Genomic DNA, 72,089 nt, shown 5'->3' on the forward strand with positions numbered 1-72,089 from the left:
TTACAAAATCGAAAAATCCAAAATAGGACCACATTTTTAGCTTGCGGCCCTTGGACTTTTGGTATTTTGCTGAGTGGCCCCTGAGCCATCTTAAGTTGAGTAGCCCTGCACTAGTCTATCATTGTAAGAGATTATGGTCACATCTATCCCCATTTTTTTTTAAAAGCCCAATGCAGTCAGCAGGTGGTTTCATAAATGTAGGTACTATATATAGACAATAAAAAAAGTTTCAAATGTGAGAAGCCAATTATATAGCCAATCCGTATAAAATATAAAAAAAACTGTATGATTTACATTTATCACATGACTCCAGAGATCATGTGTGGAATTAAATCTGCAGCAGCCGGAGTAGTAAAAAGTTTGTTTTGAAGAAAATTCTAATTCTAGTTGGGCAGAAATATATCTAGGGAGTTGCATCATGAACCAAGGCATCCAGAGAAAAATAAATGTTCAGTCTACTACTTCCTACGGTTCAAGGCCAAGTCGTGCTTGGCACAAGAAATGTGCTTATCGGTGTAGTAGTTTGCAAGATTAGCTGCGGACACGGACAGAGACAGAAAGACAAACAGGCCAAACAGGCAGACAGAGACAGAGACAGAGACAGAGTCAGTAATCTCTGCAAGTACCCCTGACCTCTGGCCCAAACCCTAAACACACATGGGGAACACACTGAGAACTGAGGACATCTGGTGGACAGGCAGGGGAACACACGAGGGTCACCACCAGGCTTTCCACCAATAGCGATCAAGTGATCCGCGTCCGTGGTGCGACGGCGCGCGCACGACGTACAGTCAGTGTTGCCATGTCCGCTTATTATAAGCGACTTTGGGCTTGTTTTCCTGTAAAGTTGCTTGTAAATATTGGCATAGTTGCGGGTTGCTTTTTTGGGGCTTGTTTCTAAAGTGAAGTTGCTTATTTGGACCTGTTAACTATTGTTGTTGAAACCAGTAGCATTCACATATTTTCATGTCAAGGACCTAGCCCTGAAACATGACTGTCATAACAAGCGTCATGTGAACCATGGCTAGTCAAGGACCCACATTAATATATATTTGTGTTGTGTGTGTAGGCTAGGCTGGCCGAAACTGGCCCCTGTAAAAAGTCAAATTGCCTTCCCTTGGTCTTGTTGTCATAGACCGTGCTTATTTCTCTCGCACAATCTGGCAACGCTGCAGTCAGTCAGCTACAGTAGGGGACGTGAACCACGACCACAGACACAGACATGGCCGCCCTCAGCAAGATACCGCACAGCTGCTACGAGATAGGACATACCTGGAACCCGTCGTGCATTCAGTCGACCCTAGAAGTGACGAGAGGGGCTCTAGAGGTCTCCTTTAAGATCTATGCTCCGCTCTACGTGGTAAGTCCGCCACACACAGACCGTAGACACTGGGCTTTATACTGTAACTGAGCCACAGAAGCTAACGCAGGCTAACCAATAAGTAGGAGACATGTCTGTCTGTCTGTCTGACAGCATAATATGGGCTCAAGTTCATGCATGTGCTGTATGCCAGTGGATCTCAAACTTTTTCATGTCAAGGACCCCCAAAATGATATGTATTTGGCCACGGACCCCCATCTAAAAATATTTTGTTCCAGGGACCCCCCCCCCAGAAGCAAAGATTTGAGTTACAAATGTTCGCTTTAAAAAAATATGTATATTAAAAAAATGTCACACATTTTCAAGATTTTTCAAAAATAGCAGATCTACAAGCTCATAGCACGGCACTCGGTGCCGCGCTATGAGCTTGTATATCTGCTATTTTTGAATAGCCAAAGTATAAAAGGTCATAATTATTCTGAGGTTATATTTACACATTTTGCTGGGTACCCCCTGGAACTCCCTCAAGGACCCCTGGGGGTCCCCGACCCCACTTTGAGAACCAATGCTGTATGCAATTGCATTGACTGCAGCCTGCAGGCCTTCAGAATGTCCCCTAGAACAGTAGTTCTCAAACTTTTTCATGTCATGGACTGGGGGTCCATGATATGTATTTGGCTGCGGACCCCCAATCTCAAAAATATTTTGTGCCAGCACAACTCTTGAGAGTGTACATTATAGGGTCCATATGGTTCCATTTGTACACTCTCTGAGTTACAGACCCATGGGTTCATTTGGTTCCTAACTATCTAACATTTTGCTGGGGACCCCCTGGTACTCCCTCAAGGACCCCTGGGGGACCCCCACTATCACTGAGAACCAGTGCCTTAGATACACCGCGTTAACAATGGCAGCGCTACGATTAATGATGTAACTTTAGGAATACGTCACAAATGGCAAAGTCCAAAATTGTCTTGCAAATTGACTAGTAATAATAATAATAATAATAATAATGAGTGAAAGACATTGAGAAGCATGACATGCTGGCGAGGTGCTGCTCTCTGGTACATGGATGGTGTTTGTACATAATTACAAAAGGATTCAAATCACCACTGTCTGTGTCTGGCTGGATTGTCTAAACCCAGTAACTAGTGCTGCTGCACACACACACAGAACTTCCAGAGGTGCAGGCGAGGTAACTGCCTCGATGGACATTGTGCACTAGCTACAGTACAAGCTCACTTGTGTGAGGTTCAAGTATGAGGGCCAGACACTTTCAAGAGAAAGAAGCAAGCACTCATCAGACGAGGAGTTCGAAGTACATGTGTATTGGGTGCACGGTTCAGGCAGAAATAGTTTCTTAGAAAGCAATACCAGCACTCACTTTCATCCATTTATGATCTTGTTTATTATACTTTTGAGCTGCTGCTGGCTGCTGCTGACTATAATAAACAAGATCCTAAATGGATGAAAGTGAGTGCTGCTGGCCAGACACTTTCACCTACATGCAGTAATTCACTTTTAAGTGGTCAAAGGTCCCAACATAGATTGTAAGGTTGATGCAGCAACTGCTGCTAGATGTCCTCCTGATTAGATTCCAACGCGATAGTAACTGTGGGCCCTGTTTGTGGGTTGCAGATTGCAGCCATCTTGAGGAGAAGGAAAAAGGACTACTATTTGAAGAGGCTTCTGCCTGAGATCTTACAGTCTACTTCATTCCTCGCTGCCAATGGAGGACTCTATATATTCTTCTTCTGCGTTCTCAGGTATGGAGCTCCCACTGTATGTTCCCAATTGCCCTCAATAATCTCCTTATCTCCAATATGCCTCTACACACACACACACACACACACACACACACACACACACACACACACACACACACACTTCTGCATGCTAGCACATACACAATCAGTCACCCATTCAAGGCCTGTCAATGACGCTTGTTTTTCTTGTTGCGAAAGAGCTGTTGATCTGTTGTCCACAGATACCACATTGACTTTTATATGCAATAAGAATAATGTGTATTCAATCAATTGCGCTTTTTTTTTCTTGTTGCAAAAGAGTTGTTGTTCTGTTGTTCACAAATACTAATAATGTACTTTCATGGGCTATTATAATAACATATTCTTATTAAATCAAATGATGTTTTCCTTTTTAATTGATACTAAGTTTTTCCCCACTCTCAGGAAGATGCTTGGAGGTTTCTATCCCTGGTCTACCGGGTTTGGTGCGGCTCTGCCTGCCTCCTATATCTCCATCCTCATCGAACGCAAGAGCAGGTGAGAGGTGCCTGTTTTCTCTCCTTTGTCTATCTTTGTCATCTTCTTGTGCACTCAAAAAATAAGTGGATTGCACATACTTCAGTTTATGCTATTGAATACCTGTTCATATTGTCTTGAAATGTTATCTATGTCCATATATATATATATATATATATATATATATATATATATATATATATATATATAGTACATTCTAAAGATCTTTTTTTTTTTTTTGCAGAAAAGCAGTCGCATACTCAATACAAAATGTAGGCTATTCATCACAAGCTAACATTTGGAACTGACAGCTTTTCCCTTTTCTAATATGTATTTATTTTTGGGGCATTTCTGCTTTGCTGCAATATGGAGGTGAATTAGTAATCTGGCTAATAATGCCCAAGTAGCGTATTTAAAGTCCAGGCTACTTAAATATAGCAGAGACAGGAAAGTGAGGACTGCGACATAGGTCCTGAGGTGGGAATCAAACCCATTACTGTATGTCGCCTGCACATTGACTGGTTGAACCCCTATATATCAGTTTAACATTAGTTTGTCTCTGTTTTCCTACTTTCAGGAGAGGACTACTGACAATATACATGACCAACCTGGTAAGAACCGCTCTTTGTTCTGATCTGTACCTACCAATTGCCTTAGAAATGACTGCAAAACCTTCACCTTTTATCTTTTTATCTAAACTTTTTTTGGTTGGTTGAGAGAGAAGTCTAATTTTGATTGGGTGTTTGAGAGACGTTCCTCGGCTCTCCTCTTACTGTAAAGCTAATCTTATCTGGTGGATGCATTTGAATTTTTAATAGACCGCTTTTCCTGTGTAAATATGCATTTGTAATCTTGCTGGCAGGCCACTGAGACATTGTTCCGCATGGCAGTGACGCGAGGCATCATCAACCCCCTCAAACATGGAGAGGTAAGGTGGTGGCGAGTGAGGTGTTGTACTGTGTCAGATCAAAACAGAGTACAAAGGTATACATCAGTTGTTAACACAAAGAAGTTGTCTTGGCACTTGCCAAGAAGAAGCCATTCGCTTTGGTTCTTGGGTAGAAGGAATTTGTCTTGGCGGTTGGCACGTTATGAGGAATTTGATTTGGCACTTGTTGCAGAAATAACTCGACATGAAACAAATACAACTCACCTATTAGGCCTCCCTACAAAGCGCACATTGGTCTCAGTGAAACGGGACCTTTCAGAACGTAGCATTGACAATGTTCCAGTAGACTAGACAAGTACACACTACACAGCACGGCCAAAAATAGATTTTTGGAAAAAGAACACAAAGTTAGATGTCAGTGTAGTTTAGTTTTTTTTTTGTCATTTACAGTAGCTCTTATCCAGAGCGAATTGAAAATATTGCAACTTAAATAGAGTTGATGTATTGACCATTGGTTCTCAAAGCCACTTTATCCATTTATATGTTGGCTAATGGCTATTCAAAAATAGCAGATATACAAGCTCACAGCGTGTCACTTTGTGCAGTGCTGCGAGCTTGTATATCTGCTATTGAAAAGATTTGAAACATTTTATATGATTTAGGTGTTTTTTGGGTTGTTTTTTACATAAATCTCTTCTGGTGGTCCCTGGCAAAAATGGGGGATCCGTGGCCAAACACATAATTTTGGGGGCCCACTGTTGTAGACATTCTAACAGTGTCAGGGTGAGGGACTTGAACCAAGTACCCTCAGAATGTGAGCCCCTGGGTCTATTACTGTTTGTCCAACAAACACCTGTGTGTGTGTGTGTGTGTGTGTGTGTGTGTGTGTGTGTCCGTATTGCACCTGTTGTGTCTGATGCTATCCGTTTCTGTCCCTCTGCAGGTGCTCTTGTTCTGCATAACGGCATCACTTTACATGTATTTCTTCAGGTAAGCGGGACAATGAGGACAGATGCTTTCTGGTGAATTGTTTGGTTAGGTTTATCAAAAGCCTGGAAGCAACAACTGCCATTTAACCAGTTTAGGCATGTTACACCGATACGTTGTTGTACCTTTCAAGCTGGGAACGTCTCTCTTTGTCATTTTGCTGTCGTGCAGAAACCTCTCATCTCCATATTTTAACTTCTTGTGTTTTTTCGTAAATTAATGCCCTACTTGATCATACTACAGCGTCACACAAAAGTATAAAAAATATGATACGCGAAATTACGCGTTTTGAGCATGTAGATCTGCTATTTTTGCTATTTTTGAATTTGAATCCTGAAAAGGCACAGTTTTGGACATATGAGGTTTCCACCCGACAGACGATACATAGCAAAATCGTTTTTATTTTTTAAAGTTTTTCAGAAAAGTTTTTTAGAATCTGCCTCAGGTCTGGTTAATGCTTGTCTTGGGTTTTTGTCTTTCCAGGAGTAAAGACGGTCTCAACGGCTTTGCATTTTCTGCGTTAAAGTAAGTTATTAACCTCACCATTGATTTTTAAACCAGTGGCTTTTATCTTCTTGTTTGATTGCTGCTGGTTTTATCTTCCACCATAATGGCATTGAACTCATTCCTAAAATCCAAATTGGATACAAAGAAACCTAATCGGATTCTGGGACACCGCACAAGAGCAGAGGATCACTGCACTATACTGCGGTTTTTATTCATTTATTTATTCCATCAGGTTCATCGTTGGGAAGGAAGAGATTCCTAGTCACTCCATCACACCAGAGCAAAGTTCCCACATGCCCTCAGAGAGGATTGCTGCTATAGAGACTGAGATATCAGAGATATCACGAGAGGCACAAGAACGCCCTGGCTCCAGCAGGAAAGATCTGCTTGCCTGCACTAGACGGCTGCTAGAATCAATGTGAGGGAGTACACACCGTTCATTTATCATGGACTTGATTATGTAGATTATGCACTCACAATAGTCACAAGCACAGTGAGCACAGTGACACAATAGAGCTTATGATATTGTAAACGTTATTGTCATTACATTATTGTACACTGATATCATTTTCATGTGCTTCCTTGTGTCTCTTTATCACACATAATCAAGCATATGCAAACATGATGTGCGCAGTTGTAAAGTTATTGTATCTGTTATTTTTCTTGAATCCAGATGCAAGCGAGGGCCCAGGCATAGATGTTGTAAACATTACCAGGACAACTGCATCGCCTACTGTGTCAAAGTAAGAGCATTCCTTATTTATTGATCACCCGGTTGATGCCATGATTGATGCAACATTTTTCAGTGTAGTTTGAACTCAGTATTTACTGTAGTTGCTGTCCTATAGGGCTTAGCAGTTTCGGCCACTTCCTGGTTCCACTTCAAAATACTCAATGCATTTTTCCCATTGACATTTCCAAAAATATTTATATCAATTAATTTAAGCCTAGAATCAAGCCATCCAGGGTCCTGGTGAATCATGACCATTAAACATTTCTTTCTGTGATTTATTTTATTTTATATTTAATTATATGATATACTATATTTAACACATTGAGTGCCAGGTTTTTTTTAAAACAGGGTACTCACAGTGCCTGGATTTTTAACATTTTTTGAACGTTTTTCAAGTAGTCACAAAATATTTTCAGTGATCACCGTCCTCACGGTGACCCCCTCATTACACACACAGGGGTCTCGTACAATCGGGGGAAAAACATTAGGTAATCCGTTCCATAGTTGCAGCCAGTTGAAAATAGTCGAAAATAGTCAAAAATACATAATTTAAAAAAAATGTACACAGGAGCCGAGATACAGGCTTTTGAAGTCATAAGTTAACCAGGAAGTGGATTGGAGTCTAAATCTTCGAAAAATGATATCTCCTGGTGCTGTGAAGGAAATTTTTTTTTTTTTCTTTTTTTTAAAATATTTTTTCTCAAAAACGGTCCGGACCGTTTTTGGCACTCCTCGTTTGGATTATGAAAAACGGTCCGGACCGTTTTTGGCACTCAATGTGTTAACACCTTTACCGCCGGGCCCGTAGTTCTACGGGCCGTTAAATCCAACGGTTAAGCGCCGAGCCCGTAGTCCTACGGGCTGCGGTCTTTTCGCGCATGCGCGGTCCGGGTGCACTTTCGGAATTTTTTTGATCCACTTCCGTTTCCGGTTTGATGACAGGAAATAGAATTATTTGGGATCCGGTTTCGACGATCACGCCCGCTCCCATTCTACAGACGAAACTGAAACTCAATTCTCTTCCTGTAGTTTTTTCTCCTCGCATTTCACTGTTTAACGTAATCCGCTCTAACTACAGTCATGGAAGTCCGTTTGACATGCGGTCTTCACTGGGAGATACAGGGAGATCTCGCGGACGTAAACAGACCGTTCACGGCTCAATCTTAAGGATTTTAACAAGATCTATGGCGACATGAAAAAAACAAAAAAACAACAAAAACACCTTGGCAGGTGAGTACATTATTATGAGATTAACCTCTGGCGGTGGATGTGTTAATAAATACCCTTTGTTTTGCCGTTTTCAAAAAAGTTTTTTCACAGAATCAAACGTTTTATGGTCATTATTCACCAGGACCCTGGATGGCTTGATTCTAGGCTTAAAATAATTGATATAAATATTTTTGGAAATGTCAATGGGAAAAATGCATTGAGTATTTTTAAGTGGAACCAGGAAGTGGCCGCAACTGCTATGCCCTATAACGCTAAGGTCACAGGCTCAACTCCCACTGCAGTCATGGTGAAGTGTGGTTGAGCAGGGCACCCAACCCCCACCTACCTACCCACTCACTTACTTTCTAAGTCAACTTAATGCAACTGTAAACCTAAATGTATATTTTATTTCATTTATCATGTCTAGGGTTTTGTCAGGATGTTCAGCGTGGGCTACCTGATCCAATGCTGCCTCAAAATCCCCTCTGCCTGCAGGCAGGTGTTCACCAAGCCCTCCCGCCTCCCCTCGCTCTTCTACAACAAGGAGAACTTCCAGCTCGGAGCCTTCCTGGGTTCTTTTGTCAGTATATATAAGGTAGGTTTTTCCTCACACTCCACTCTTTTAAAAGAATGGAATCTACTGTACACTCGAATACAGAGAATATTCAAACAAAATTATGATAATGGTGTGAAGAACCTATTGCACATTTCATCAACAAGAAACCTGAATGCAACATATTGTTTTGTATTCTTTCTTTAAGCTGAAAATGATGTATTATTCACAACAGTCTCCTTTCACCCAAATGCTAATGAGAGAGTCAGTCTTCAATTAAACTCTCTTTTAACTCAGGGAACGAGCTGCTTGTTGCGTTGGATGCGTAACCTTGACGATGAGCTCCATGCAATCATAGCTGGTAAGTCACAGCATCATTAACTGTCCAATTAAATCCTTTTTCTTTTCTTCAAGACCAGGAGTCACATTTATCAAGGGTGTGTACACTTAAAAATGATGCTGTGCAAATATCTTCACAAAGTTGGGAAGGTACAATATGCACTCAGTGTGATCTGTGTTCTGACCGTCACCTGATCAAGAACAGGTGTATGTATCTTTTTCTACATCTGAAAAACTCGTGTATGCAAAAAAATGTATATGCATCCATTTTGTGTGCATGTTGCACATAGCACATATGGCCCCAGGCCTCTTTACAGGAATTCTCAGGAGATTTGAGCTATTTCTCCCTCTCTCTCCCTCTCTCTCTCTGTTTATCTCTCTCTTTCTCGCACTCTGTCGTCTCACTCACTCTCCCCCTCCTCTCTCTCTGGTTCTCCTTCTCACTCTATCTACAGACTCAAAACTGTACAACAGCAGCTCAGAAAGTGTGGTTATTATGCAGTAGGATTGTTTGTGTGGAGAGGCTGTAATTGTCCAAGATTTTTCCAAAGCAGGTTATTATTATGTCTGCGGTGTGCCTCACTCATGGACAGATTTTGACCAAATGTGCACATTATACTGTATTTACTGAAATAAATCAGACATCCTAGATTTTATATATGCAAAGCACATATTGAACTCGATTAACCGATTATATAATTATTTCTCTCTCTCCCTCTCACTCACTCCCTTTCCTAAAGGATTCCTGGCAGGCATGTCAATGTTCTTCTACAAAAGCACATCGATATCTATGTACCTCTTCTCCAAGCTGGTGGAGGTAAGAGAAAGCTTTGCATACATTTTGCATTGTTTCTGTTACATGACGGAAACATCAGCCGCTATCCACATCAAGAGCAAATCATGCTGTTGAGAAGCTCCTTGATAAGTATTAATGTAACATTTACCAAAACTATGGAAAAAATATGTTCCTCTTCCTGGAACGTGCTTTAAATAATATTTAAAGCATTTTGTTTAGATTTGACTATTTCAATCCTGTATAAATGGGCAGTTTAACACTTGCGTGACGGCATTTAGTCACGTCACCGATCATCCTTGGAAAATTATTAGTTAGACATTAGACCTCATCGAGTTAATAATGGATGTGCCGACAGGACAGATGGACAGAGATGGGGCCGTCAGACCATTATGGTTACAATTTAGCCTCCACTCTCTGGAGTTAAAAATTGATAAATGAACACTGGGGATTTTAGGGCGGCGTGCTCTGAGGGGCTGACAGACAGAATTATGAGGGTCCACAGTCAGTCATCTCTTGAGTTAAAAAATCATAAATAAACACTGAGTATATTTTAGTGTGCAGTGTGGCGTGCGCTGAGGTGAGAGAGAGGTGAGACAGACAGACAGTCAGTCACAGACAGACAGATATGGACAGAAATGAATGAAGTTAAGTTCAGAGATGCCAATTGTAGGAGGTAAGGTCATTACACACCGGCGATTATGCGAATATACGCAAAATTCGGATGCGGTCCGAATAAATAAAAGACGCGTTTTCGCTCCGTGAAACGGATGTGGAAGCTTGCATTAACTTTATAAGGTTTAAAAAAAAATAACGTATTATTCGCATGAAAAAAACGCCCCCGGTGTGTAAGGACCTTTTATAGTCGTTTTAAACACAACGTTTTAGTTGCGCAACCAAGTAGGATACGAGCAAGATATTTGATTTGGCTGTCATCTGAATTGCACGGCGGGATAAACTGTTCTAGTAGCATTCGAGTTGACCGTGAAAAACTACACCTTATAACTTTACACACATGTTTGACAAAGCAGCTATGATCCCATTAACTATAATAATGACACATCTCCAGGTGGTCGTGTGAAGACATGCCCTCCTTGGGGGAGAGTGGGGGAGACCGGTCAATGTAACCTAAAATTAACGCTCGGGATGGTATCAAGGTGCCATATTTAGTTTTTAGAAAACGTTTCAGATAAATAAAAACTAGATAATTTCAATGGAATATTTAGGAAAAGTCAGGGAAGCGGGGCCTTCTGAGAGCTTCCTAATTTTCTTAACATTTTCAAAATTGGCCAGGTCGGCGCTCAGTCAAGTGTGTGTTAACTGCATGTGTCAGCCTGGTATTTGTAACAGTTGTGTTTGATGTTTGTCCCTCTACAGACCATGTACTTCAAGGGTATTGAGGCTGGCCACTTCCCCTATTTCCCTCAAGCCGATACCTTCATATATGCCATCTCCACTGCCATTTGCTTTCAGGCTGTAAGTAATAAAAGCACACATGCACATAATGATATTCTTTCATGCTCAGGACAACTTACAATATTGTCTTCAGGCCAGGAAAGCATTTCTTTGAACCCTTTTTTTTAGGACTCTAAGAATGGCAATGTACTGTAGGTCCATCCATCCGACTCTCTGCCCGTCACTTTGGTCCCAAACAACATATCTTGAAAACTATGACTGGATTGCCATGGAATTTACTGTTCATTGTTATGACCTTTCCTCTAGTGCCAAAACCTCCACTTGTTTTCTGTTAGGCATTTGTAACTTTTCATGCTTTGTGCTTTGTGTTTCATTGTAAAGCTTTTGCTGTTGCCTTGCCAGGTCTCCCTCGAAAAACACATGTTTTAATAGCGGTGACTATGCTGGTTAAATAAAGCAAGTCCAGTGAATATACAATATCTGCCCAGTTTCCATTCCACTTTTTGTCCCACACTCCCACTAAGGGTTTTTTGTAGTCCCACTAAGGATGTTCTTCACAGTCACAGTGGCTGATGGTTTCCATAATTCGTCATCCATGTATATGATTTTACATGCCAAGCATGGTTTCAAAATGGAACAGGACTCTTGAATGGTAACTGGTTGGACAGTGTAGACTAACATAGCAGCATTAGTGAGGTGCCTCGTGTTAATGTCCCTTCCTGACTTTATTACTCACACCAACTCACAGGCCGTGATGGAAGTGCAGAACCTTCGACCGTCGTACTGGAAGTTCCTCCTGCGATTGACCCAGGGCAGGTATGTTAATATGCACTTTGTATATTCATTTTTATATTGTATGTGTGAGTGTTAAATGTTTGGTTTCCCACGTGGGAGATCTGGGTTTCAATCCAGGTTTCCCTTGCATTTCTTCCTTTTTAGTAGTGGGTTGGTGAATGTAGAAGAGTATAATAGAGAAAGACAAGTGGATAAGATGAAAATAGTGTGCCAGCATTGTTCAGTGTAGCGATCAGGTATGCCGCTGGCAACACGTCAAACATGTTGGCTCATTTGAAACGCCACCTGGCAAACGTGAATTTGTCCATTTGATTCAGACTGTGGGAGAAAGTATAAAGCTGTATCCATAATGTATCACAATTAATATACAGTAGTTGACAAAAATATGACAATAGAATCTCTATTCCTTTCCTGTGTTTAGGTTTGCTACGATGAACCGGAAGGTGCTGGATGTATTTGGAACCCAGGCTTCTAGGGATTTTAAAGGCTTCGTGCCCAAACTGGACCCCCGTTATACCACTATGCCAGGAGCTGACATTACACTGGGCTGACCTGGTACAAGGCTTAGGGATAGGGGTGTGTGGTGCAGGAGGGAGCAAGGGGGTCTGGGACTCCAGGACCCCCTGTTCTCCAACCCCTTGGCTTCAGTGTTAACATCCATATCAAACGAGCAGCACAGAGTCTTATTATGAAGACCGGTTTGAAAGGTTTTTGGAAGCTGTAATGGCAGCTCAGAAATTGTAGTTATGTATAGAGAGGCTGTAATTGTACAGATTTATCCAAAACAGACTATTAATACTTATTATTTTGCAGTATTGTCTGCTGTGTGCCTCGCACATATAAAATTTACAGAACACACACACACACACACACACACACACACACACACACACACACACACACACACACACACACACACACACACACACACACACACACACACACACACATACGGGTAACTGCTAAAATAAGTCCAAATTAAGAAGAGATGATTTATTTTGTTTTTTTACTTTTACATTTAATTCCCTGAGATCCACAAATGCTGCCTTTGTTGCAGTTCCTAAATCCAGATTATGGAACAAAGGGGATGGAGCCTTTGCCATCAGGGCCCCTACTTTAGTGTACAGTCAGCGCTGGAACCGGTGGTTTTAATACCTGGATGTCCCTCCGATGTACTGTGGGAAATTTTTTCAGGGACGTTTTGCCATTTCGTGCGACAGGTTGTGTTTATGCAAGTTCACTCAGAGAGGGATTACAGAGGTGTTGGCACCTCCTGCAGGTTGACTCGTGACATAGTGCATAACCTAATCAGCCAACGTCTCTTCAAAACTATTGGTGCTTTCCTTGCTGGCAGAATGCGGAAACAAAACTAAATATATTATGCCCACCTTGAATGTCTGACCGCCTTCTGACCAATCACATTGTCCAAACGTTATTTGGCGAGTCAGAACATCTCGGAGGTGCAAGAACAGCCAAACACAGTTTTGAGGGCCACTGCCGAAGTTCTAAATGACGTCATTTTGTAGTTACAGTATAGCCTACCCTGTCCAAACAAACTTTTAGAAGTCTGTTGAAGTATGTAGTGGCCTTTGTTGTACTCGAGTGCATTGTTGTCTTTAATTTTGCAAAGCACTTAAACCCTGTTTCAGAGAGTTGCTTGTTTTATTTTAGAAGTTACCTGTAAGTAGGTGGGTGGCGTGCTTGGCCAAGTCTGTGAGTTTATCATAATTGCCTTCATTTTGATGGGTTAGACCAATATTCATGATTCATTTTGCAATATGAATATACAGACTCGAGTGTGATTTTCACTAGGACTGACAAGGTGAAATTGTTTGAAATCAGCACTCACTCAGGATCATTTGTGTGGCATAATGTAATAAAATGTGTAAATGCTTAGCCTTACTGAACATTGCTATTCTGTACAGTCCAAAAGACCCCACGAGTTACTTGTGCAGCCTGAGTTCATCTGGTTGTAATTCTAAATCGGTTAAGCACAGAGGTGAAAAGTATCTAGTTATCACAACTAGGGTTTCTTTCTTTCTAAAGAAAGTCTGTACTTTCTTTACCTCTACTGAGGTTTTTTTTTAAAAAGTGATGTAAATGTATCAAGTACAATAAGAACAAGAAGTGAAAGCAGTTCAGAACTGCTGCTCTGCCAGAGGAATACCACAATGATAGATGCCTAAATTCAGGAGTAACTCCCGTCATTTTGTTTGAGCTCATGAAAGCCCCAGAATTTCTGTGGATTATTGCCCAAGAGTAGCAAGTATTTTCTACCAACACACTGCTCACTTTATTTTTTGATTAATTATAGATATACTGTATGTGGTATGTCTCTTAATTTTATTTTTGACACTTAAGTGATTATTTTGAATAGTGATACTGTAGGCTAATGGTTATAATTATAAAACTTCCTGTCAGTTTGGTGTATGCATTGAAGTAACAATAAACGGTGAAGATGAGCAAAGGCTCATGTTGCCACCATTATTTACATTTTGATTATATAAAATATCAAAGCTACAATTGTGTTCCTTTACTAACACACACATTATCCGGCCACAATGGGACTGTACTCCAGGTACCTGGGAGATTATTGCAGGTGGTTTAATTGTAGAAAGGTTCAACCATTTGTGTCGTCCTGTCTGTAAACTAAGTCTTTAGGGGGTTGATGCTTAAATGGAAGTTTACTAATTACACAAAATGAATTATCCATTCCCTCAACTGACTACTGACTGGTGATTGTGAAAAGAAAAAAAAACACACCCTGCAACAAAACTCTTGTGTAGAATGTAGGAGAGATGTTTTAAATGAAGCAATATATATACGTACAAACCACAGCAAATGTATCATACATCATTATCAGAACAATTGGGATGTAAATGTTTGTAATTTATGTACAAAAAATAATCATTGACTTTATAATAAAACATTTTGTTCACTCCTAGTGTGTGTGCCAGTGTTATAAACGTACAAGTGAAGTAATTAATCTTTTAGCCTATGTCTGTCTATTTTATGTAATTTTTTGGGGCTTTTTTACAAGAGCAAGATCAGTAGACTAATTAAGGTCCTGAGTCCAAACCTGTCTTTGGGACTTTATGTGTGGACTTTGCATGTTGTGTTCGTGTGGGGTTCCTTCCACCCCAAAAAACTAGTATGTGCCCTTGAGCAAAGAGCTGGTCTCTGGTACCCAGATACTCCTAATAGTTGGGTCAAATGCAGAGGATGAAATACCCCATCATCGATACAATACAACAAACTTAACAGGCTGCTACAATATAGGCATTAAGTATTGAAATAGTGAGTCAGTGTATTGTATAGATTTAGAATAGAATTATTACTAATATTAGGACTATACTATATTATACTAATATTCTGCATAGCTGCATAAGTAAATAGCCACACAAATACAACTAAAAGTGATTAGACATGAGATAATGTAATATTGAAGTTAGGCCAGAAGGACTACTGTATGTGGCTTACAATAAATGATGCTTAAACGCTGCAACTGACGAGCACATCAACTATGTGCACAATACAGTATGATTGATCAGATTTGGAAGTAGATGGACAGTCTACATCAGTGGTTCTCAACCAGTTGTCCGGGGACCACCAGTTGTCCTTGAGGGGGTTCCAGGGGGTCCCCAGACAAATGAATAGTTAGGAACCAAATTGACCCTTGTGTGTCTGTAACTCTGAGAGTGTACAAATGGAACCAAATGGACCCTAACGGGTCAATTGTGTTCCATTTGTACACTCTCAGAGTTAAATGAACACTGATGATGATACTACAGTGTAGATTGGGACCCCCCCAATAAATCAAAAATGGTTGAGTCCCTGGCATATCTTTTCAAATGGGGATCCATGTGTGTCAATTTGGGGGTCCTTGACGCAGAAAAGGTTGAAAACCACTGGTCTACATGATTGTATTTGATGCTGATACAAAGACGCTTTGACATGGACACCTGTCACACTGACACTAAAAAGCATGGGTTTCCGAGGCTACACTGACACTGACCAGTGAAGGTGAAACCCCATAGAACAGCCTGTGGAGGTTGAATGCTGTGAATCTGACCTGACCACTACATTACCACTACATTACCAAGGGAGTTGTGGATTTGTGGTCAGCCAGGGCTTACATCAGACCATGTAGGCGGTTTCACAAATCTGAGTGGAGCAGGAAGTGGCCTTGGTGAGAGAGAAAGGATACCATCAGACACCAAAGTATAAATATCCATCACTTGACTCACTGGATTATCCATGGTTCCTGGTTCAATACTTATTATTACATAGTTGCAGTGGTGTAAAGTTACTAAGTACATTTACTCAAGTACTGTACTTAAGTACAATTTTGAGGTACTTTTACTTTACTGGAGTATTTCCAATTGTCTATACTTTTACTTCTACTCCACTACATCTCAGAGGCAAATATTGTACTTTTACTCCACAACAATCATTTGAAAACCTTAGTTACTAGTTACTTTACAGATTTAAAGTATTACATTATAAAACATACATTTAGTTCCACTTTAGCCCTATTTTATACCTAGGCTATTTGAAAATAGCCGATCTACAAGCTCACAACGCGTCGCATCACGACACGTTGTGAGCTTGTAGATCGGCTATTTTCAAACACTTTTGTACTTTTACTTTTGGTACTTTAAGTACATTTTGATGCCAATACTTTTCTACTTTTACTCAAGTCAATTTTGAATTCTGGACTTGTACTTGTAACAGAGTACTTCTACATTGCAGCATTGATACTTTTACTTAAGTAAAACATTTTCCCACCACTGCTGTTTGCTGAGGCAATGTGGTTTCTGATGTTCGGCTGTGCTGAGTGGACCATTTCCAGCCAGAAATGTCAGGTGTCCATTAGCCTATGATTGTTGGTACAATGTGGCCTCAGAAGTCCTGAGAGGACCGGTTCAAGCAAGCAGTCAGTTGTCTCTTTAGCCTATGATTGGTGACACGGCACACTCTCTGAGCTGCTGAGTGGGACGTTTCAAGCCAGCAGGGTCAGCCGTCCTATTAGGCTGTTGTTATTGAGACTAATGGTGAGGTTGGAAATTATTGGGTGAGATGATGTTGGATGATGTACGGTAATTGTAAGCTATCTTGCCCTTGTGGTTCAACCAGATAATAATGTGTCCTACACAGGAACAGACTTCATCACAATGTCACAGGTTTGAACCGGCTCATGGCCTGAATTGCATGTCATCATCCTCCCTCTTTCTCATAGAAGCCTAATGTCTAATAGAGCAGAAATGCATTAAAACTAAGTCATCCAAATGTGGTTGACCTATCAATGACATTTATGTCAGGTATAGCACATTTATTTTTAAAGTTTTCTGTGGCCTGCCGTGCAGTAGATAGCTTTTTAAATGCCCTGCCAAACTTATAGTTTTTTATTTGTTTGTTTGCTTATTTATTGTTGTATTTTGTATATAATAATGCCTTTATAGCTGTATAACTGTTTTCAAAAGGTCAACACAAATAGCATATTTCCTTACTATCACCTTGAGAATGGAATAATCTACAAAAAAAAAGAAAATATAGAAGAAAAGAAGGACAAAAATGCATTTAAGGGCATCATATAGGATGTGCTGAAGGAGGATGTTAGTGGCTTTATTGTAATTTGTAATTTTTTATCTGCCTGTGCCTTTTAATTTGTTGTGATCGGTGTTGTGTTTTTACATGGTTGCTACCTTGGCAGGTCTCTCTTGTAAAAGAGATGTCTGGACTCACTGGTAAAAAAGGTACAATAAAAATAAATACATATTTCTGCTCGTATCAGGAATATTTGGAATAACTGACCTGTTTTCCATGTTCTTTATTTCTATCTATTTCTATGATCTTTCCTTTCTTGACTATGTGAGCTTGTTAGTACGAAAAGTTATTTCACCCACTTTTTTTTCTTTTTAAATACCTCCAGAAGATATTGGGATGATTTTTCAGCGACTATATGTTCCTGCAATATGTTGTAGATAGAGGACAGCAACGCTCTGTTCTTCTGCAAAAGTCACCACGAAGAAGAAATCACAACCGGAAGTGACCTATGGAGCTGGATTCATGAATATGTCAAAATTAAAGCTTATCGACGTGTACAATTCATTGGTACAATCAGTGGTGGAAAGTAACTAAGTACATTTACTCAAGTACTGTACTTTTGAGTTTTTTTTTTACTTTACTGGAGTGTTTCCAGTTTTCAGTACTTTTACTTCTCCACCACATCTCAGAGGCAAATATTGTACTTTTTACTCCACTACAATTATTTGAAAACTTTAGTTACTAATTTAGTTACTTTGTAGAGTTTGATTATTAATATAAAACAACATACATTAACCACTTCAACCGTATACATTTTGGCCATTTGAAAATAGCAGATCTACAAGCTCACAATGCGTCGCATTGTGAGCTTGTAGATCTGCTATTTTCAAAATATTTTTCAAATATTTGAAAACTTGTGAAATGGGACATTCTTCTGCATAATGAGCACTTTCTACTTCTGTACTTTTAGTCAAGTACATTTTTTAATTGCAGCAGACTTTGAGTATTTCTATATTGCGGTATTGATACATTTACTTAAGTAAAACATTTGAGTACTTTTTCCACCTCTGCATACCAGTTATAAATAATAATATATCTGGTACATAACATAGCTCTTTGGGACGTTTATTTTGGAGAATGTGAACCGGAAGTTAATGTAACCAATCACATGCAGCTTTACAGTAAATGTGTTCATGGTTGTGGGAACAGCCATAATAATACTGTTAGCTTCGATACTTATTCCTTCTTACATATCCAACTAACGGATGAATTAAAACCATTACATGGGGGGCAAGAATAAACAGCGAACGAAGGGAAATGTCCGGGTAAGAAGAGCCACTTTAGAAAAGTAAACAGTAAAGTAGCTATTCAAGCTAACTGTAGCTTATTATAACTTTTGACAGTTACATGTGGGGTGAGTGTATTCAAGTGTTTTTACCCCATTGGTTCTCAAAGTGGGGTCCGGGGACCCCCAGGGGTACTTGAGGGGATACCAGGGGGTCCCCAGCTAAATGATTTATAGGAACCAAATGGACCCTTATGGGTCTGTAACTCTGAGAGTGTACAAATGGAACCAACGGGTCCATTTGTACACTCTCAGAGTTAAATTAACATTGATTTTACAATATGAATTGGGGTCCCAGAGATAGAAATGCCATTAAATGGGGGTCTGTAGCCCTAATGCATGTCAAACTGGGGGGTCCTTAAATTACAATGATTGAGAATCACTGCTAGAGCCGTACAAATCTTCTCTTATGGGGGTCCCTGGCTTATCTTTTCAAATGGGGGTCCGTGGGCTAATAAGTGTCAATTTGGGGGTCCTTGACATTCAAAAGTTTGAGAACCACTGTAATTTACCCATCAACAACATTATGTCTCCGTTCCCTCCAGCCGTCTAGCAGCGGCCGGGCGGCCGAGCTGCTGGCCCGGGAGAGCGGCGTGGTGCCGGGGTTCGTGGGCTTCGGCTCCTCGGTCACCACAGAGCCGGGCTACGTGCCTGCGGTCCACGGCGCGGAGGAGATAGACAACCTGGTGGACGCCGAGTTCCGTCTGGTCCTCAGGAAGCTCACCAAGAGGGACGCCGTCACCAGACTGAAGGCAAGCTGAACTCAACCACTTCACACGTCATGATCACACATATGGGGGCCGTTTCATAGCTTTCCCACATGTCCTTAGTGCCCGCTCTTCCTAGTGCCCAGTTTTCCCGGTGCCCAGATTTCCGTAGTGCCCACTCTTCTCCACCCCTAAGTGCCCACTCTTCCAGATGCCCGCCCACATGTCCCTATAGTGCCCACCCGTCCCAAGGTGCCCAGTTTTCATTAGTGCCCAGAATGTTTTGGTGCCCATCTATCCTGTTACCGCCTGAACTCATCACTCATTGATTGATAGCAAGGGGCAAATCCAGGTTGTCACAGGCACAGCCGAATGGCAATTGGTTAAAAAGTAGAAAGTGCACAGCAGATACAGTGCTAGACCACTCACACACACACACACACACACACACACACACACACACACACACACACACACACACACACACACACACACACACACACACACACACACACACACACACACACACACACACACACACATGCATTCACTTATGCTTGCAAAGCACACCCACACACCCACAAAACAATGCAAACAATACAACAATATACTCTATGCTCACTTCAAACACACATGAATAATAACCATATAGGGCAACCTTTGGATGCACAGTAATCCACAGTGTTAACTCTGTCAGTGTATGGTTCTTTTGGTAAAAGTTGTGCACTCAGATTACAAACACTGAGAATTCTACTCCACCTAGCGTTGCATTAATAACCTGTCTTGTTTCTGTAGGCTGTTCAGGAGTTTGGTACCATGTGTCAGGAAAGAGATGCAGAGGTCGTCAAAGGTGTCCTCCCGTACTGGCCGAGGATATACTGCAAAATATCAGTGGTAAGATGGTCGTCGATAACAATTAGATAATTTGATGAAATGCACTATGTTATAGATGTGATATAGACCAGATAAGATGCGTCATAGATGGGTTACAGAGTCAAAGCAAGCAAGAAAATATCTAACAGCCCCTATACAGTGAAAAGTGCACACTAAACTAACCTTGCTACAATCGTTTTGTGGTGAGTTTGCTAACATTGCGTTAAACGGTCCCATTCCCATTAGGACCATGATCGCCGTGTGAGGGAGGCGAGCCACCAGGCATTTGAGCAGTTGGTGCTGAAAGTGCGCCGCAGCTTGGCGCCCTTCCTCAAGGGCATTATGGGCCACTGGGTGCTGGCCCAGTGCGACACCTACGGCCCAGCAGCCTCCGCTGCCTGCCAGGTCTTCCAGGCTGCATTCCCGCCGAGCAAACAGAGCGAGGCCTTCAGCTTCTGCCGGGACGAGATCCTCAATGTAAGTGAATGGTGGCGGTGATGCATGGTCCTCATCATGAGTACAGTCAGTGATTAAGACAGGATTTATTCAGGTGCTGAAACCCTTGAATACTGAGTGAACCTCAGGGTTGCTTGAGTATACTTAAAATCGAATGCGCTGGGGCACGCTGGTAGCTGATGAAAATGGGAGAAGTGCTCCTTTAACATTCCCCAATGTGAATTGAATCCATCGGTAAATACTCAGTATAACATCTCTGTTCTTTCTTGTTGTTTTATTTCAGGTACTTCAAGACACTTTGCTAAAGGAGACTGCAGACTCTCTGAGTGATCCTCAGTAAGTTTTCTTTTTGCTTGTTTGCCCATGATGCATTTGAACTTGGCTTAACCCTTTATCAGCCTCTGTAAGGCTTTCATATGCTACAGTTTTATTAAATGGAATATGCCTTCCCTATGTAACACATTATCCACCCCAAAGCATCATATACTAATAAAGTGCCCCAGGCAGGCCTGTCTGATGCCCTCAATTCCCTCTAGCGTCATGTTTATGTGCTAGAGGAGGTCATTACATGTCTATAGAACGTCCCACATTGTCTGAAATAGATGCCTCAGGCACAAGGCAGGTGCGCCGCCAGAAGTGGGTTCGAGCCCTGAGAGACACACCCGAGCAAGGCACCAGCCAAGCGATTGGCCTATCCATCCGGGGCGTCCCGTTTCTGCTGACCGTTTCTGTTCAATCCATCAGTGTCAACATGATCTGTGAGAGGACGCTCTCGGCATCGCTCACCAAAATGAACTTGATCAAGGGGCAAATATGATGCCTTGGGGTGAAAACGGGTTGCCTGATGACAGTCACTGAGACCAAAACTTGAGGAGATCTTGCATTTCAGCTACTCCGCAAATGGAGACAGACTCGCAGACTAGGAGTCAGAGCCAGTCAATTGCACCTTGAACTCCAGTACCGTTCTTTGGGTTCAGTCTTTCAGAAGTGGCCCAGAGACCTGTTCACTGAGTGCAAATTCAAACTAAGTTATTGGTTTGGTTTCTTTCAAAATTGGCCTGAAAAAACATCTATCAGGAGACAACAAGGGGAAAGGAGGTGTCATTCACTGCCGCCGTTTTTCCCTTTTCTCCTTTGTACATATAGTGTTTTGTATTTGTTGATGACATGTATTAAAGTGTTAATTGTTTATGCTATATGTTGATAAATTAAATACATACTGTAGGACCACAATGGAAACAAGTCCCCAGGACTTTTTTGTGTTATCCTTTTAGCCTTAATGTCTGACTGTACCACATTCTGTTTACATTTCTCACTAATAAAGTATTCAATCAATCAATACAAATTCTCAAACCAAAATTGGCATACAAATAGCTTTAGGGTCTACAGTCACACATTCCCACATAATCCCCTTTTTTTTTGCCACTTTGGGTCATTGTTAACTGTGGCAGGGTATTGTAATCACTTCTATCTGTCTGTCTGTGAACAAAATAACTTAATAACACAGATATTGCAGATTTTCCTGAAACTTGGTGAGAGCTGCCATGCTGGCACGGTTTGCACTGTCATGTTGGTTTGTTTCATTGGCTGTAACTTGTGCCCTTTTCCTCTCTAAGCTAGACTATCTCGGCTTCAGACTGCAGGTTTTTTGTTTCTTCTATTCTCCAGGGGTGTGCCAGAGGAGGAGAGAGAGGCCAAGTATCTCCGCATGCTGACCAGTGCTTTGCTGGGAGTGAAGAGACTGTTGTCCTTGCTGTCCCAGACAGACAGACAGGCCTTGGAAGAGAGACTGGCACACTTGATCAGCCAAGGGAAGTTCTGGAAGTATGGCAAACACAAGACGCCTCAGGTAAACCATATGAGTGTTGAGCAGCTTGCCTTTGATGCAAATGAGCTAAAATCTCACCAGTTGATGTGACAGTTGTTAATACACTTGGCTCTAGCACATAGCCCTCTTGCCTGAATTTAACTCCTGCCAGAGGACATTTACATTTTTGCCTTCCTTACACTTGTCTTCCGTTTGTCTGTAAAAAAACCAACAAAAAAAACAATTTGTGCTTTGGCAGGTGCGCGGGGCGTTTTTCGAGGTGGTGTCAGCTCTGTGCCAGTATGCGCCGGGGCTGGTCCAGGCTGAAGCGGCACGAGCCTGTCCCGCTGTCCTCCTCAGTATTGACGACACGGACCCCATAGCACTGCCTCCGATCTGGGAGGCAGTGCTTCACATTGTCTCTACTGTTCCAGTAAGCACTCTTTGAGTACTTTGTTTCTGTTGTCTTGGAAAGTAGTTTGAACGCGTTGGTGTTCTAATTCATTGTTGTTGAAGATGCACCTTTTTTTATGGTGTGTGTACTTTTTCTGTCCTAGGTGTGCTGGACACATGTTAATGCCAGGAAGGGGTTTTTACCCAAACTCTGGGCTCTTCTGAAGGAGGGTGGCAAGGGCATGGCTACAGCTCTCCACCCCAACCTGATGCCCCTCATCAGCAAACTGCCCCAAGAAGTCACTGACCCAGCTATAGACTTCTATACCACCTTCTTCACCTCACTCATAGAAGGGTAAATTTGTTTCCCCTGTTTGTGCTGTGCATGTGTGTGCACATAGGGCCATGTTTTGTGTGAAAGAGTAAAAGAACCTAATGCAATCATCCCTAATGCAAGTAGATGGATTATGTTGCCGATGGGTGACATAAAGTAACCACTTATGGTTGTGCAAGAAATGTGTATTTACTCTGATCAGCAACGGTTTATTGCACAGCAATAGTGGCGTGATATTTACAGCGATGAGGCATATTTCATTTGAGCTCAGCCGAGGTATGCTGTATCATGATTTGAGCACGACTGGAATGCCATCCATTGCATAAGTGTGTGTGTTTATGTCAGTCTATCTAGTGAGCGTGCGGTGGCCAGTCCATCAGAAAGTGCAGCAATAGTGAATGCGGCCATAGAGTGTCTGAGGTACTGTGTACTGCACAACACAGACAAGGAGGAGGAGCAGGAGAAAATACGGACCATGCTCATTTCAAAGCAGGTGAGACCAAATACGTACTGTACTGTATGTGCTCATCATTTGAAGAAATGTCTGTTTTTTTTATGGGGGCAATTGTGCAACTGAAACTTGTGCAACTGAAATATCTTTGAATATCTTTAAATTTGAATGTGGCATTTTTATGCTGAGGTATATGCTTGAATGGGGAAAAAAGAAGGTTCTTAAACTGTATCCGATATTGATTCTACTTGTGATGTTATTTCAAACTATTAATACCAAAATAAAGAGTTGTGGCTATCGATGTAGATTGTTTTTTACTGGCATTTTCAGAGAAAAACTCTGGGTATGTTCTGGTGAAGGTGCTTGAAATGTGATTGAAATGCTTTGAAAAGCAGCTCAAACCCTTAAAAATTAAAAATTATTTGTCTCGTCTCTCCCTGTAGCTCCTCCCACTATTGGACAGCGCTCTTGGAAGCACCTCTCTACAGAATGGTCCTCTCTTTCTATTGGTCACGGAAATGCTCGTCTCCTGGGAAAAGAGGGCGGGCTTACACGATGGCGACACGTCAAATGAGGAAGTCTTCCTCAGACTTCTGGCAGACTTCTGGGAGGAACTTAGCTTTCTCTTTGTCCGTTACGTTGACAACGTAGAAGCGGAGCCCAAGGCTCTAGAAGGGGTGGCCACCTTGTTGCAGGTGAGCCATCATGCTGGGAAATGTTGAATTATAATTTTTAAAACAATATCCTTGTGTGGACAGTGTGTGATGACGTAAAAAGTTTAATTTTTTAATGTTTTAAATGTTCCATGGTCACAGGTAGGGTTTAGTTTTTCAACAAAAAATATATTGTTTGAAATATGCTTTTTGTGGAATAGAAGACACACAAGTATTTTCCCTCAGTTTCTCTGCCATGGCATTTTTACAACTCTTTGTATTTGCACTGCATGTCCCAGAAAAATTAACTAGTCAGCACTAGAGTGCCGAGCAGTGAACCAGCAAACTGAACAAAGTCTCTGATTCCTCCAGGTAATGCGTTATCCTGAGCGAGCAATCAGGAGAAAGCAGCCCCACAACAGGAAATCTGTCAAGATCTGTTTCGCTGAGCCGGAGGACACGGAGAGGCCCGGAGCTGAGGAGGCCAGCGTCGAGAAACCTATCCAGCCGGCGTCTGATCTCCTGGAGCCCCAGAGGACAGTGGTTCCTGTGAAGACCAGGCATCTGGAGGAGGTGGTGTGCCAGCAGGCGCAGGTCTGCCTGGTATACGTTACCGAGAACAACTCTGAGAGGCACCTGGTCTTCCTCTCCCAACTCCTGCGGTCTTTCCACACTCCAAGAGTCTTCACCGTAAGACAAGCTTAATGTTAAAGATAAAGTTGTGCTATGGCTTTGGTCGGGGCGTCTCTGATAAAAGAAATTATTTGGATTTTGTGTAAATAGTCTATCTAATCGACATTATGTAATATGTCATTGAAAGGTAACATATTCATCTACCCCAGGGGTCCTTGGGGGGGTTCCAGGGGGTCCCCAGCAAAATGTGTTAATATAGCATCACAATAGTTTTAACCACTTTAACCTTTTATACTTTGGCTATTCAAAAATAGCAGATATACAAGCTCATAGCGCGGCGCCGAGTGCCGCGTTATGAGCTTGTAGATCTGCTATTTTTGAGAAATTGTGAACATCTGTGCAAACCTTTCAATATATATTTTTTTAAAGCGAACATTTGTAACTCAAATCTTTGCTTCTGGGGGTCCCTGACTCCCTGGAACAACATATTTTGAGATGGGGGTCCACGGCCAAATACATATCATTTTGGGGGTCCTTGGCATGGAAAAGTTTGAGAACCACTGATCTTACACAGTATTGCTCTCTACCACTCTTCAGATGCTGGTGAAATTGGAAGATACGATCGCGTGTGAAGCTGAGGCTGAGCAGAAGCAGGGAGAGGCAGAGACTCTGACCAACCCGGCCATGCAGTTCCTGCTGGAGCGGGTGGTGGCGTGGCTGGCCGAGGAGGGCCGAAGTGACACCGGTCACATAGTAGAGATGTTGTTCAGCTCGCTGTACTGCTGCAGCCGGCAAGAAACCACACGCATCCTCAACCACGTCACCACGGTAACTGTAGGATGTTCAACTTAGTCTCATGTTGTTTTAGTGTATTTTATTTTGTGTTCTGTGTTTATGTACATACTGTACTATGGATTAAAGTTCTCAGTCGCCATGACTGGTCATTTGGATTCCATAGAAGCATGCATGTCTTCTATGGAAGTGACTATTTTCGGTGTCTTGTCTTTAAAGATTAGAGCATTTTAAGTGGTCAAACTAGCAATATGTTCAGAAGCAACTTGACCTGCATTCATGATAGGGTCTGTTGTGTGTCTGTCTTTCTGGAGCTAATATCGCAAACCGCTGGAGCGTTTGTATATATGCTGCTGTCAGTAGACCACATGTTTTATACTTTGAAATATTTAACTTAAATTTTGTAATGGAAGTCAATGAGCTGTGATCATGCTGAAACCTTGCCCACATTTTGTGGTATGTCATTGCTATGTTGATCCACATCATTCCGTAGTTTCATTTATCTAGGTTCATGTATCAGTTGTGTTGTAGTGTACTGTATAATGAATTAGCTCTAATGTAAGTACTTCTCATTCCTCTTTCTAGATGGATCTACAGTGGGGTATTATCTTGCAGATCATACAAAGGGTAGGTGGGGTGATTGTTTTATTGTTTTTCATCTTTTCTGATTTTGTTTATATACAGTATATCATGTACTGTTAAAGTGTGTATCTGCCACAAAAAGTGGATGTTGTCAAATATCTAGTGATAAACTATAAAAAGTCTGCTCGGCTGTCTCACCCATCAGGCGTGTGCAGACACAGACACTCTTGAGAGCTGCAACGATTGGCTGAAGGGTTCCGTGTTGGGCGAGCGGCTCCTGGGATTGGCGGAGGAGTTGTGCAAGGTGGGAGGCAGCCAATCCAGCGACGCCTCTTTCAGCAGCAGCAGTCACAGCTGGACTCTTATCAGCCTAGTGCTGTCTCAGCATCACAACAATGGTACATTACACACACACACACACACACACACACACACACACACACACACACACACACACACACACACACACACACACACAGGCCTATTACAATTATTACATAATCGTCTAATCGCAATTATTTGAGATAATCGCAATAATTTTTCCACGTTGAACAATTTTCACACATTTCCGAATATAAAAAAAGCAGAAATGGCAGATCTTTGTGGCGCTTTATAAGCTTGTAGATCAGCTATTTCTGTTTGTTTTTTTACATGTATAAAATTATTATATGTGTCAATAATTTCTTTGTATATTTAAGTTATTTGTCATATTTGCTGTGGATTTTTTAATTACGAAGCCTAAATGGCAAACAGAAATAAAACCTGTATTCATATCTTCCAATGTTCAATGCCAAACACTTGGCAATTAAATCGTTAATCGCAATTATTTGAGTGACAATTAATCGTCAACTTAGCACAGCTGTTTAACTGTTCACTAAAACTGTTGGCTGGATTTTTATATGGACAGAGCCTCTGATCGGGGAGGTCTACATGCAGAAGATCCTGGAGAAGCTTCACGCCACGCTCTTGGAGAGCAAGAGTCTGTCCGACGCAGGCAACGTGGAGCCTCTGGTGTCGTTCATCTGTGACGTGGCCTCCACCTTCTTCTCATCCGTACGACACTGCCTCTTGCTGGCGTCTGCTGAGGAGCTGCTATTCACCACTTTCCAACTCACAGCCCAGGATCAGACGCACACACACCTGTCTGGTGGGTGCACGCACATCATGGTGTGATTTGGGTCAAAATCCCACCATGATGAAAATAAATTGAGAAATGCAGCTTTAGAATGTTCCAAGTGCCTACAGTATATATCATTCACCTCAATTTTCATGAAAACACACTTTTTGCTAATACTCCTACAGAGTATCTCAAATCATGTGTGGGAACAATGTATCATTTGGATTTTTCATTGCCTTTCCAAAGTTTGCGGAAGGGGCCCGTTTTACAAAAATCATGAACGCAGCATTCAGTCTACCTAAAATTTGAATCACACATTGAGGGACAAACTGATTTTTAACCATTTTTGAACCTTTTTCAAGTAGTCACAAAATATTTTCAGTGATCACCGTCCTCACGGTGATCCCCTCATTACACACATAGAGGTCTCGTACAATCGGGGGAAAAAAATTAAAAACATTCGGTAATCCGTTCCATAGTTGCAGCCAGTTGAAAATAGTCGAAAATAGTCAAATATAATAAAAAGAAAAAGTACACAGGAGCCGAGATACAGGCTTTTGAAGTCATAAGTTAACCAGGAAGTGGATTGGAGTCTAAATCTTCGAAAAATGATATCTCCTGGTGCTGTGAAGGAAAAAAAAATGTAATTATTATTATTATTATTTTTTTAAATATTTCTTTCCAAAAACGGTCATAACCGTTTTTGGCACACAACGCATGGCTTCTCAAAAACGGTCCGGACCGTTTTTGGCACTCAATGTGTTATTATTTGATCAATCACAGCAAGTGATGCCTCATTTTGTACTGTCTGAATTGAAAAATTCAACATTTGAAAATGTTCAATGATCCCACCATTACCTGCATTTGGTAACAATTGTCGTGAAGGTTGGATATCTAATTGTTTTGACCTTTTTTTGACAGACTCCCTTTTAGGAAAGCTGAGGAAAGTGTGTGTGACTGGAGTCCAGTCATTGGTCCATCACTCTGGGAGTAAGATCAGGGAAGGAGGCTTCCTGTATAGCACTGCACTCTGGGCCAAGAACCAGCTACTCACAGCCTCTCTGGACATCAAGAGGTAGGACCGTTACTACATGATGTTAAAGTTTGTTTTGGAACCACGTGTTTCCAGTTACAATTTAGGCCTTTAGCTGAAGCTCTTATCCAGAGTGACTTACAAAGTGAAAGATCTGAGTAAGCACGGCAGGCGCGGAGCTGGCTTTTCCAGCACACAGGTGCAAGCCACTGAAATAATATACCCAACCATATAGCAGTGATATTTCAGTGTAAAATCATGATTATTATGCAATAGGAAAATGCAGCCCTTGCACACAGAATAAATAAATACGTTTCTGGTACATTTCTGGTGCCAATGTCTGCACCCCATGACTAACACAGCCCTGGGTAGGCAACCCAGGGCTGTGTTGGAGAAGTGCCCTTTTCTAGTATAAAACGTTTTGTTTTTATTGTGTGTGCAAAACAATTGGACGCTGTGTGCAAGGGCCTTTAAAATAGCTTGACAGAATAGTGTAGAGCTGAAATTTATAAAACCATCAAATTGGCAACGTCAAAATGAACCTACAAATGAACTGTTCAACATTTCATCTCTGCAAACTTTCTAACTTTGTCCAGATGATCCTTTCTACTATACTATACAGTAGGTTAAAGAAAAGACGGGTGGTAGTCTCCTTTTTATTAAGAAATACCACAGATAAGAGGTGCAGCAGTTGAGTCAGAGTAATGATCATTTTGTTGATACTAGCAGGTAATTTTGCAAGAAAACCCAACATTTCATACAAGCAAGTAAGTGCAAACCCCCGCCAGCACTGTACTGTACAATAACCAAGCAATGATATTTTCCTCACCAGTCATGGACTACATTACTGGCACCCAGGCTCCAGAGATTTTATTTCTCGCCTCATCCTCCACAATGGCATGTAGCACAAAGCCTTATATATGAGGGGTGCAATAGAGGCTGTAATGACCTTTTTTAAGCAAAGTCCTGACTTAGAGAGGCGTGAAACAAGTTTTTCTTTTTCTTAACACCTACCTGTGTCTCTGTCTGTTCTGCTAGCTGCATTGGAATGCTTCATTTCAGCATTGCCATTTCCTACGCATACTGAGCTCCTTTATGACCAATTTCCCTCCTTTAATACAATGATGAGTGCCCACAGTGTATATGTGAGGCTAAATTATGAATGATTGTCTTTTGTTATTTTAAACCAGCTATGAAGTGTTTCCCCCCTCTACATCAGATTTATGCCAAATTATAACATTTAAGTACTTTTTTTCTAATTTTTAGAATTTCCAGCATTTCAGATAATCTGTTTCTCTGGCTTTGAGACTAATTCCAGTCCAATCCAAACCAACTTTATTTATAAAGAATATTTAAAAAGAACCGAGTTGAGTTCTGTACAGCCAATAAATACAACAATAGAAATACAAATGCAATATCTATGTGTACAACTCTCAAACTAGGTTAAAAGTCAAAGAATAAAAATGATTTTAAAGACAGGCTAGTCAACCATACCATAACATAACATAACACATCACGGCTACCTGTGCGCTGTTCCATTGTTAACAACCTCATCCACCTGACCCTGTGATTCTCTCCCAGTTTGCAGGTTCTTGTTCTGGCCGTACAGAATCTAGTGGAGACCCTCAACTCGGTCTGTCAACAGGACTCCCCCCTCTTCACCCACTTCCTCTCCCTCCTGACCCCCAATCAATTAGAATGGACCAGAATCAGACAAGCCCTACCCACTCAGGTGAGCCAGCCACATAAAGCCAGCAGTTGCCAGTTGTGGGTAGTGTACTGTATTGTATTTGTCCTCTACACAGTTAAAAAGTATTGAGAACCTGAGTGCGCTATACATTTTTCAGGAGTGAATACATTCCTAGTTTGGGCGATGCAGTGGAAAATGAAGCCTGATATTGTTTACAAACAAATTTATAATGAGACACCGGTGAAAATGTATATCCTAGTTATCCTTTCAGTCAGGTGTTTTAAGAAGACAATGCAATGCGATCACATCAAAGTAGTTATGTTTGTTTCTTAGGATTATAACTTAATATATAACTTGATGCCTCTTGTATCTTGTGTCTTCTTGTTCTCCACCCTCCAGTGGGTGAAGAGTCCCTTACTGCTTGGCCGTCTGCGGGTGGTTTGCGACTATCCCTGCATGGACGCGTGGAAGATCAAGGTGTCCTCGAAGTTGCCAGCCCACCTGTCTGCCTGTGCCCTGTTAGGAAGAGTGGTCCATACCGCTGTGACAGTGCCACGTGACCAGGAGGAGACGGCCTTTTCCTCCTCCTCACACCTGCCAAACCTCAAATACACTGGTGAGCTGGTCAATGTAACTTTTATACTGTTAGAGGTGGGGATCAGTAAAACTAAGTTATGCCATGTTTAAAAGCCACATTTGATATTTAGCCCATTCAGACCGGGAACGCATCTGTGTCATTTTAGATTTCTTTGGCTATTCAAAAATAGCAGATTACCGAGTGCCGCGCTATGAGCTTGTAGATCTGCTATCTTTGAAGAACTAATCGTGAAAATAATGTGCAAATCTTTGAATATATACATTTTTAACTCTCCCGCTTCTGGTGGGGGTCCCTGGACCAAAAATATTTTGAGATGGGAGGGGTCCACGGCCAAATTGGGTGGTCCTTGACATGAAAAAGTTTGAGAACCACTGATATAGTACTGATGATTTAGAAGACATTTGTAGAATGCCCAGAAGCAAAAGTTTGAGTCAAAAATGTTTCAAAAAGAATAGCAGATCTACAAGCTCGTAGCGTGGCACTCGGTGCCGCGCTACAAGCTTGTATATCTGCTATTTTTTTATAGCCCAAAGTATCAAATAATGAATCCTATGATGTTATGGCAAAAAAAAATCTAAAATGACACAGTAAGCGTTCCCGGATTGAATGGGTTAAATAACTACTTTTTGTGCCCCCCTTTTATCCCATATATGGAGTTTCGTATCAGGCATGCCCAAATATAGCGGTCTTATTGGCGGTTCTGCACCATGTAATGTGTGTGTCTGTGATTTGTGTTCCAGTGGCAGAGCTGTTGTATGCAGTGCAGTGGTGCAAGGAGATGGAGTGCAGCCCTGCCGTCGTGGCCGACTATCACAACCTGCTGGCTGACTGGGAGCTGCCAACGGCCCTCCTCCACCAGGTTACAACCAAAGAGCTTCTGGAGACACTCTACACAAGGTGATAATACACCTTATCACATTATAGTAATACCATCCCCACTCCTTGGGGGTGTTTTTGTCTGGACGAACAGATGTCAACAAGTAATCTGACGTGACGTCATCAGGCCTCTCATTCTCTACAGCTTTGGTTCTCAAAGTGGGGTCCGGGGACCCCCAGGGGTCCTTGGGGGGGATACCAGGGGGTCCCCAGCAAAATTAGTTACTTAAAGGTAGGGTAAGTGATATTTTTGGGTTAAAACAAAAAGTATTTTGTTAAAAGGTTAAAGCACTATATTCTGATAGTAATCATTGCTATAGAGCGTCGCAGTTCCCGCCCACTTCCTGTTTTTTTTGGTGCCGGAAGAAAAAACTCAATGCATTTTTCCATTGACATTTCCAAAAATATTTATATCTATTAATTTAAGCCTCGAATCAAGCCAACATGACATGAATCATGACCATAAACGTTTGATTCTGTGATTATTTTTTTTTTGAAAACGGCAAAACAAAGGGTATTTATTAAATATAGTATATCATATAATTAAATATAAAATAAAAAAAAATCACAGAAAAAAACTTTATATGGTCATGATTCATGTCATCTCGTGATGGCTTGATTCGAGGCTTAAATTAATAGATATAAATATTTTTGGAAATGTCAATGGAAAAATGCATTGAGTTTTTTCTTCCGGCACCAAAAAAAACAGGAAGTGGGCGGGAACTGCGACGCTCTATAGAGTGTTTGTTCAGTAACAGGAGTCTCCCCGTCTCTCCAGCTCTTTGATAAACAGAAAATAAATTTTCTGGTAGGTGTCAAAATCTCAGCCAATCAGGAGAAAGTACCCATTTTTAAGCTTCATTTTTATAGTGTTCCAGTTCCAATTTTGCCTGCTCATTTCTTAGTGTCATCACTTCCAATTTCACTTGTTTAATCTATATCCTGATTGAGTTCTTTATCCTGATTGGATAAAATTGGAAATGAAACTGAAACTGAAACGAAAATGCATTTTCTGTTTTATAAAGAGCTGGAGAGACAAGGAGACTCCTTTTACTGAACAAACACTCTATAGCAATAAGTAGAACACTTATTTTAAAGGTATCATGACATTCATTTTCACTTTTTTTATTTTCAATGTTTTATTTGGGGTTTTATGACCTCAATTACACCCAAAAAACCTGAACTTAGAACATTCAGTGGATTTTCTGTGGTCTGGGGTTTTCTGAATAATTAGGCTGAAAAGTAATCTGAGCTTGGCCCTTCGACAGTGAGGTCACAGTCGATTAATCCCGCCCACTCTCCTCCTCGCCCCTCCCCTCCCCTATCCTTTCCTTTGGGGGGGGCGGAGCAGAGGCGATGATTGACAGGCAAAATCCCTCACCAGCGACACCCGCAGGCAAAGATTTCTTTTTTCATTGCAGTTGAAAAGGCTTTAGAAATGTGAGAGAAAAACACCTGCCATTGATCACTGGAATGGAATTTTCACTTAAAACTTTTTGTACACTTTTGAAGGACCAGGACAAAGACTTTGAATGTGGTGTAAAAGTGAATGTCATTAAACCTTTAACCAAAGAAAATCACTTACCCTACCTTTAAGCGTCACAATCATTTTAATCCCTCTTATCTATATTTTATGCTTTGGCTATTCAAAAATAGCAGATCTATAAGCTCATCTATAAGCTTTTTTTTTTTATCTTGAAAATGGGTGCACATCTTTAAATTTTATAGGCTACATTTTTAACACAAATCTTTGCTTGGGTCCCTGGCACAGCATATTTACTAGTGGGGGTCCGCGGCCACATACATATCAATTTGGGGGTCCTTGGCACGAAAAAAGAACCACTGCTCTACAAATACTTATCGAAGAATTATCAACTTAGTATGTATATGCTCTGAATATCTCCTGGTTGTCATAAATAAAATTGTCTCGTATTGCTAAGCTAAATTAGGTCTATTATAATTGTGTTACAATGCGGAACATGCCACCATAAAGGGGCGCGGCTGGTGTATGCAGTCTGCATTTTTAGACAGACATCATGTTTGTACCTAAGGCCAGGGTGAGCATTCTCCGACCTCTTGGTCTGCTACTTTTCTATCCTACAGGGAAGTTGATTGCATTGACCCGAGGCTGGTGCCCATCTCATTCTGTCTAATCAGGCACTTGCCAGGAGAATAACTTCCCTGTAGGAAAGAAAACCAGAGTTGAAGAACCCTGCCCAAGGCTAGCTTGCAGCAGAGTAGCTAGACACCTGTCTCAGGTGGAAACTTTGGGAGTAGCAGAGAGGAGTCAAGTAACACTTTATTTGTGTTGCATATTTCATTCACAATATCCTACATAATGATACATGGACAACAATGTAATGTAAATGTCCAGGTAACATTAAAGACCTAGTGAAATGAAAAATACACTTTTTAGAGCATATCCGTGGTGGGCATACCTAACAATAGATGCCAATTTATTGTCAATTTTTGTGTATTTTTATTTCAAACGTTCCTAAAAAAGTGGCGTGCTGCACACGGCTGCAGTGAATGAGATTCCAGCGTCCCATAAGCTGAAATCCAAACCCGAAAATCTCGGCCACTCGCTCACTCCCACTCGGTCACTCCGACTCCAAACCGGATGTGCTCAGGGTCCAATTATTCAGTTGCTTCTTGGAGGAGGCGAGTGGAGTCGAGTGGAGGAGCCGAGGAGGCTCTCTACTTCCGCATTTAGCGAGTGTACATCAAGTGTAGGCTCGACCACTCTCCACAGCTCCTCCGCGGCAGACTTCCGCATCATGTGTACACGTTTTTTTTGTTTTTTCCCTTCTCCCGTGACGTATACATGGTCCTCCTCCACATGTGGCCACACAAACAATGCTTGAAACCCAAAACCATGCCGAAACACCGGCTGCCCCCCCCCCCCTTCGCCCCCGCCGATCACTCGAGTCGTTGCGCATCTCACACAAACACACACACACACACACACACACACGCACACACACACACGCACGCACGCACGCACGCACGCACGCACGCACGCACACACACACACACACACACACACACACACACACACACACACACCCACACACAGTGTACATTAGCAGAAAAGACGCAACAAGCCACTGGCTTTATTGCGTTGTATGATATAAAGCATAATACAATTATATACATTGTAATATATTGTGCACACTTATTCTGTCTCAAAAGCTGATAGTTAATTTCTCTCTTGCATGCCTCAATGCAGTGCATGGACTACTATAAATTACTGTGACAAAGATTATGTTTAAAATAATGTATTGTATTTATATATAGACTGAATATAGGAGAGGACACTTTACGCTTTAACTATAGCCGTACTCATTCAATTCTGAACGGATTCTTAAAATTTAAAATTCTCTATTAGCTGTGAAGGGACTTCTTTCATGTCTATCAGTCATGATTTATTTCGCTATCAAACAATATCAAGCGAAATCACAAAATCGTCTGAGTTTTTTTCTTTTTTCTTCGTCCCAGAAGTGGGAGGGATATCACCCAAACTCTCAAAACCCCGGACATTTGAAGGATTTTATAAAACCCCCCAGACAGCCCCCCAAAAGAATATATGTCCGGGTAAAAGAGGACGTATGGCCACCCTGCATGAATGATGTAATTCAGAGTCAGACATACTCTGTAATATACGGTGGCTGTTATAAGCAGCAGTGCCCTGCGGGATGCTGCGGGGGGTGGTGGGTCTGGGGACTGTACGAGCAAAAAGAGGGACGGGTCAGGATTTAATTCATAAATGTAAGTTTGCTCATCCTGGCGCTTCGTTCACTATTTCAGGAATAAATGGCCTTGCACAACAATGTTCACTATAAAGATAACAATGTGGCCATCCACATTGATGAATTGTCTATTCTTATTATTCTATACCTGCATATTATTCTATGCATGTATATTTTCATCCACGGCTCTGGTCCAGCTGTTTGAGACGTCATAAGTGATCGCGGAATTTTCCGTCGCTTTGAAATGACGCTAAGTGCAGTCCGATCCTTTGACGGCAACCGCTCGACCACTCCGTCCTCGCAAATAATCCTCGGCGCGAGTGGAGGAAGCGAGGAGAGTGAGCGAGTGACCGAACTTTGGGGAATGGATTTCAGCTATAGCCTCAAGTCAAAATAAAATGACCAAAAAAGCCATTGCCCCCGGCCGTTAATCAAATAAACAAATAGCTTCTGAATGGGAGAAGTACTGTTTTTGGGCGGTGAAACATGTGCATAGCCCTATAAATAGGGCTATGCACTTAAAAAAAACACATTTATGTTTTTTTTTAAGTTAGGGGTGTACAATGGTTGGTCCACAATATTACTTTTCTTTAAGTGAACTTCCATCACTGTGATGACCACTGTGACCACACCGCCCACTTCACACTAGGTGTGATTTTTTATTATTATTATTATTTATTTATTTTTGTCTGAATCTTGTATGTTATAATTTCCCTGTAGGTCAGTGGAAGACGGTGGTCTGTGGTCTCTGACCCTGGAGAGCTGCATCCAGACCAGTGATCTGGCCAACACAGACAACACCTCATTGAGAATGCTGTATGGCAGTGCAGACAGGTGAGCGGTTTATTACGTCCCCTCTGGAGAATGTACAGCCATGGAGAGATTATACAGAATATGAAATTGGCAACCGGGATATAGAGAATATGCATACATGTAGGGGAGACAGTGTGCTGTGCACCACATGTAGATCACTGTGACCCTAAACACACACAATCACAATCACAACTTTGTCTAGCAGGGGATTATGGGTTACCCTGCCTTAGTTTTCCTTGTTCCATTATAACTCACAGAATGCTTCTTAACTCATTGCCTGCCATGGACGAGTTAAATCGTCCGTTTTTGCTATTTAAAAAAAAATGTGTTTTAAAAATGTTCCCGTTTTTTTTGTTTATCACAAAGGAACCAGGAGATAACGTGATGCAAAGATTTGCTGCTCCATTCACTTCAATGTTAAAAAATAAACGGAAAAAAAAATCAAAATTTTTCTTTGTTTTACTATGTATTTTTGTCAAAACATGCTATTTTCAACTTGCCACAACTATGAAACTTTTTTGCTGGCAGTAGCGTAACACTATTACACTATTACTCTGGCAGTTAAAGAGTTAAAAGATGTTAAATGCATTTCAGCTGCACTAGCTAGAACAGAGGAGGAAAGGAGGGTATGGATGGACGGGGGTGGAGTTATGTGTAATGCAGACCTTGAGCCAGATTCGAACCTGTGGCATTGCAATTGCACGATAGGGCAACCCCCACCAGGGACAGGGGGGTTGTCCTGACTAAAAGAACGCTTTTAAGTTGGTTGAATGCTTCGTAACGGTCTGAAGTTAGCAGTCATCTCAAAACGAGTTAAACACAAGTTGCCCGTGTTGTGTTCCATTTCTCAGTTTATTCCCAGTTTCCCAGAGTACCTTGAGCACACTGCAGGTGCTCTGTCCTGCCATGACCGATGAGGAGAGAGACACGCTCATAGCCCTGGCCACCGCTGGAATCATCAACTGGCAGGAGGAGACCAATAGTAAGACCACACACACACACCCACCCACACACGCATTTACGCACAGTACATTTGCACTTTCAGTGTACCATTAGGGTTGCTTCTGAACTTTTGGAGAGGTCATGTCTTGTGCCTTCATGACTTCCTGTGACTGTACGTATCCTAGATGTGTGTGGGTGTCTGTCCGTACTGCTGTGCTGTCTGGAGGCAAACACACCCGTACAGGAGGAGATCCTGCAGGCTATACTGGCCACCATGATGCAATGGAGGAGCTGCAAGGAGGACTGGTTCCTCTTTAGCAGGTAATAAATATGCAACCCATAGACCACATACCTTCATAGGTTCATATGAACACATTCATAGTCTATTGTTGCGAGGAGATGTATGGTAACATTTGTCAACATCCTGTCAGCTGATTTATATAACTTTTTATTTAAGCAGTAAAAAAAAAAATTGTTGAGAGACAAAGTCTGTTTTGTAAGCATGCACTGGCCAAGATGCAGGAATGTTACACAGGTTCACATGTGTAAAAATAGACAAAATATAGGACAAAACTCCATAAAACAAATACATACAGTACTGAATACTCCAGTGAGAGTCCCTGAAGTTTAAAAGTCCTTAGAACAGAACAGTCACTGACCAAATAAATACAATAAAATGCTGATATAACAGCAATTAAATAAAAACTGAACCTCAAAACTGGGAGAATTTGACCACTAGCAAATTGAAAACAATAATAATAATGAATACAAAAATTGTATTGACATATTTTTTTAGGCTGGCTCACTAACAATTTCTCTGATAGTTTGTAATTTCCCAGGGCAATGTTACAAACACAAAGTTCTGAAAGGTTGGAATATTCAGCAGTGTTATTGTTTAGCGCCACAGACCGTGTAGGGATACAACTATCGATTATTATTCTATCAGTAACCTTTTTGATTAATCGAATAAGCAACTATATTTGAAATGTTTAGACTTTTTTTTTTTTTACTTTTTGCCTACATGCCCAAAATATTGATCTATTCCCCCCCCCCCCCCCAGTAAATTATCGATTACTTTTATAATTGATTAATTGAACTGTTGCACCCCATACCGTTTAGGCCTATATGTTGTTGTCTCCGCCAGAGGTGGAGAGTATGTTTTCGTTCTTGTCCTTCCGTGTGTCCCCCCGTCTCAGCCAAGCTAACATTGGTCAAGCTTCGCGTGACACGTGACAATATTGTTGTCACCAATGCTCTGATTGGCTAGCGAGACGCATGATGACCTAGAAACCTATAAATAGGTGTCACTTCAAAAAATCATTTATATTTTTTGCAGATCTGCAATATAAAAAATCATTTATATTTTTTGAAGTGAGCTTCCATCAGCCAAGCTAACATTGGTCAAGTGACACGTGACAATATGTAATATAAATAGGTAAGACAGGATTAATCAGGAACAGTACTGGCGGAGACCTGTGCTCCGAGGAGCACATTTTTTAGTTATATATGTCTTTAAACAGCTCCGTTCCCGGGCAATCCACAGTACTGCTGTGTTTTTATCGAAGCTACAGTACCGGTATATCTATTCATGAACTGATTTGGAACTAGGCCACCAGGTGAAGGCAACAGTCTGCCTGGTGGAATAGAAAACTAGCTGTTGTGTGTGTGGGTCCCTGGAACTCACTGTCGTCGTGTGTTTGATTGGTCTTGTTTCTATTTCAGTGACCTGTCTAAAGCATCTGCAGCCCAGCTCATTCTCGCTGTGGAGATGATGCGTTTCCTTTCCTGGCTGGTGACTCATTCTCCCACAGTTCTCGAGGGCAGCCAGTGGGACTTTTTACTTTGCTCTATGCTCGCCTGGCTGGAGGTATGATATGAGTCATAAAAAAAAAAAAACTATTTATTTTTTATTTTATTAACCCATTTAGACCGGTAATTTGTTTTATTTCTTTGGGCTATTCAAAAATAGCAGATCTACAAACTCATAGAGTGCCGCGCTATGAGCTTGTAGATCTACTATTTAAAAAAAATAATCTTGGAACATTTGTGCAAATCTTTGAAAATATATATTTTTAAAGCGAACATTTGAAACTCAAATCTTTGCTTCTGGGGGTCCCTGGAACATGTCCTTGACATGAAAAAGTTTGAGAACCGTTGATATAAAATATTTTTCAAAAAACTGTTAGGATTTAGAAGACATTTGTAGAATCCCCAGAAGCAAAGATTGGAGTTACAAATGTTTGCCTTAAAAATATATATATATTCAAAGATTTGCACACATTTTCACGATTTTTCAAAAATAGCAGATCTGCAAGCTCATGGGGCGGCACTCGGTGCCGCGCCATGAGCTTGTATATCTGCTATTTTTGAATAGCCAAAGACATCTTAAAATGACACATTGACGCGTTCCCTTCCCGGTCTTAATGGGTTAAGGGAGGATGTGTGAGTCCAGAGAGTGGCAGTTAATCAGGGGACAACATGTCACCCTGAACCCCCAGTTTTTATTATACAGTAATATCTATAAACCACAGCTAAGCCCTTCAAATTTATTTCTCAAACAATATACTGCTACATCAGTTCATTTATCCACCCTTGACTCACTCTTTTTCTCTCACACACATTCAGACTACCAGTGAGAATGTGAGCAGTTTGGGGAACCCATGGGTGCAACTCTTTGCGTGCGAGGATGCCGCGCTGATCGTGAAGCTGAATGGGTTCTTTGCAGCGCCCCCTGCAGACGTTCTGGACAAACTGCCATCAGAACTGATAGGCGAATGGACCGACTTCTTCATAGAGGGAATATACAACCTATTGCTGCCCCTGCCTGTCAGAATATCTGGTATGTCTGTCCTGTGTGTGCATAAGGTTTTTTATTATTTTATTTTATTGGAGTGTCGCCCTGCAGGACAACTAATGTGGTTGAAGTAGGGGTTTAACTTTTTCCGAAAGAAATATAATGGATTTAATTTGAAAGAGTTCAATTATTCCAGCATTACTGTACTGTAGTCCTCTACCCATCCCCCATGTCACTGTTGCAAACAAAGTAGCGGTACTGTCATATACTGTACAGATATTTGCTTCTTATGTCAGCAAATATGAACTGATGAACTGATTACAAATATAACATTAGGGATGACATTTTTGAGCTTTTGTTTTTATTTTTAATTATATTTTATTTGAAAGAAGAGGCTTAAGGTGAAGCTAAGGAAGTTAAAATTAAAGAAATCCTTAAAATAGATCCTTAAAATAACGTATTGACATATTCTTTTAGGCTGGCTCACTAACACTTTCTCTGATAGTTTGTAATTTCCCAGGGCAATGTTACAAACACAAGGTTCTGAAAGGTTGGAATATTCAGCAGTGTTATTGTTTAGCGCCACAGACCGTGTAGGGATACAACTATCGATTATTATTCTAAATAACATTAGGGATGACATTTTTGAGCTTTTGTTTTTATTTTTAATTATATTTTATTTGAAAGAAGAGGCTTAAGGTGAAGCTAAGGAAGTTAAAATTAAAGAAATCCTTAAAATAGATCCTTAAAATAACCAAATAGCACGGCTTCTACTAAGTCAAGATGATGAATCACTTGATGTGTTTACTCAACATTTAGCCAAATCAAGATACCCAACTAGGATGTATCCAATGCTCCCTACTGTAATAACAAAGTCCTAATCAGCCATTTCCCCTAAAGATGCTATCCATCTACGAAGGAAGCTCCCTTGCAAATGAAAACGAAACATACATGATGGCTGCCTTCCAGTTGTCACTGAGGGAAAGAAAGTACCTTGTTCACACAGATAGCCATTAGCTTGGCCAATACACTATGGAGCCTCGTGGCACATCATGACAGTTCTAAAATATAATACCTCACCATGTTCAAACTAAATAAAAATTTCAATCAAAAGTGACAGCCTTGTGTTCAATGGATAACAGTGGAAGCCTGTGGCTTTACTGGGGAACTCTTATGCTTCGATGTGTATTGTGTACTGTAAAGAGTGCGGCAGGGTTTCACTGTATATACGCATGTGTGCGGCCTCAAGTTTCTTGAGTTGAATAAGCGCTTAATGAGAAATAAGAAAAGAACCATCGAGGGGTGAGATTTGACAGGTTTGGTGTCACGGTCCCTTTTCTGACCCCTTTTCCTCTGATCTGTCTGCAGACACTTTCAACGAGCCAGATGACCCCCTGTTCCCATTGGCTGCGCTGCAGTCGGTGGGTGCGGCTCTGACGTACGTTCCCGTGCGGCAGCTGAGCCAGAACTCTCTGCCGGCCCGGTTCATAGCGGACCAGAAGACCAACCTGCCAGAGTCCCTCCAGACCCTTCTCAACACACTCTCCCCTCTACTGCTGTTCAAGGCTAGACCTTTGCAGATCACAGTCTACCACCTAATGGACAAGTTAGTGTTTGTGTGTGTGTGTGTGTGTGTGTGTGTTTCAGTACATGTGTGCAAAATATCAGCTCTCAAGACAAAGACTGTTATATTTTGGGATTTGTTTGAATTCTTAAATAGACTAAAAGGCCACGAAAACACTGTCTGTGTTCAGAAGTACATGCCTGTGTAAACTGCATACTGCTCCACGTACTGTATGTACTATTATACCACATGTTATACACCTTGTAGTAGTATGCAGTACAGTATCCTTCATGCAACAATTACCATAGTGTACCACACAGACCACCTGGCCGTTAAGTTCACCTGTGCCACCAGACCATTGACTTACCTAGTGTGAGCATTTACTACAGGAAAATGTCTTTAAAGGTGCTCTAAGTGTTTTAGTGTGCAGTAATGGTGGGTCTCCCCATCTCTCCAGCTCTTTAGTGAACACAAAATAAATGTTCTGGTCAGGATACCAATTCTATCCTATCGGGAGAGACAACTCGTACAGAATACAATACAGGATAAACAAGTGACATTGGAAGTGATGAAACACCATAAATGTTAAGCTGATTACTGAGCAACAAGACAAAAAAGGGAAATCATATTTTCAACAAAATAACAATAGCCTCTTTATTCATTGAAATAGCTGTAGCTGTCTTTACCATGGTATGATATCTGTGAAAATAGCTTTGAATGTTAAATCAGAAACTACTTCATTGCATTGTGGGTACAGCACACCATGAAGGCAGTTCTGGTTGTGTATTGGACAGCTTGGTCTTTTAAGCCAGATTTAGTTTGAATACCATATAGTACCAGTATGCAATTCCGAATACATCTATAAGCGCATCATGGAAATTGATTTGAACAGATTTTATGTTTAACAATTATAGAATTGAAAATTGGCAATTCATTCAAGCACTGTATTTGTTCAGCTGCTACATCTCGCCCTTATCTCCTCACTATTAACAGAAAGTTTAATATAACTAGAACATTGTACAAATCACCTCTGTATCCATCAGGCTCACAGGGGCACAATAAAACCACAGAGACAATTACATAACATTTGACCAAAGATACGGGAAAGTACGGAAAAGCAACAAGCCACAGACAATACCAAAAATCATCATGACCGATAATCGTGATTACAATATTAAACGAAATAATAATGATGATCATCATTGAAGCCATAATTGTGCAGCCCCTAACGTAATGTTAAACCCTTGTCATGAAAACAGGATAATGCCTCAGCTGCCGGAGTGCGATGGAGAAGGAGATGTCAGCAAGACTGACGACGACACAGAGGAACCATGCCTGTAAGTTCGAGGGAGGCTGATTACGGATCATTTCTATTTAACCTGGATTTGTTCAGGGGAGGTTGACTCACTGACGGAGCATGGATCGCTGCTTCACAGCAACGCCCTGCATCGAACCCACACACAGTTGCACATTATTATCCAGGATCTGCCTCTACGCAGATTAATTTGCAACAATTAAAATTGTGATATACGGTTATGCACAATTAATTAACCCATTAAGACCGGGACAACATCTGTGTCATTTTTTTATTTCTTTGGGCTATTAAAAAATAGCAGATATACAAGCTCATAGCGCGGCACCGAGTGCCGCGCTATGAGCTTGTAGATCTGCTATAAAAAAAAAAAATCTTGAACATTTTTCCAAATCTTTGAATATATATTGTTTGAAGCGAAAACTTTTAACTAAAATCTTTGCTTTTGCCGGTCCCTGGAACAAAATATTTTGAGATGGAGGTCCGCGGTCAAATACATATAATTTGGGGGTCCTGGACATGGAAAACGTTTGAGAACCACTGATATAGCAAAATACGTTTTTTCAAAAAACTGTTAGGATTTAGAAGAATCCCCAGAAGCAAAGATTTGAGTTAAAAATGTTCTTTAATGCTCTTTAAAAAAAATCTAATTTTCACGATTTTTCAAAAATAGCAGATCTACAAGCTCGTAGCGCGGCACTCGGTGCCGCGCTATGAGCTTGTAGATCTGCTATTTTTGAATAGCCAAAATAAATGTAAAATGACACAGATACGTTCCCCCGGCTTTAATGGGTTAAGCTGACAGAACAGTTTTGCACATGGGGTGTGGGTGCATTTCAAGTTTGACAGTGCCACAGGGTGATGCCAATGCAGGGTAGTTTAATCAGGAGAATATGAGAACGCTACGTAGTAATTAAGTGAGTACCCCTTTATTTTATACAGCCCATCCTGTCTCCAGCAGCCAGCAGTGCATAAAGCCATATTTGCGCCGCAGCTTTTTAATCGCTTAGCCTGAATGCATTTTTTTTTCTTATTTAGTACCTGCTGTAAGTGGTTTCCCTACCATGTTCTTCTTCAAATTTATTTATTCCCCTTTTGGGAACCCTTGACCTTATTCCACTTTACATCATCGATACAGCACGATCAATAAATAATACACTATGCTGTTCATGTACATTAATCCATTAAGACCTGAAGACGATTCTACAAATGTCTTCTAAACAGTATTCTGAAAAAACGTATGTTTCTATATCAGTGGTGCTCAACCTTTTTCATGTCACGGACCCCCAAAATTATATGTATTTGGCCGCCGACCCCTATCTCAAAATATTTTGTTCCAGGAACCCCCAGAAGCAAAGATTTTAGTTAAAAATATTTTAAAACATTATTTATTCCAAGATTTGCACACATTTTCATGATTTCTCAAAAATAGCAGATCTACAAGCTCGTAGCGCGGCACTCGGTATTTTTGAATAGCCAAAGTGTAAAATAATGCTTTTTAGCTCAAATAAAAAAGTGACACAGATGCGTTCCAGGTCTTAATGGGTTAATATAAAAGGCTTATAACATAAATTTAGAGACAGCCAGTCAAAAATGAATGTCTTCCTGTGATCAGCTCTCCTCCCATGCCGCTGATGTCCCTCCTGTCTGCCTGTGAGGACCTGTGTGAGAGCATCCTGGCAGGAGTCCAGGTCGGAGAGTTTGCAGCGGTCCAGCCTCTGAGCGTCGAGTACTCGTGCATCCTGGGATACCTTCTGGCTTGGAAGCTCCTCCTCACGTTCTTCAAAGCCTCACCCTCCCATGTGAGTCACACCCCCCCTAGACCCTCAAACCGTAACCGTAATTGATTCTCAGTGATTCTCAACAGGGTTTCCAATTTGATATGCATTAGGCCTTGGACCCCCGTTTGATAAGGTGCTGGATTTTCACCAATCTTGTACATTTTTATTGTTTGGGACGTGATGTGGTCCGATATGGTCTGTCATTTGATTGAGAATTCCTTTGCTTAGAGATAACAGAATTCAATCAAAGCTATTCTTGTACTTTTTCTTCTTGTATTGACTTTTATATACAATATATATACCAATGGTGAAGATTAACTATCAATATTTTAGCTGGGCGCTCACTGGAACCACACAAGGACCCCTGGGGGTTCCCCTGACACCACAATGAGAACCACTGTTGTACAGTACATAATACATGTTAACAATGTTAATGATGCAACAAGGCTGCCTAAATGCAAACCAAGGTTTTTTGTGGTTCTTTTCTCCCGGCTCAGAGTGTTCAACAGACCAGTCTAATCGCGCTACAAAACAAGTAAAATAAAGTCATTTTGTAATAAAAATCTGTTCAAATTAGTTCAAGTATTGTATTTGCTTTCCCTATTAAGTAGGCAAACAGACCTAAATGTATTTGTAATTTTGCCATCACATTCCTAAATGCTTCCATGTAGTTGTACAGGTGCTTTGGTGTTGAGATTATTATTTCAGCAATACAGTTTGGCGCTTTAGTTTACCCTGTTTTGACATTTTGAGAATAATAGTCTAGGCTACTATGGTACTTGTCCAAAGTATTTCTTTTAGTATGGCAGAGTATTGTTTTCTTTTATGCCACTTATACCACTTATAGCTGGACTTTCATTCATGTTTCTTTAGGCAAGTTAGTTAGTTGCCAAGTTACAGCAGCGGCATCAAGTGCACCCCTCTGTCGGGTCAAAGCTCTTTGCCAATTATGTATGCATTCTCAGTTGTTTGCTGAATACACGACGGCTATCTGATATGTGTCGTTTATGGAAGAAATGCCCCTTGTGCAAATAATACAGCCCGATAGCTTAGCCTCTGAACTGTGGCGGAGCCAGGGGTAAATGCTTCACTTCAAAGTGATCTGCTGGAACACATCATTATCTGACTGCTTTGTCCATTCGTTTCCCATTATTATAATTAACAGGGCAAGATGCATTACTCCCAGGCTGGGGACTTGTAAGATGCATTCACCAGTAGTGACAAACAGGGCTTTCTGAAGTTCATTGGGCTTTGAAGTCCTATATATTTTTATTATAGATCATTATCTAACCCTATATCAGCTCAGATGATTGGATAACATTAACAATTTGGGGAGTGTTTATTTATTGATTCTAAAATCCGGAATCCACGGAATCCATAATTGGATTTTCTCTTATTACTGATGCCAGAACTCCAAAATGTTTTTTCAGGAAATGACAAAAACAAATCAAAAAGTGGAGTTAGGAGGTTTTGTTCATCATTGATAAGAACAGCTGAATGGACCTCCAAGCTCACAATAAGGTTGGAGGTCAAAGGGGGGTGGAGCCTGAAGTCGGCAAAACCAGCTAACTCCACCCCCCTTTGGTGGACTTAGCTGGTTTAGCAGAAAGTTTGAGGATCCAATGGAGTTTGCTGGTTTTGTCAGAAGCGCTTTTTAATACTTTTCATTGGTTCGATTGTTTTTTTTTACCAACACACTGACGTAAAGGGTGTTCACTGTTCAGTAGCACTGATTTATGGAAAAAAATTGCAAAAGCGTCAAAATGGAGTTAGCTGGTGTCTGCCCGACAGCAACGATAAGCTCTTGCAGAGCAAATGTATTTTAGTAGTAAAGCTGAGAGGGATACGGTGTGGGGAACTAAAAAGTCTGTGGCACTATAAGTATTGGAAGGATCCCACATCAGCAGGGGGTACGTAGGGTCCCTCTGACGTGAGAGTGATGTCTCTCTCTCTCTCTCTTTCTTTGTGTTTCATCTCCAGCTCCGGGTTCAGTATTCCCTCTATCTGAAGAGAAGCCGCTCACTCCACAAGCTACTCCTCAACCTCTTCAAAATGATGCCTGAAATCCCTGTCTACCCTGGCCAGGGGGCCGACTCCAAGGACGCCAAGACCTTCTTCACGGAGAGCCTGTCTCTCGCTGTTGACAGTAAGCACAATACTGTACATATTAGGGGTGTGCCGATATATCGTCCCGCGATATATCGCGATACGTTTTCGTGACGATATGTATCGTTTTGAGAAAAAAAAATATCGTTTAAAAAAAAAAAAAAAAACTTTTTTTTTTTTTTTTTTTTACAATAATAATAATCAGGCATGCAAACAGCCTCGAGGTGAAAAGGGTGACAACATGTTTTTTTTTCGGGTCAAGTATCACACTATTGCCCTATTTTGATTCAAAACGGCTATTGTAGCTGAAAAGCTACAAGTTCGCATATCTGAATAATGCAAAAACAGAATTATTTGTTTGCATTTGCTTTTTTTCTCCCCCATATATTTTTCATAATAAAAAAAGTGCGTATCGTATCGTATCGAAATCGTATCGAAGTTGTGAGCCAAATATCGTATCGTATCGTTTGGTGAAATTAGTGTATCGGCACACCCCTAGTACATATACATGTACACTTACAGTACGCTACACCAGGGGTTCCCAAAGTTGGGGTCGCGACCCCACTTGATTACAAATAGTACATTTTACCCATCTCATTAGGTACTGTAAATGTCATTGATTGAATTCTATGTTAACAAGATTATTAACAGTACAAGTAGTAGGTCTACAGTCAAAAGTCATACTAAAATACATTACAAATGCGCACCGAACGTGCAAGTTTATGTGCATAAATTACCTCCACGGTTAGGTGGGGTCGTGAGTCAATGGCCGCATTATTTTGGGGTCGCGGGCTGAAAAGTTTGGGAACCCATGCACTGCACTACACCCACTCTCAAACATTCAGTACGCACACTCACTGTGAAACTACACTCAAGCATATGGCGAAGCATAATTCTTCTTTTGGTTATTTCCATCCTGCGTTTGTTATGCGAGTGGGCACTCCGCTCCCTGCAGTGTTTATTTATTGAGACAGCATGTAGGATAAAGGAGGTACCGAGTAGAAGGCTCTGGCACAATGAGATCACAGGAAGGCCAAAAAGGGAGAGAAAGCCGGTGGTACCATACCGACATCAATACATGTCATTGTCTATTCATAGCTTCGGCCATATATCTTATATAAACATAGACCAATTTTTCTAATACCCTTTTTATTTTATTTTGCATTTCTTTACATTTCCTCCATCCATTAAACCATTACCGAATTTAGCTGAATGCCTGAGTCAATGTTGGCTAAACATAATTGAGTGTTTAATAAGCCATTGGTATTTGAATTTCATTTCGAATGCTTAAAAATGTATTGAAACCCAATGATAATATAACTTTGACAAATATACCTTTTACTTGACTCTATCTTTGCTCTCATTTAGTATCCCATAACCTTCTACATTTGATCCTCCAGAATTTGAGCAATGCAAAGAGAAAACACTGAAGAATACATACAAACAGCCTTTCACATCCTTGTCTATGGGACCCACGGTGGTGTTACGGGGAGCGCTTGTTCTGTATCACAAAACGTGCCTGCATACTTCCTTATTGACTAATGCTGAATTTATTGAGACTCTGATTGGCATTCGGACATTATACCTCATCTGGGCTCCACGCCTTGCATTAAACCTGTTTTCAGTCAGTGCTGGTCTGAAACCAAGATTTTAGTTCTAAATGAGGATTTTCGTGTGTAAGCTTTCAAATGACTTTCACCAAACAAAAAGCATGCTTTTGGTATCCTCCACTCTCTTGACTACTCATCCCCCGCCCCTCCTCCAGAGACGGAGGGCCTTCAGTGGGAACTGCCTCACTTGGCGTGCAGCGTGTACTACAGCGCGGTGCAGGACCTGCCTGCCATGGTGCGACTGTGGTGGAACAGCCAGGAGAAGAGAGTGTGTGCCGTGGTGGAGAAGTTCACCATCAAGTATGTCAGCCCCGTGCTGTCAGCCCAGGAGATCTCTTCTGTCCACAGCAGCACTCAGACATTCGACAGCATGACAGTAAGTTGGCAAATACAACGCCGGCTGTGTGCAAGTATAAATATTTATGTGTGTGTGTGTGTGTGTAACTGAATGTCTTTTCTACCAAAGAGGAAGGGATGAGGGTCCAAAGGCGACACACTCTCCACACCGCTGCTTTCTGAAATTGTGCGCGCGTGCGTGTGTGTCCGTGTTCTGTACTAAAACAGGCTTAAACTTTATGAGTTCATTTCCCCAGGTTTTACTGTTTGCAGGTTTACTATTGTTCCTAAATGTCATCAAATGAATCTTCTATATTCTGTGACTTTAAAGGTAATAAATACTGTGACCATAGTTAAGTCCTAAGTACAGTTTTTATATGTCTTAAAACCATAGCCCTGGGGGATGGATTAATATTTTTTTATTTTATACGCTCTTTTCACTCTAAGGAATAAACATGGTCGAGTGCAGTGTACTGTATATTGCAGTGAAATACAGTGAGTTGGGTCAGGGAGACTGTATTCTGGGGACAAAGAGTCATGAGCATAGATCATACAGGAACAATTATACATTTGTTTGTTTTTTTATGTTGCTGTTTTTATCCTATTCTGCTCAATATCAAATACTGTAAGAATCTGCTACTTTATTGAAAAAGAAAGGCAAAATCACCTTCAGTTCAATGCACCTCTTCCCTGCTGGTGCAAGTCATGAATGGGTTCTTGATGCATTTCTCAGAAAAACATAGCTTTTTTTCTGGATGTCGATATGTGCCGATCCAGTTAGAGTGCTACAGCAAGAACGACAGCTCATAATCCATACATGTACTCTTATTATGATACATATTGCTTTTATGTCTCCTCCAGTGACCGGCACTTATTTGCCTTTTTACCTCCCTTTGATGTCCCACCACCTTTTTATTTACTTCTCAAAGTGTTGATCTTCAGAGCAAATGTATACTGTAGCGCCATAAATATATTAACGCCGCCCAGCGTAAATATATTGCTAGATGGATTGATTCATTCCTTGTTTTGACTGCTGGAAGATTCTAAAGAGGCTGTCACAATCTCCTGACTTGAACCCCATAGATACACACGGAGATAGACGGGAACGCCCAGGAACGCCCATTCGATTTTGTCCCAGGGGAAAACAGAACGATCTGCCTCATAGAGTTACATCATACATGATCGTTTGATCACTTTCAGAGCTATTTTATGGACGATGGAGACATTGTCAGCCAAGAAAAATCCATCAGAAGGACAGCTGGAACACAATCGTCCACTCGCCCTCGGAAAAGTTGACTTATTATTAAGATATATGTGACTAAAAAGACCAAACATTGACAATCTATGAGCTCACAGCGCGTCGGAACGCGACGCGTTGTAACTGTGAGCTAGATTGGCAATGTTTGGTTTATGTTCCCCCCAGAATACGTAAACTGGGGTTCATGTGGTTTATCAGATTATCCTTATATCTTATTGCATTAGTCAAGTTTCAGCACAAGCACCACTGAGACCGGAGATCTGTTTCCCTCTTTCCATCTCCGTCTGAGTATCAAAACACTCGCCCCAAAACACAGTCGCCCCGGGGCAAACCCGCCGGTATTCACCTGGTATTCCTAAACTCAGTAAAACTATGCCTAAACTGCTAAACATAACCTTATTCCTAAACTGAACCTCAGTAAAACTATGCCTAACCCTGAACTTATTTCAAACCGTAAAACAAATACAAGAATACAAGAACCTCTGGTCGGTGAGAAAAATGGGGGCGAGCGTGTTTTGGTGCGAGTCTTCTGGTTACCTCTAGTCTCGCTCCTTGTTACAAAACATGTTTACATATGCACCGTGTTTAATCGCCTGGTAGAGACACTATTACAAGATATGATCAATTAAACTTACCATAATATCAAAACCCAACAGCCATTAAGTCATCAATAATGTTTATAGTGAATTTGAAGTACAGTTTAGAGACTGTTTTGTGAACGGCACGTACCGTCGCCATTACCATTTGGCGAAGTGCGTCATTTAATATCATGCAGGATTTACACACTGCTTTAGCTCCGTGTTCATTGCCAGATTAACAATTGTGTTTTCTGTAGGTTTTTAAACGAGGATAGTCTAGGGTTTGGCTTGTTTTGTGTGTAAATCGCTGCATGTTGCGTTTCCAAACTGCAATGGAGTCGATGTCTCCTGTACTTGGAATTCACTAAAACGTGTTCTATAAACATCATTGATGAATGAATGGCTTTTGCTTTTTGATATTATGATAAGTTTAATTGATCATATCTATAGAAAATGTAATAGTGTCTCTTACCAGGTGATTAAATCCGATAACCTCGGGCCATTGTGTTGTGTTGGATCCTCTGTTCAGTCAGGACAACATTCCAATCGGACTCTTGTTTAATTTGCTAATGTAGCATTCCTTGTCGAGTGGCAACAACATTCTGTGCCTGTGATCTGGCAAGCCATGACGCCTGCTTTTAGATCAGTACACTTTTACAGCATATGAGTTTGAAAACACCACATCCCTCCGTCTATACCAGCTGGGGGAAATCTGTGTTTTCCCCCGAGTGCAACTCCGCCCCCCTAGGTACAACCCACTGATGACACTATGCCGTGTGGATGTATAGAACATCTTCTCTGGTGGGATTTGAAGCCCAAGAATATTAGTGAGCTGGAGGCCATTGCACATGAGGAATGGCCTAAGATTCCTCAGGAACACTGCCAGAAGCTGGTCTCTGGCTATGCATCACGTTTGCAGCAGGTCATAACAGCAAAAGTGTGCTCTACTAAAGACACTTGGGTTGAATAATGTGAATTTTGTCAATAAACCAAAATTCGCAATTGAATGAATAAAATTAGGTTGAATAATTTTGAGTGCAGTGTATGTATATATATTTTGTCTTTGTCGGGTGGAAACTGTTACTTTTCAGGATTGAAATTCAAAAGTATCGAAAGTAGCTGATCTACAAGCTCAAAACGCGAGTTTTTGATACTTGTGTGACGCTGTAGTAAAAAGTTAAAATATGGAGAGAAGAGGTTTCTGCCCGACAGCAACGATATGTATTATAATGGGAGATTATAATGTATGTTGTCCCGTCCTCAGGTAAAGGCTCGCTCGGCAGCGCGGGAGGTGATCGCCACCTACTCTGTGGATGACATCTTCATTGAGCTGGTGATCCAGCTGCCCCAGAGCTACCCTCTGGGCTCCATCACCGTGGAGAGCGGGCGCAGGGTGGGCGTCTCCGTGCAACAGTGGAGGAACTGGATGCTGCAGCTCAGCACCTATCTCACACACCAGGTACAAAACACACACTTGCCACTTATATATCAGTGGTGCTCAAACGTTTTCATGTCAAGGACCCCCAAAATTATATGTATTTGGCCACGGACCCCATCTCAAAATATTTTGTTCCAGTGACCCCCAGGAGCAAAGATTTGAGTTACAAATGTTCGCTTTGAAAAACATATATTCAAAGATTTGCACACATTTTCAAGATTTTTCAAAAATAGCAGATCTACAAGTTCATAGCGCGGCACTCAGTGCTGCGCTATGAGCTTGTATATCTGCTATTTTTGAATTGCCAAAGTATAAAATAAGGGTTTACGTGGTTGCACAGATGTGTTCCCGGTCTTAATGGGTTAATATGTGGATTAACATGTTTTATGTACACCCCCACCCCCTAATTTTTTTTGCCTTTCCCCCCCATTTTGTTCCGTCTGCATATGTTGTCCATTGTGAGCATGACGTTTTTGTGTTTTCACGCCTTGCAGCAAAACAAGTTTCCCATCAGGGACATGTGAGACATAAACACAAACACAAACACCTATAAATTAAAGTGATAAAACAGGAAAATAAATACTAATTTGCTCAGGCAAAATCAAAGGAACTCGTTAAATTCCTGTGTTGCTTTTGGGATGTGTGTATGTATGTCTGGGTGTGTGTTTATGCGTATCGGTCCCTCTTTGGCCATTCATGTGTGCATATTACATACACATGTCATGGGTGTGCATCTAATTGATCTGTCTGTATGCGTGTGTGTGCATAGAACGGCAGTATAATGGAGGGTCTGGCTCTGTGGAAGAACAACGTTGATAAGCGCTTCGAGGGTGTGGAGGACTGCATGATCTGTTTCTCTGTCATCCACGGCTCCAACTACTCTCTGCCCAAGAAAGCCTGCCGTACCTGCAAGAAGAAGTTCCACTCTGCATGTCTGGTGAGACATAATAGATGGATGTCATGTCTCTGACACAAACACACACACACAGCTATTTTGCAGAATTAACATTTTTATTTTTGTAAAGTTTTGCCTATAATGCCATCCACAGGTTGAAGGTGGTTAACATACTCGAATAAAGCCATTGTATTTTCTCTTTTTCAACCTTCTTCCTCTACAGTATAAATGGTTCACCTCCAGCAACAAGTCCACCTGTCCACTGTGCAGAGAAACCTTCTTCTAAGAGAGAGACCATTAGTACAGTGGTGGGCCAGTGACCTGCTCCATTCAACAGACCGACTTCGTCCGTGAGGAGGGAGGAGTCACACCGATGCGTCATAGAGGAGGTTAAAGACTCATTCCTCACTTCCCATGGTGTCGTTTAATTCCTCGGAAACATCGTCTCTGTTCAAAACAAGTACATGTCAAGTATTTTTCTCATAAAGGAGCTTTAATAGTACCTTAATTTTTTTGCTCTTATCTTTGCCCTCATTTAGCATTCCAGGACCCAATAGTTTTGCCAATATTCCACGCCCCTAGAATCATCATGCCAAAATCTCCACGCACCCTCTGTCCCCCACCAAAACGTAAACACACACTTCATCCTCACACACACACACCTGTATCACTACGGCAAGAGGCAATATTTGATATCTGCCTCAGGGCTCAGACATTTTAATATCATTTTTTAAATGTAATGTTTAATATAATTGAAATGTTGAAGTTATAAACTGAAAATATAGTAACCTAGTATTGCCATAATGTTATGTCTACAACACAGTGTAGGCAATGATAGAATAAATGTTGTGCTTCTGTGCAAACATAGAATAAGCATAGAATAAACAGCGTGCCTCTGTCTGTATAGAAACATGAGAAGAGAGGAAGAGGACAATGGGATAACCTAAACATTTTTGAGGGGAGAGAGGGTCTTTAACGGTGAATGGTGGTTTTAAGCTCTGTTAGGCAGATCTACAAGCTCACAATGCATCGCAGCAGGACACGTGGGCTTGTATACCGCCTATTTTCAGCATGTGACACCGTCGGCGTTGTATGACTAAGTATAATGAGGCTCTAAAGTCCAGAGCGACTGTAGCTTACACATGCAGCAGCAGTGAGAAGCCTTTGTAGAGTGTCTTTGGCCAGATAAATATTATGCTCAATTCGTTCAATAATTTAAAGTCTTCAATTTCATCCTAAATTCCTGGTCAACTTGAACTGGTAGTAGGAGTAAATCTCAATTTAGCCTCGAGTATGGTTACAGTTTTAAAAGAATTACCGCTCATTTTGGTGATTTTAAGTCTTATTCATTGTGTTACCATCTGTCATTTTGTTTTGTGACATGTAGTCTCCCCCCTTTTTTTTATTTTTTTTGTTACAATTGATTTTTTTCTTCTTTTTTTTCTGCGCTTTACTTTCCAACTATACAGTTCCAACTTCTCAAACACCTGCGAGTAAGGAAGAACTCAAAACGGTGTCAGAAGAGCAAAGATTGATGATTGGGATAATTATTGTCTGTTCATCAATATAACATTTTGGCTAATAATGAATGCAATACATTGCCTAGTCTCACGTGGTCAGACCCTGGTCTTACATCATGAATTCCAATGTTCCAATGTTAGGAGGGTCTGAATCACAAGTCAGCATGTCTGAGTTTTGCCAGAGAAAATCACAGGTAAGCCTTTGAAATCTCTGGTTTCACAAATATTTCCTAATATTTAGGAGTTGTTAAAGGTTTCACTCTAATTCTTGACTGTAGCAGTTCAGCGGGTACAGAGATGCAGATGATGAGGTATGACAACATGGAATTTTCCTTTTTTAATCTCAGAACAAAGCTGAAATACGGTTATGGCCTTTTTTAGACTGCGATGGCCCTGAGTCACGGCTTAACTTCCCAGTTTCTCCCAGGGGGTCTAGGTGCCATTGCAGCAGTGTCATCTGATGGCTCTGGGCCTCCAGAGCTCTGCTGGTTTTTTATTCTAGCTGATTAATTTACTGCACCAAGCCTCTGTCAAGTTGATTGCGATTAACTTTCTGGTAGAATTGAAAACGTAGCGATTGCCTGGCTCCCTTGGATCAGAGTTTAGAACCATTAAAGCCTAATTTATACCACACAAGTGTTACTCGCTGAACTGATTTTCTGTCAAAAGAATGTGGCGCCGCTGCGTCATTATCATCACATGATGAAAACAATCAAATATAGGTAGATGAGGGGATTGTTCTTTGAAGGGGACACATTGTTTCTCTGTGGTTGCAGTGGTTAAACATATCAATGGAAATTAATTTCTGCCGTCTACTCTGTTTGCCTATGTGTGTAAATGATGCTGAAAAGTGAATAAATCCCACTAGGATGGGCAGACATTAAGTTTTTTTGGTTTTGTTTGTTCATCGTCTAATTAAAATGTATTTTAACTGAATTTTCTTTGAAACATCACCCTTCGGCCAAAGATAATGACCTAGTTAGGAATTTGGTGATACAGTTATCTTATCACCAAGTATAGTTGCAAATATCCTCACAGCAGACAAAGAAGACGAATAGAAATAAAGATATCAAAACAAGCGCTCAAGGAAATTAGAGAAGTATGAGGACTGTGTGTGTCTGTGTCTATATATGTCTCCTGGGCATGTCTGTCTCCTGTAGAGGAGTAGAACCTTACCTCAACAGCTAAGGAAAACATCCCTGCATGCCTGTACTGTACTGTACTTCCTGTAGTACCTATTCTAGCCAACACATACAGTAGGATAGGAGAGGGAAGCTCTGATTCCAAACTTACTGCTGCCTGGTAGGTCATGCCTCTCCAGGAACAGGCAAGGAGAAAGTAACCCTGACCTAAAATTCACCTGCTGCCTTGCCACCTGTCCACTGTACAGGCAACCCTTCTAAGAGCGAGACACCCCCACCCCCCTTAAATGTGTACAGTGATTGGCCAGTGACCTGCTCCCTTCAACAGCCCCACCCACCCCACCCAAATACAGTAAGTGGTACATTGTCAATTTTCGGCACATGATCGGCATCGTACGGCAGATATATCAGGCTCTAAGTTCCATGTAACCGTAGCTCACACATGCAAGAGTGTAAAGCCTTTGTAGAGTGCCCTGTGGATAAACATTTGGCCAGAATGATAAATGTTATGCTCAATTGGTTCAATAATTTAAAGTCTTCAATTTGGTCCTTCTAAGATGAGATAAGATTTATCTTAGATATCTATTTGTTGTTAGATGTTGCTAACCCTTTCCTTTTTGATGAAAGGGTTGTTTTTTAGCGGGATTCATTGTCTCTATGTGGTTCGGTTACAAAGATCTGTGTTGAAAAGTGAATAAATCCCAGTAGAATGGGCAGACATTAAGTTATATTCTTTTGTTTTTTCATCTAATTAAAACGTATTTTAACTTAATTCTATTAATTATTTTCCCATCTCTGGTCCTGGTGTCTTTTGTAGAGCAGCTGCATTGTGGCTTCCGTGATCCATTGAAAATATCACCCTTCACCCTACGCCCTAGCAATTTGTGTAAAAACTACTAATCATAATAGCAGGTTTATTACAAAGCTCTTCACAGAAGAAGGCAAATAGAAATTAAACAAGATAAAGCGACAAGTGATATGGAAATGGCAGAGGATAAGGACAGTATGTGTGTGTATATATCTATATCTGTATCTATATATATCTATCTACTGTTTATACGTATCTATGTCTGTCTTTTCACACACATGAAAAGATATTGCACACATTTACGTATGTATGTACCCTATATACAGTATGTATCTATGAATGTGTGGGTGCATCTGCATGCAAAAATTACACTATCATATCTTATGGAGGAGTATTCGTGGCATGTGTGGGAAGTTGGCATATTTCTTTCCTGTTAGACTTGAAAGATAAAAACGGTAACCCGGTCTCTGCACCTGTAGACAAACGTTAAAAGGCTCTACTTAATTCCTGATAGCTCTTTTCAACCCAAAAGCTAATGGGCCGTGAAGTGTTACTTTAGGATGACCTACACCTCCAATTAAAGTTTTTAGGTGTCACTATTGCTCCCCGTGTAAGCGAACCTGTGCCAGTTTCCAGGAGAAGACTGTTAATTAGACTTTACCCGTGACTGCTGGCACCAATCTCCCACGGTCATTCATCTCGTTCTCCTGCTCTCCCTTGTCTTGAATAATTTATCTGCTTTAATGGAGGCCTGCTCTCATCACAGTCGCTCCTGTGGAATTAATTATGACAGATTAAACATGATCAATGAATTTAGCCCTATCGCTTGGTCTGCTGCCCGTGTTCGTTTTTGTGTGTGTGTGTCTGTGTGTGTGTGTATCTGTTTGTAATTCATTACAGCAGTCAAAAATGATCAATATATTTTGTCGGCATCCATCATCACATGGCCTTGACCTTTTTAATAGCCATTGATCTGTTTGCCATGCATTAATATTTATCCTGAACGCCCCCTCCCCTTATTCTGCTCTAATGCTCACGCACGCGCACACACACACACACACACACACACACACACACACACACACACACACACACACACACACACACACACACACACACACACACACACACACACACACACACACACACACACACACACACACATATACGGGGGCAGCTTCAGACCACATTGCTCATCATCTGCTTAATTACACAGTATAGTACAAATGTCTGAAGCAAACAACTGTATAGCATTATAGAGTACAGTCAACTCTTCTTTCAGTCATGTCGATATTGACCACCAGATGGCAGTGTTGACTAAAGACTAAATGATAAACCAGAATGATTGCCTATAAGTAACTTTGGACAGGAATTTGGCTTGGTGACTTTCTCACAAAAGCAGATTTTTAATGTAAATTAGAGAAAATGGAAGAAGGCATTAAAGTAATATGGTAGGAATAGGAGTATTGTTTATACGCACATAGCTTAAAAATATCTGTCCTGGCTGCAGGAATACAGTACAAAATAGCTATACATATAATATCTATAAATCTAGTTTATTGGGAATATTTCAAGTTGTGTGGAGATAAGCAGCTGTGATACATTAACTGGAACAACAAATATTTCAGTGATGTTAAGTGCTTAAGTTAACAGCAGTGAATTCAAACGCACCAATTCAAATATTGCCACCATGCTGATTAACCACTAACAACCCTCTAGACTTGGACCTGAGTTGGCTCTGTACCGCTCCTTTCCCCCCTTCCCTCCTAAAACGATTCACGATAGCCGATCTACAAGCTCACAATGCATGGCGTTGAGGCACATCGTGAGCTTGTAGATCTGCTATTTTTGGTTCGACCCAGAATATAGATGCTGGTTAATTGATATATCTCAGTCAAACTACTATAAAACCATGAATAAAAAAATTTTAACGAAAAAAGAACCAGCCATCTAAAGTGATGACTGGTGAGTGTCTGGTGCAGAAACGGTGTTGTGAGCTATAAGGAGAGCGCTCTTTTCTCTGGCAGAGTGAAGGAGGCAGAGCGAGAGAGAGCGCGGGTCAGACGCTCCTCGTTTCTCCCTCCTGAAAGCTGCGAGCGCCTGAGGTGTTATCCATCCCATTAGCCAGCCTCCTGCTCTGACCCACTTGTGAGAGTCTACTCCAGTCCCGCACTAGCTTCATTAGCAATCGGCCCGTACGTATACACAGCCAGCTTTCATCGGCCCTGCCGGGTGCCGGCCTTCCTTCCAGTCTGATTTGGAGGGGACTTGGCTTGGGGTACTTCCGAGCTTAACCGCCTGGTTGTGCAGAATTCTGCATGCCCACCAGAAAAAGGCATGCGCCTCACAGGAGCGCGTACACGTTGACTGCGCTTTAACACGGCATGTGTCCACTCCCACACGGTGCGCGCCTTTCCCGGTGGGCATGCAGAATTTGGCACCAACACCTGCCCTCCCAGTCTGATTGGCAGGGACTTGGGTTACTTCCGAGCTAGCCAGGGCATACTTAGCTCCCATTCAGCTCCCCCTGACCCATTTGTAGCCTATTAGCATTCACAGCCATTTGTAGCAGGCCTGTTCCTCCTGTCTGACTCATGCCGTTCTTTCAGCACCACTTTGAAGCTGTCATCCAGAGGATCAGCCCCTTCCTCACCTAAGGAGTCTGTCCAGCTCCTTATCCAAGCCTCACTTTATCTCCAGGCTGTACTGCTGCAACTCCCCCCTTGCTGTTCTGCCGGCATGCGCTGTCAAACCCTTACATCTGATCCAAAATGCTGTGGCATGTATTCAACCTCCACATCTATTTTCACGTCTCCCCCTTCTGCAAGCCCTTCTGTGGCGTCCGGTTGCTGCCTGCATCCAAGTCCAAGGTAAATCAAGGACATGGAAATCAACTTCAGGACATGATCCACCCCTACACCCCTTCACGGACACTTAGGTCAGCCAACGGCCAACGCTACAAGTGTCCTAGACTCTGGGACTATTCTCCCTTCCGGCTCTCAAGCTGTGGAAGGACCCCCCCCCCCCCCTCCAAGTCAGGACTCACTCCCCCTTTGCCACCACGTTCTGAAAACTCTCCTATACCTCACCCCCTAGCACTTCTCATTCCTTGTATCCAGTGGTGGAAAAAGTACTCAAATTCTTTACTTAAGTAAAAGTACCAATACTGCAATATAGAAATACTCTGTTAAGTAAAAGTTCAGAATTCAAAATTTACTTGAGTAAATGTACAAAAGTATTGGCATCAAAATGTACTTAAAGCACCAAAAGTAAAAGTACTAAAATATTTGAAAATAGCAGATCTACAAGCTCACAACGCATCGCATCGCGACGCGTTGTGAGCTTGTAGATCTGCTATTTTCAAATAGACTAGGTGTAAAATAGGGCTAAAGTGGTTAATGTATGTTTCATAATATCATAATTTATATCTGAAAAGTAACTAGTAACTAAAATTTTCAAATAATTGTAGTGGAGTAAAAGTACAATATTTGCCTCTGAGATGTAGTGGAGTAGAAGTAAAAGTACAGAAAATGGGAAATACTCCAGTAAAGTAAACATTCCTCCAAAGTGTACTTAAGTACAGTACTTACAGTAGTAAATATACTTTGTTACTTTACACCACTGCTTGTATCACTTACTTTTTTTCCTATTTTGATGCTAGTTATACCATGTAGATGTTGGTTACTTGTTCGCCTGCTCTGCATCTTAGATAGACACACACTGTTTGCTTGGCCACAGAAGCATAGTGTGTTGTTTAGAATGCATGCTAGGTTTTCAGGTTTGCATGGTATCCTAGATACTTTGTAGCACTTAATAGTTTTCCTCGTACTCTATTTACATGAGCATTTATACCCTGTTGTTTGTTGACTAGGTTTCTTCATGCCACTTGATCTGTTCTTGCACTTTGTAAGTCACTCTGGATAAGAATGTCTGCTAAACGCCTGAGCTGTAAATGGCCTTTTTCGTGTGTGTGTGTGTGAGAGAGAACATGGACTTGTATTACTGTGCTGATGTTGATTTTATTGCAATGGATCCCTCTCCACAACCTTTCTCGCCCTACAATGCAATCCCTTTCCCGAACTCTCCCTCTCTCCCATGCCCCAGCGCACCCAGCATATGAAATTACAAACAGCACTCAATCAATACCAGAATCTCAATGTAATCTTGGGGGAATTTATCAGATTCGTTTATGTGAAAGCAGAGTAGAGAACTTTACAATTCCATCGGGGCCAGCCCCTCCCTCCCATCTCATTCGTCTCAAAAGGCTCAATGATCCATTTTTTATTACGAGTTGCTGTTATGAATGTAATCAACAACAGACATGATTATTGATCTCACTCTATTGGCTTCCATACATGCCTTTCGATGGGTCTTAACCCATTTAGATCGGGAAAGAATTTTTTTATTTCTTTGGGCTATTAAAAAAAATAGCAGATATACCTCATAGCGCAGATATACCTCAGATATACCTCATAGATATACCTCACAGATATGCCTCATAGCGCGGCACAGAGTGCCACGCTATGAGGTATTTTTGTCAAATTTTGTTCCAGGGACCCCCCCAGAAGCAAAGATTTGAGTTACGAATGTATATATTTAAAGATTTGTACAAATGTTCACGATTAAAAAAATCTACAAGCTCATAGCGCTGCACTTGAGCTTGTATATCTGCTATTTTTTTAATAGCCCAAATAAATAAAAAAATGACAGAGATGCTTCTCCCGGATTGAATGGGTTAATCTGGAGGCCCTCAGTCATGCAATTGTAAAAGGTGTTGTGGGGAAGACCTGGCCACTGTTTGAATCTGTTCTACTTCAACTCACAGAGTCTGACTGTCGCCTTACAGGACAGTATAGCCACCATAGATGCCCACCTTTCAGCCTTTATTCCTCCTAAACGTTCTCTGTCTTGGGTGTAAATTAATAGCTCAGTAAGTATGCAGTGAAAAGGGGGAACTACAGCATGATCTATCGAGTCTTTACATAATGGTAATGGCTGCCGTATTGTAGTGGGGAGAGAATATTCTGTTCATAGTTATGCTTTTCTGATCCACTTACTCAAGGTTAAGCACCTGCAATAGGCATAGGCTTGCACTAACATTTCTCTGTGTGTATCTTGTTGAGTCTGGAGAACATGCAGCATGTCAGTTCTGACTGGGAGCCATCATAGACGTATAAAGTTAGACGCCTCCTCCGGCTCTGAAGTGTCTGTATCCCGGGCGTGCTTCCGCTTCCGCGCTATATATGGTAGTGCACGGCGGATTTTCGTGGGCGAGGCGTCCCCTTTTGGGCGGGCGCCCGCGCGGGGACTTCTTACTTCTACATTAGATCTCAGCGCCGGCCACAGTGGCGCACCTTCGCTAATCATTAGACTCCCAATCCTCTACCAGTGGGAGTCTAGGTTCGACTCCCGTTTGGGAGAATACTTTTTCAAACAACCGCGGACTACTTTTTTTTCGCCGATAAAGTATAGTTTTGGACCGGACCGCGACGTCTCAAGCGAACTTGAGCCACGAGAGGCACCACCAAAGCGCGCGAGTTGCCGTGCCGAACGTTGCGAAGTTCGCTTTGAGCCTACTCAGCCCCGTCCGAGTTATGTACCGATAGGCACAGAATAGTAAATGATGTTGTGGGGACTGCGTTTGCCCCAACTGACACTCAAAGTGACTACTGGCCAATCACAGCGCGTCTTTCCCGGGACTTACACAACTCTCAACTTCCGCTACAAATCCGCAGTGCATTCCCAAAGCTCGCCGCTTCCGCAGGAAACTTCCGCGTGCGTCACAGAAGGGGGCGTTCGGTCGGCCAATCAGAGGCAGGTGGGGGCGGGACAACTAGATTCTGACAAGTCCTGGGAAAGATCTGCTGTGATTGGCCAAGTAGTCAACGCACTGTGTTTGGCCAGTAGTCACTTTGAGTGGCAGCTTCCCCCTGCGGAAGAGCCTTGTATTCGATACAGGTCGCTCCAATGAACTCCAGAGGCCAATGAGGTATCTAGGTTTCTATATCTATGGGAGCCACGGTGTCACGATCTTGGCCTCTGCCCCTGCCCTGTCTGCCCTTTCCAGCCCATGTTTTGCCCTGTTTTGACTGCCCTTGCCCAATGTGTCCTCTCCCTTGAGCTCCTCCCTCCCTCCCCTCTCCGCTGTGGTCATTGATTGAGAGACTGGTTCCACCTGGGGTTCCCGGCGGTGACTGTTTGTGTTAATTGAGACTGTGGGTGTTTAATGGGTCTGAGTGTTTGTTAGAGTTGCCTGTTCGTTTGTCAATGTTTCCTGGGAGTTTGTTCTTGTTAGCGTGGGTACTTAGTTACCGTTTTGATCCCTCTGTGCTTGTGTTTCTTGTTTTATTAAGAAAGGTTTGGTTCAACTTCAACACTTGGTTTCTTGTGTGTTCCTGCACTTTGGGTCGTTACCAGTTCCTGAGCCATATTGTGACACATAGTCCACATTCAAATAATAACACCTGAAAAACGAGTCCAGGAAGCACGGATCAACATTTTGACCCAACCTTTTGCCCGCAGCCATGACAAATACTGTAGATGTTCAGCTGATACTGCCATTCAGTATGACTAGGGTTAGGGCTTGGTTAGACAGCGAAATGTGAGTTCCCTCTACAGTCTCTGAGGTTCACACAGCTGGGTCTACTCTGCCAATCACAGCAGGAGGCCAGTGGCAGTCTCTTATCATGTTGCGCTCCCCATGGATGCTTAGGAAACCTGCAGGCTCATATGCTCTTTGAGGAAGTGCTCCATATAGTGTGGCCTGGCCATGGAAGGTAGAAAGGAAATGGCCTTTTATTCCCCTTAGCAAAATTTGATTTACTGTTCTTCCTTAAAACAGTGGCACTCTGTGAGAGATGGTGCTGTTTCCATAGCGAATCCCAAGGGCATTTAGATAGATCATACTGGAGAGTAATCAGACGTTGAACATGCTGGAGAAAAGCCAAGAGTGAAGGTAGAGAGCTGAAACCAAAGCTGTTATTCTTACATGCCGCGTTAACGATCGTCCTCCAGACAAGACGGAACCACTGCAAGGTGTTAAAAGCAATACGTTCTTATTGAATCTTGTCTTGTCCAGTTTAAAAACATTTCCCCAGTTGGCGCCTGAATGAGTGGCAGCCTTGTTTCAAGAGCTTCTCTTAAACCAATCATGATCTATTTGAAATAGAATGTCGGTATTGGTTACAGCTGCACACCACACCGCAACATCCTGTGGGAGAATTTAACTTGTTTAAAGAAAGTTAAAGATGGGGTGCCATGATATTTTTCAACCCTAAAACCTGATCATAAGGTATTATTATTATGTAAGGATTTTTTTCAAAAAAAAAAAGTGTACAGTAAGTGTTAAAATGTTGTTTTTATGTGGACACGCCTCCAGTTCATTAAGTATACCTGGTTCTCACCTTAGCACCTCCTCCACCACCTTAGCACCACCCACCTGTCCTAGTCCCTCCTCCTCCTCATGCCCACACCTGTTGTGTTATGATAATGAGGGGGAGGGTATGGCTTTGTGATGTCACTAAAGCGCTGTTTCTCTATTGGCACGTTTGACCCTCAAGGTTTCAGCCTCCAGGAAGAAACTCCAAATAGTCAGAGAAGACATAAAACACCATAAAAACACCACCGGGGGGCTTAATGAAGTTCTATCAACCTCATAGACACATGAAAAACAGAAAAAGTGCAAAAACATGGCACCACCTCTTTAAATTACAATGTACGGTCCGCTTATTTCCCCCAATGTCTATCCTCTTCAGTTTGCCCCAAGAAATTACAATTTCACTCTATCGATTTGGGGGTGGTACTGTGTGTGTGTGTGTGTGTGTGTGTGTGTGTGTGTGTGGGTGCGTGCGTGCGTGCGTGCGTGCGTGCGTGCGTGCGTGCGTGCGTGCGTGCGTGCGTGCGTGCGTGCGTGCGTGCGTGCGCGCGCGTGTGTGTGTGTGTGTGTGTGTACCTTTTTAGCATTGCTTTTACCTAGGCTTTACTCTATTTTATTTTCCTTTTTAGTTTTTTAGACCTTAATCTTATTGTATTTCTTTTAAAATTGACTGTCCTTTTTCCCTCCTTAAATTACTTGTGTGTTTTTCTTCTGTTCTGTAAAGCGCATTCGGTAGCACCTGCTGCATGAAATATGCTATATAAATGAAGTTAGATTTATTGATAGACCCTCAATAAGGCAGGAAAAAAACCTTGACGGGAAAGGAAAAGGAAGAATCCTCAGGAACGATCACAAAAGAGAGGACAGTCATGTAATAGGTGCAGTGTGGGCAATTATCCATGTGTAAAAAAGAACAAAAGAACAGTGATGGTAATTATACCAAATTATTCATAATAGTATAAGTAGTATATTAATAAATGAAATACAATAAGGGATATCAAACGGTCAGTAAAGTTTGCAAGTCAGTTGCTATAAAATATGGTAGTCTTGCAAGAGCACAGATTGTTTGCCTTGTCCCCAAAAAGATGAGATCAGAGTCAGTCTACAGCTGCAGTATAAACTGAACCACTTTTGAGTATACAACGTTGTATGGTCAAATTATGGACCTGAGTGAGAAAACATTGAATCCTCAAAGTTTTTGTACAATTATGAGAAGCTTAATTGCCAATTACTTTTACGATTACTTGTTTTGTAATCCTAAAAGAACTTAATGGGTTCATTTAATGGGGCTCAGTGAGCGTGATGGAATATGTTAATTGGTTTTTCTTCTATAAGGGGTGCAAAAATCTAAGGTGTGCTTGTGATGTGAGCAGGCTCTGTAGATATATCATGGCATTGTTTCAGAGCGGTGAGGACACCTCTACTGCTCTTCTATCCTACCACCTAGTTTACAACGTTCCGACATAAAGAGAATGATGCCAGCACTCACGTTCTATCCTTCAGGGACTTCTTATATTTTATTTAGACAGGTAGTAACGCAGTATACGGATTAGGCATAGAGTCGAAAGGTGTCCGTCTACTGTGTTGCCCGTCTTACTTTACACATTCAAACCGCATCTGTGTAACCACTTTATCCATATTTTATACTTAGGCTATTCAAAAATAGTAGATCTACAAGCTCATAGCACGGCACCAAGTGGCACGCTATAGAGCTTGTAGATCTGCTATTTTTGAAAAATCTTGACCATTGATGTGTATATTTCATAAACATAGATACAAATCTCAGTCATATGTTTGCTTACAGGTAGCCTACAGACAGGGGAGCGTATTCAAAGAGGTGGCTGTTGGCTGACCAGGGTGTGGGGTTAAGATTAACATTCTCTTTGTTGTTTACCTGGGAGGTTCTATGCACGTGTCTCCATCCCCTTCCTGTCCCAACAGTTGCAAATGTTTGGACCGGGTGGGGGCTCACCTTTGAAGTCTGACACACCCATACCTGTACCTCCTCTTTCTTTAGATCTCTCTGTTATAAAGACTATACTGAAATGCGACTTGGTGTGTGACACTCAGTGGCCAGCAGGCTGCTGAGAGGACCTCAGGGTCCATGGAAGAGCTGTTTTGTACTGTTTTGTACTTATGCAATAAATCGGATGCAAAGAAACCTCACTGACCAGTGATGACTCCATTCATTCTACCACCATTCATTCTCACCACTGGGACAACAAACTAACTACAATATGGCGTTGTTGGCAACTACAAAAGTGCAATAGAGCCTTTAAGGCCGTGGAAGAGATACTTCACCATTAAGTGCAAATATTTGAATATATATATATATTTTTTTTAAAGGGAACATTTGTAACTCAAATCTTTCTGGGGGGGTCCCGGTAACAAAATATTTTGAGATGGGCCTCCGCGGCCAAATACACGTCATTTTGGGTGGTCCTTGACCTGAGAAAGTTTGAGCACCACTGATATTAAAGCAACATACGTTTTTCAGAAAACAGTTAGGATTTAGAAGACATTTGTAGAATCCCCATGAAGCAAAGATTTGAGTTAAAATGTTTGCTTTAAAAAAATATATATATTCAAATTTGCACGATTTTTCAAAAATAGCAGATCTGCAAGCTCGGAGCCCTATGAGCTTGTATATCTGCTATTTTTGAATAGCCAAAGAACAAATGACACAGATTCTTTCCCGGCCTAAATGGGTTCAAATCAAATATAAGAAGTGCCTGAAGGACAGAACGTGGGTACTGGCTCTTTATGTGAGACTTTTTGGAGTTGTGCATCCGGCAAGGTTGTGGTATTCTAGTTTATAACGTTCACTCAACAGTCCTTCAGGATCTTAATTGAGTCCTAATAATACAGCTTGAATGTAAATACTCTTGAGTCATCGGGAATGGACCTGAGAGTCACTGGTTGAGAGTTTTCTCAAAGAGAAAGGTCTTGGAAAGGATCCCACATTTCAGCGTATTTCAGCACAATCATTTCATTGCTATCCCCGAGGACATAACCTGACAGGTTGCACACACGCTGTAGATTTGAGAATTTAGCAGCTATGGCAACCTCCGCCCTCCTAATGGTGACGCTTTGACGAAACAATGTTCTTCTACACACCTATCTTCAAGGGCAAAAATATGTTTTCTAAATGCGTTTTGTAGTTTTTCTGTTAGTTTTTCCAGCTATGAAAGTGAATGTCTCACTCCAATTCTAACAAGGTCAGAGCTGTCAGGGAAGAGCGAGGCCGGCGTGGTGATATACTTAGGTCAGAAGGCAAAGCTATCCCTCACGCACACACACACACACACACACACACACACACACACACACACACACACACACACACACACACACACACACACACACACACACACACACACACACACACACACACAGTGTGTTGAGTAGAGTGGACTGGAGGGATGGAGGGAGGGACGGTGTGAGACAGAGAAATGAACAGAGATTGGAGCAGGGTGGGGGTGGGTTGAGATTAAGTCAGACCAGGAAGGAGAAGTAGGAGCGAGGAAGAGGCCAGCCAGAGATAATGGAGAACTGGAGCAGAGAGAGAGAGAGAGAGAGAGAGAGAGAGAGAGGAGGAGGCTCGCTGCCCTCGCCTAAAGCTGTGTTGATATGACAGCGTTCTGAAGCCTAATCTGGGGCCAACTCATTCCACTGATAAATGCCGTGGCTTCACCAGCCTTCACAATGAGAGATGCATGCAGTCTCTCTCTCTCTCTCTCTCTCTCTCTCTCTCTCTCTCTCTCTCTCTCTCTCTCTCTCTCTCTCTCTCTCTCTCTCTCTCTCTCTCTCTCTCTCTCTCTCTCTCTCTCTCCCCAACCCCCTACTCTACATCTACCTTTCACTTTCTTTCACTTCACCACTTTTCTTCAGACTGTGCAGTCGCCTTGGATTAGTTGTAAAAAAATACATAATTAAAAGAGCCAATTAACTCCTGTGTGCCATTACTGTAGGCTATACATGCACAATACCCCATACCGTTCATAGAGGACCTTTATCTTTGTGACATGTGTGCAATTCAGCCATGTTGGTATCAGACTCGCAAACCCTCAGATATGCCGGTTATCGCCGCCGTGTTTCACTGGATGTAGTTTGCTAATGAGTAATAAATAAAACTAATTAAGTTTATGATAATGGCATGATAATTAGACAGTGATTAGTCACTTACCGCATGACCACTTTGTTATTTCAATGGAGTGGAGTGCAGCGATAGAGGCAGGCTAGCAAAAAAGGAGAGAGAGAGTGAGGAAGATGGAGGGAGAGAGACATAATAGCGAGTGAAACAAAACCCACCCACCTGCCTTCCGAGTTCTGCGTGGCTTATGGGCGACTGCTCAGTTTGTGCGTATACACTCTCTCTCATTGTGCAATGTCCCATATCTATGCTAGCAAAAATAACGAGGCAATCAATTAAGTTAACCATGCAATTAAGTTAATTAATTACTTGCAGGCCCAAGAGTTTCCTGGGGTTTGCACAGTGGAACACGGTACCAGACAGACCAGTGATTAGATTAGCGTGTCACTTATGCCAATTGAGGCTGAAGTGCGGAAGCCTGTGTTGTGACCGTTCTGCCGGTTCTTATACGTACCTCCAAATGAGTAGCATAATGCCTCTTGTACCACACAGCACAGTCTGACAAGGAAAATGCTTTGATGATGCGTGGTTGAGTCTTTCGCTGCTTGCTTAAGCACAGCTAAACACGAACAACATTCTTTAGAGGGAGAGTGAGACAACAACAGAATGGACAACGTGCATACAATAGAAGTCTTGTCCATTCTTTGAAAAATTCTTGAGTTCCATTGAAGTGTGGCTGTTACGCCGTAGGAGGGATTTTTACAGCAAGGATCAAACGTGTACCACCCACATTACACATGTAGTAGTTTTCTTGAGAGGGGTCTTTTTTTTATTGCCGTAGTATACAGCCTTGATCTATGATCTGAGCTTGTTATGTCATCGGACTGTCACGGAATTCATTATGTTAAGATGTGCAATCCTGTCAAGAACCGTCAAAGATGGCACATAAAATACGACGGTTATTCATAGCTAACTGGCACGCAGACTGCATACCCTGCAGACTGCAGGTCCTTTCTGCTCTCGGTTTCATCTCTCAAGTGGTTTCGGTGTAATTACTCTGTAATTTGTACATTATTACATTGCGCCATTGGGACATCTATGTTGTTCCTCTGAGTGTGCTGTACAAGTTGGACTCGACTCCTCCTCGGTCAACTTCCCCTTTTTGAATGTGCCTTTCATGATGCAATTAGACCACTTGTGAAGTGGTGAGATGCACTGTTTATGCTGTGTCCCAGAGTGCACTGCCAGAATGTAAGTGTAACTACTAAATTCAGCTTTTTGCCAATGAATGTTCATACAAAGATTTGAACAAGAGCAAGTAAAACAGTCTCAAGAACGCAGAGGACAAATTCAGCAGTCTTTGACCTGTCTATGTACTCTTTGTAGTCTGTACGTACTGCTGTGGCTGCCAAATGCTAAAGAGAAAAGTGGAGACGTTAATATTTAACATGACTGAAATTAAAACAATTCAGTAACCCTATTCCCCCCCATTGCTTCCTTGTGTAGATAGATGGATAGATACCTTTATTGATACCGGAGGGGAATTTCAGTTGCCCAGAGGCAGTACAGCAGTTGAGAGTTACAGAGTTAGGAAAGTACTGTCGTATACAGCAATACATAGGCAAGGAAAACAATAAGAAGCACCGTCAATACAGAACAGCAGTATACAATAGTATACTCCTATTCAACTATCCTGCACTATGCAGAAAAAACAACAACACAAGGTTACTGTGTCCTCACTAAAACAAATAAAGTGTCCATTACAGTCAGTGCAATGCCAATCACATAAAGTGTTTACAGTGCAATCAGTACAATAGCCATACGCTAAAAGAGTCCTTGATACATCTATTATTCCGGGTTATGTTACACACCATTGTGTGTCTCGTGTAAATCCTCATAGCTACATGGTACAAAGGACATACCAAGTCTCATACAGCTAGGTAAATCTGTCCTTTCCTCTCCTGCTCAGATGCCCCACTATATCTAGGTGGAGGGGGTGGGAGGGGTTCTCCATGATGGCATCCAGCGTCCTCGCTGTAGCGTACCTCCTCCACCCCCTCCAGTGAGGTCCCCACGACGGAGCCCGCCTTCCTCACCGGCCTGTTTAGGTTGTCAGTGTCACTCGCTCTCTCTGTGACCCCCCCCCCCCCAAAACGTAATTCCAAAGAAGAGAACACTGGTAGAACATCTGCAGCGTACTGTTGCACAGGCCAAAATATCTGAGCCTTCTCAGGAAGAACAGCCTGCTCCTCCCCTTGTTGTAGAGTGCACACAAACCCGTTTTGAAGCCACTTTTTCGGCGAATTCAAATCCGCCGATCCACTTCCGGTCCCGAAAAGAAACCGGAAACGGCTGCAATTGGCGCAGCGAGGGCGGGTCTTCAGTCGGTACAACCAATAGAAGCCCTAGAAGCATACCCTACTTTATGATTAATCTTTAAATTAATGGGACCATAATTTATTAAACGCATATCATGATGATAAAAAAAATACTTTAAACTAGCGATTGAAAACATAAAGTGTTTATGAAAATGTTTACAGGTAATAAAATCAAGTGTAAAGTCCGGCCAAAACCTTGTTCACTTGTGTTCAGAGTATCATTGTTCTGGAGCCTGCAGGAGGTGAACTAGTGACATCTGCCGGGCCATTAACACATTGAATGCCAATCGCGTAGATCTACGAGAACCTATTTAAAGCCGCAGCGTGCCAATCGCGTAGATCTACGCGAACCGCCGATTCGCGTTGATTTTTCCCCAGGTGCACTTTCAAAATGTTTTGATCCATTTCCGGTTCCGGTTTGAAGACCGGAAACAGAATTATTCGGGTTCCGTTTTTTTCGATCGTATCCGCTTCCTGTCTGGGATCCTGTCTAAAACTCGATTTTCTCGGTTGTTGTTTTTCTCCTCGCTGATCACTGTTTAGCGTTCTCACGCTGTATCTTCAAGATGGCGGCTCGGATTTGGAAAAGGTTTTCGCTGGCGGTTTCACACAGATCCCCTGTGTGTTTAGAACCAAATGAACGCGCACTTTTAACTTATTTAGCGAGGTCTGTGGCGACAAAAAACAACAATAAAACGCTGGCACTGGTGAGTACATTATGATATTAACCTCTGGCATGGAATGTGTTGGGAACTGCACCGTTAAGAGATTCAGGATTCCTTGGTGCTGATGAGAGTGCATCAGAGTCGTCAGACCAGTCCAACGAGCTGTTCAGGTGCACTCCTAGAAACTTGTAGTTGTCTACAATCTCCACCATCTCCCCATTGATGGTTCTGGGTACCAGCGGTACCCTCTTGGTCGTGTGGTAGTCCACCACCATCTCCTTGGTCTTGCTAGCAGTAGCATTAAGCCGGTTCGTGTTCAACAGTGTTGTCACCTGAGATCAAGCCCCCAGAACCCAGTGGTTTCATTGAAGCCAAATGGACATGCTGGCCATTCATGGTACTGCAGCTTAAAACGGCCTGGGGCTCCTACACGAACGAGCGAAAACGGTTTCGACCAATGGGCTCGACTCACGAGCGTGCGCACGAGCTTGCGCACGGGGCTGCGCGCTTCTGTGACGCAAAACGTGTCACAGAAGTGACGCGCAGGAGCCCCAAATAGGCCTCGCCCACCACATTTCACAATCCAGAAGAAGGGCTGATTTCGGCCCATGCGCTGTGTGAGCAACTCAATGCAAGTGGATGGGAGGGGATATCGGGTGCCCTCTCTATTATTTTTAACTCTATGCCTGAGATACAGCTGACCACCGCAGTGTCCTCTGAGAACTTCTGTAGGAGAGAAGGAGTTGAAGCGGAAATCAGATGTGTAGAGGGTGAACAGGAAGGACGACAGCACTGTGCCCTGGGGAGCGCCCGTGTTGCTCACCAGCATCTCCGATCGACAACCCTGCAATCTCACATACTGCCCGAGAGGTAGTATGTGATCCATGCCACCCATCAACGCAAGTTTCTCTGCAAGCAGTTGTGGCTGGATAGTATTGAGGGCACTGGAGAAGTCAAAAAATGTGATTCTGACTGTGGTGCCTTGGGTGCCTTTCGGTGTCAAGGTGAGTGAAGGCCATATTTAGTATGTAGATGATGGCATCATCCTTACGACTGCACCCCATGACTGACACAGCGGTCTGGCGGAGATCTATATGCTCCGAGGAGCACACTTTTCCAGTTTTTATATTGATTTGTCAGGCACGTCCAATATATGTTTGTCTTCAAGATAAAGTGCTTGTTATTACAGTAATGCATGGTCGGGGTCGCGAGTCACTGAGCCCACTAACATCTTTGCTGTTG

General features: G+C 41.8%; 2 protein-coding genes across 2 annotated transcripts; both read left to right on the forward strand.

The window, feature by feature from the left end:
- The first annotated feature begins 1,211 nt into the window (after nucleotides 1-1,211).
- Nucleotides 1,212-12,749, forward strand: tmem135 (transmembrane protein 135). Its single transcript, XM_080435242.1, has 15 exons — nucleotides 1,212-1,360; nucleotides 2,960-3,087; nucleotides 3,511-3,603; nucleotides 4,160-4,193; nucleotides 4,445-4,510; nucleotides 5,415-5,461; nucleotides 5,942-5,983; nucleotides 6,198-6,383; nucleotides 6,639-6,708; nucleotides 8,335-8,502; nucleotides 8,758-8,821; nucleotides 9,540-9,616; nucleotides 10,970-11,068; nucleotides 11,757-11,824; nucleotides 12,225-12,749. Exons 1-15 carry the CDS (start codon nucleotides 1,223-1,225, stop codon nucleotides 12,352-12,354), a joined length of 1,410 nt encoding a protein of 469 aa, XP_080291368.1. The 5' UTR covers nucleotides 1,212-1,222; the 3' UTR covers nucleotides 12,355-12,749.
- Nucleotides 12,750-18,530: 5,781 nt separating this feature from the next.
- On the forward strand, nucleotides 18,531-54,047 carry ltn1 (listerin E3 ubiquitin protein ligase 1). The gene is made up of 32 exons (XM_080435837.1): nucleotides 18,531-18,675; nucleotides 19,241-19,447; nucleotides 20,198-20,296; nucleotides 20,522-20,752; nucleotides 21,015-21,067; nucleotides 22,400-22,580; nucleotides 22,798-22,971; nucleotides 23,096-23,286; nucleotides 23,611-23,758; nucleotides 24,160-24,411; nucleotides 24,742-25,059; nucleotides 25,600-25,830; nucleotides 26,380-26,421; nucleotides 26,582-26,774; nucleotides 27,284-27,523; nucleotides 28,415-28,568; nucleotides 30,108-30,258; nucleotides 30,616-30,832; nucleotides 31,555-31,711; nucleotides 36,160-36,273; nucleotides 37,104-37,234; nucleotides 37,380-37,515; nucleotides 38,917-39,061; nucleotides 39,820-40,033; nucleotides 41,357-41,594; nucleotides 42,812-42,889; nucleotides 44,480-44,666; nucleotides 46,626-46,791; nucleotides 48,517-48,737; nucleotides 51,798-51,992; nucleotides 52,741-52,908; nucleotides 53,090-54,047. The coding sequence occupies exons 1-32, from the start codon at nucleotides 18,634-18,636 to the stop codon at nucleotides 53,150-53,152; spliced, it is 5,337 nt and encodes a 1,778-aa protein (XP_080291963.1). The 5' UTR covers nucleotides 18,531-18,633; the 3' UTR covers nucleotides 53,153-54,047.
- Nucleotides 54,048-72,089: the final 18,042 nt, after the last annotated feature.

The sequence above is a fragment of the Gymnoscopelus braueri genome, assembly GCF_963280865.1.
Source record: "Gymnoscopelus braueri genome assembly, chromosome: 8".
NCBI classification, from domain to species: Eukaryota; Metazoa; Chordata; class Actinopteri; order Myctophiformes; family Myctophidae; genus Gymnoscopelus; species Gymnoscopelus braueri.

What these genes read in the sequence shown, in the direction of transcription:
- tmem135 (XM_080435242.1), top strand. Translation starts at nt 1,223, where the DNA reads ATGGCCGCCCTCAGCAAGATACCGCACAGCTGCTACGAGATAGGACAT. An exon ending in CTCATCGAACGCAAGAGCAG is followed by an intron (nt 3,604 to 4,159) that starts GTGAGAGGTGCC and finishes TCCTACTTTCAG; the next exon opens with GAGAGGACTACTGACAATAT. An exon ending in GCTCCATGCAATCATAGCTG is followed by an intron (nt 8,822 to 9,539) that starts GTAAGTCACAGC and finishes CCTTTCCTAAAG; the next exon opens with GATTCCTGGCAGGCATGTCA.
- ltn1 (XM_080435837.1), top strand. Translation starts at nt 18,634, where the DNA reads ATGGGGGGCAAGAATAAACAGCGAACGAAGGGAAATGTCCGG. An exon ending in GCAAACACAAGACGCCTCAG is followed by an intron (nt 22,581 to 22,797) that starts GTAAACCATATG and finishes GTGCTTTGGCAG; the next exon opens with GTGCGCGGGGCGTTTTTCGA. An exon ending in TCTTGCAGATCATACAAAGG is followed by an intron (nt 26,422 to 26,581) that starts GTAGGTGGGGTG and finishes CTCACCCATCAG; the next exon opens with GCGTGTGCAGACACAGACAC.